Source organism: Dipodomys ordii, unplaced genomic scaffold (assembly GCF_000151885.1).
Source record: "Dipodomys ordii isolate 6190 unplaced genomic scaffold, Dord_2.0 Scaffold1000000184, whole genome shotgun sequence".
Taxonomy (NCBI): domain Eukaryota; kingdom Metazoa; phylum Chordata; class Mammalia; order Rodentia; family Heteromyidae; genus Dipodomys; species Dipodomys ordii.
Window position 1 is genome coordinate 34,117 of NW_012283801.1, and position 66,992 is coordinate 101,108.

Consider the following 66,992-nt stretch of genomic DNA (forward strand, 5'->3'; position numbering starts at 1 on the left):
ACAATGCTTGATAAGAAATGTACTCATTATTTTGTCCATGTAATTGTAACCCCTCTGTACAGTATTTTCAAAATAAAAAAATAGAACATTCATATTAAAGAAATAATCCATACTGTAAAAAACAAATACTAGATTTCTCATATGCAGACTCTAGACCCAGAAAATAAAATGAATAACCCAGGTGTAAACAATAGAGCTGATTTAATTTGGAAAAAAGTAAGAGAGGAGATGAAGAGAAATACTGTGGAGCAAATATTTTCAAATATTTCATATGTAAGTATGACATAATAAAACATAAGTATAAAAATAGGCTAATGAAATTAATAAAAGGAATAAAATTTAGCAAGCTACATTATATGGACATATGTGTATAACACAATAAAATACTGTATAAAATTAATATTTGCTAATAAAAAGGCAAAAATTCATTCCAGTTGTAATAGAGTCATATGTTTATTTCCATTTTTTGCTCAGATATTTCCCTGACAATGTAAAAGGAGAAATAGGTTTTGTTTATTTAGAAAGACAATCTTGTCCAATTAGCATTAAATTATTATAGTTAATTACTGTCAATGTGAAATTGCTCAACTTAATTATTATATTAGAATATTTCCAATGCACTCTTCAAAATATTACCCTATTGGCATATACTTTTTGCTGGGGCCAGCTGCTCCATGTCCCGGTGGAAGACGTTGGGAGGGTTGCTGATAACGGGGCCCAGGGGTGCCCAGGGCAGGAGTGTCCAGCTCCCCTCTGTCAAAGGAGACACAAAGCATGGATGGATCTACTGAGAGATTCAGGGCATAGCCATCCACCTGTCACCAAGGTCCCTGGGAGAACTGTTTTATGGTGACAGCCCTGGGGCCTGACATCAGGGCCCCAGCGCTGTCCCCTACTTTCTTTGTCTCTAGGGGAGCACTCTTTCACCTGAGCCACGGTGCCACTTCCACCTTTTTCTGTGTATGCAGGACCTAGGAATCCAACCCGTGCTTTCCTGCATGCTAGGTGAGCCCTCTACCTCTAAGACACAATCTCAGCCCTGGATAGCTGTTCTTCTCTGACCCCTCAGGCCTGTCTCAGGACAGTCTCCAACATCTATACCAAGTCACACATCTATACCGAGTCTCTCAACAGCAGCCCTGGCTGGAAATGAACATGCTCTGCTGTGTTGTCCATCATATTCAGCACCTTTGTACTCTGTGCTTCCTGTCAGATCCTCCTACTTAAGCAAGAACCCCTTTTCAAGTGCTGCCTCAAAGAAGACCATTCCGATCACCTTGGAAGAGCAGGAGACTCTCCACTCTGCAGGCTGCCGGCCTTGTTAGGCTCTACCTTCAAGCCAGTGTGGGTTGACAGTGCACGAAGGGAAAGGCCTGGATTCCACCACCAGATATCTGGAGGCCCTGATACACCACCCAGGGACAGGTGTTGTATCACACCCCATGAGAGGGGGCTTGAGGCCCTGGCAATGTGTGGGCAACAAGATGGGGCCATTTCTTTGTGTGGGCTTGAACTGAGGATCTGGGAGCTGCTCTCTGAGTTTTATTGTTCAAGGCTGGTGCTCTACCACTTGAGCCACAACTCCACCTCTAGCTTTTTGGTGGTTCCATGGAGAGTAGAGTCTCATGGGCTTTCCAGCTTATGGCTGGCTTCAAACTGTGATCCTCAGATCTCAGCATCTGGAGTAGCCAGGATGACAGGCCTGAGCCTGAGCACCAGGTGATGGGTACCAAAGGTTTTTTTTTTTTTTTTTTTTTTTTTTGCTCCTGTTTATCTTCTGTCATCTAGAAAGCCCAAGTTAAAATAATCAGTTACAGGGGATCAAAATTCTCTCTTAGGTCAGTTAATCCAAGGAGATAAATTGTCTTTGGGAAAGGCTAGTCTGAGTTGGCTTAGGGGTATTTGTGTTTGTGTGTGTGTGTGTGTGTGTGTGTGTGTGTGTGAATGTGTGGGTATGTGTGTGTATAAGTGTCCAGGATACCTACCCTCATCTCTGTGGTGCCTCATCCTCCCAGCAGGGAGTGCATCCAGGATCCTGACCACAAGGAAGGTGTTTGGGGGAGGGTAGCTAAGGGCACATCCAGGGGGATGATCTGAATTCTGTCCTGCAACCTAAGCCTGGACAGATAAAGGAGAGGAGAGGTTTAGGGAAACATCAAGGGGAGCCCCTTATGTTTGGCTACAAGTACAGAAGAAAACTGTATCCATCTTTCTTGGTAGTCAGATAAAAGGTGTACACTGTTCATTTATTTTATGATTGTGTTAGTCTTAGGACTTGGATTCAGGGCCTGGGTGTTATCCCTGAGATTATTTTGTTAAAGGCTGAGGCTCTACCACTTGAGCCACAGCACCACATCTGGCTTTTTTGTGTGTGGGTTTGGGGAGGGAGGTGGTTTATGGGAGATAAGAATCTCCTGGACTTTCCTGCCCAGGCTGGCTCTGAGTCATGACCATCAGACCTCAGCCTCCTGAAGAGCAAGGATGATGGATGGGAGCCATGAGCCTCTGACCTCCACCATCCATTTATAATCCCTTAGGCCCAGGGCTGGGTCACCCACACTACACATCCTTGGTGGGAGTAAGAAGCAGACATGTGTGTGTTTGATACTTCAACAACCTACCTATCTTTGAGCATTGCTCTGGGTCAGTCTTATGCGGCTTCCTCCTTATCCACAGCAATGACTTGGCTCTGTCACAAGAACAAATGTCCTCCAGGAGGTGTCAGGTCTGGGTCTTTCCTCTGTACCCCAACCCCCTAACCAAAACTACACTCCCCAGGAAAGGGTAGTAGACACAGAGTGTTTTCATAGTCTTATAGCCAGGCCCTGACCAGATAGGTGGGGGTATTGGTCAGAGTTCCGGGATTGTGCTGGGCAGGGGGACAAGGCAAGATCTCCTCATCCACTTTCCTTCAACGGTGTAGCAGAGGGATGTGAGGAAGGACTCATGGGATGGACAATGAATAACCATCACAGTATAGCCGGGGCACAGAGGGGCTTACCTCATGAAGCTAGTTCAACAGGCTGAGCAAAACAGCTCCTGACCCTCAGCCCACCTCCAGAATGAGAGGGCCACCTTGGGTTCAGGCCACATTGGGATGCTGGGCCACCTACTCCAGCACTTATTCAACCAGTTCCTGAGAGAGAAAGAGAGAGGGATAAAGAGAGAGGGAAAGAGTGGGGAGAAAGAAAGAGAGGGAGAGAGGAGAGGGGGAGGGGGGGTGAGAGAGAGAGAGAAAGAGGAAGAGAGTGCCAGAATTACACTTAAGCCAGGTGCTAGTGGCTCAGGCCTATAATCCTAACTACACAGGAGACTGAGATGTGAAGATCATGGCTCATAGCTGGCCCAGGCAGGAATGTCTGTAAGACTCTTATACTCAAAGAACCAACAGAAAACCGGAAGTGATGCTGTGGCTCATGTGGTAGAGCGCTAGCCTTGATCTAAGGAGCTCAGGCACAGCATCCAGGCCTCGAATTCAAGCTTCACAATTGACAAAAGTGGACTTCCCACCAGAAGAAGTGGACTGAATAATACCCACTGTCCTAGGAAGTATGGCAGAGAAGTCAGGCTGAGCTTCCTGTCAGCTGGGGGTCATGAGTAGGTCACCTGGCTTCTCAATGCCTCTTTTTCCCCAGCTGCAAGACCAAATACAGTGAAGGATCCCCTTCCTCATGGGGATAGGTTAATGATGAAAGACAGCCATGTTTTGTTTCATAATCCCACACCTGTTGCATGATTAATAACAGACCCCATCTGAGCCCTTTCTGGTTAACTTCTTGTCATATGCTCACAGAATTTTTGAGAACCATATCTGACAGCCCGCTCCCTCTGTGCCAGGCCCAGCTCTAGAGAGCCCTCTGTATTAGTCCCTTGTTTACTCACAACTGTCCCATGAGGAGACTGAAGTCCGATGATCGACATCCAACCCAGAGCTTCACCTGTGGTCAAGTAATCAGCTGCCGTGGACTAATAGATTGGGACAATCCATCTAAAACGATAACGATAATTTAGTGGGGCGCTAAATGTCTACCACCCCACCACACACACTCACACACACAAACACACCTCCACTGTCCTTTACAGGCAAAGATGTTTTACTTTCTTTCTTTTTGTTGGTTGTGGGGCTTGAACTCTGGGCCTGGGTGTTGTCCCTGATCTCTTCAGCTCAAGTCCAGCACTCTACTACTTGAGCCACAGCACCACTTCCGGTTTTCTGGTGCTTTATTGGAGGGAAGAGTCTGAGAGTCTTTCCTGCCCAAGCTGGCTTTGAACCATGATCCTAAGATCTCAGCTCCTGAGTACTTAGGATGACAGCCATGAGCCACTGGCACCCAGACAAAGATGATTTTCCCTGCTTGTCAGCCTATCCCCTCAGGAGATTGAGATCTGAGGAGTGCAGTTGAATGCCACCCTTGGCAGCAAAGTCATTAAGAACTCTTATCTCCAATTAAACACCCAAAAACTTTGCAAATGGAGCTGTGGCTCAAATGGTAGAGTGCTAGCTTTGAGCATAAAACAAGGGATGGGACCCAGGCACTAGTTTTAAGCTTTTTCTAGCATAGACCCACCCAAGAAAAGGAAGCAGGTGAGCACATGGGAGCTCAAAGCGTACACATAATACTCAAGACTCACAGAAAGACCCCATCCTGCTCTGACTCTCTAGATTCTATGTCCTAGATCATGGCAGTCATAGATGGGACTGACCATGAACCAAGTCAGGACATTCAAGTACAATCTCATACTGAGGATCCCATGATCTCATCAAGGACTCAAGACCTTTCACTGTCCTGCCTTGACACTGGGCAGTCAGGTAAGGTCTAGTTATCCAACCACAGGATATGGGAATGAAATAATTTCTCAGCCAAGGGATGCAGACTGGAGGGCTCTAGGTCCCTCTCTCTCAGGGAGGAGAAAAAGGCCCATCCATCCCAGGAATGTTTCTGGGTTATGAGTATTCTCAAAGAAACAACCCTGCTCCGAGCCCACTGCCTCTGGTTTTCCCACTAGCCTCCACCTTCAGTTGGCCCTCTCTGAATCCCAATCTGCCATCTAGACTAAAGGGTGAGCCAGCAAAGAGACCCACCTCTACCTCTGAGGATGGCAGTCATGGGCCCCTAGCGTCCCCTAGAGGAAGTCTGGGGGCAACACGGGTCTGAATCTCACCCTCATTTCCATGGGTGTCCTGTTCCAGTGGCACGATTACCTCTGTCTCTGGTCGAGGAATGAACACTGGGGGGTGTCCTCTTCAGATTAAGCCAGCAAAAGTACCAGTCCCCAAGGATGTACTGCACAGACATCCTGCAGTAGATGACAGCCAGATTGTCAATGGTGAACCCAGAATGCCAGGACTTTTAATAGCCATGTGGCTGGGCTGAAGGCTCTATTTCTGATGGTCTAGGTTGTCAGTTGAGGTCATGGTTCCAATGGCCTGACACACTTGATCTGGGATTGTCCTCCTTCATCTTCCTGCTTATCCCTTGCCCCCCCACTCTTGACACTCCCTCACCCTACACCTCCCTAGCCCTTGGACACTTTCTTCTTATCTGGCCAGAAAATAAACTCAGTGAGTCAGGGGAGATTGAAACTCTGTGACCCACCCTGAGCCCTAGGGCCTACCCGAGGCTGTTTCCCTCTGAAGTCAGCAACCACTCAGACCTTGGATGTCATGAAGTTGCTGATGTCATGACCGAGTCAGTGGCTTGGTCCTACATACTGGCTTTAGGCTCTGAAACTGTCCCCACAGAGATTGGGAATGGTTGGCTCCCTTGATCCAGGGACTCCAAAACAAGGCTTGCATGCTCCCTTCTTCCTTCCTTTCCTCCTTTTCTCCCTCCATCCTTCCCTCCTCTCTTTCTCTTTCCTTTCTTTGTGTCACTCCTGGGCATGAACTCAGAGCCTGGGTGCTGTCTCTGAGCCTTTTTACTCAAGGCCAACAGTCTACAGCTTGAGCTACTCATCCACTTCTGGCATTTTCTTTTTGGTAGTCAGTTGGAGATAAGAGTCTTACAGGCTTTTCTGCCTGTGCCTTAAGCCTCAATCCTCCTATCTCAGCCTCCTAAGTATCTAGGATGACAGGTGTGAGGCACCAGCATACAGCCCAAACCAAGATTTCTTCATGTGCTTTGGAACCAGCACAGGAACCTTTCATCGTGTATGACCCTCAGTCTCTTCCTGCCAGGAACTGGCACACACTGTAACATTTTGTTAGATAAATAGATGAGCATCTGTCTATGACAATACTACAGAAAAGTCCCATCCCACTCAGGTAAGCATCCTGGGTGGGGGTAAAGCCTGATGTAGCTCTCCCACAGTTCTCCCTCCTCCCTCTTGCCACCCTCCTGGTGGCACCGCACTTAACTGTTTTGGTTCCAAGGACATGAGCCATGATGTACTCACTGTATTCTGTGGCCTCTGGGATGCCTATCTTCTCAAAGATATCTGTCCAGCCACTGACCAGCTGTATGGCACTCCATTCCCCACTCAGCTGTGAACAAGGTTGTCATGAGGCGAAAGCCTGGCTCAAGGGACCTCCTCTGCACTCCCTAAGGCCAGACAGGATGGTCTACCATATCCGGCCCCCAATTTTCATGTTGCAGAAAATGATCCCTGAGGCATCCTAGGTCTCTGAATCTCCCAGAGTCCTGTACAGGTCCTAGGAATTGTCTCTGTTCACAGCGATCAGGCTGCAGATGGCAAGGTCACAACCTCTGCTCCCCACAACATCCTCAACTGTAGTGATCACCCTAGAGAGAGCCGGAGGAGAATCAGCAGCTGCCGGAGAAAGGCAGTCAAGGCATGACGTTCATAGCAGGAGACCATTTGGCTCGGGAACCCTGCTTGTGCTGCTTGAATGTCATTGTTTGGTGGCTGAAATGGTCCATCTCATTTGACCCAGTATCCCAAGCATTAGTAGAAATTGCCAGCTTCAAGGAAAAAACCCTGGAAAAGCTGGCATTTCAACTTGTCCCAATCAAACTTAAAGGGTTCCAAAGTCAGTGGTCCCCTTTTCCTTCCAGACAGCCTACAGCAGGTTACAGAAAATGGCATTCAGAGAGCCCTAGCTAACTGCCATGTCCTGATCCCAAGCAGGCTCCAGCAGGGGGAACACACTTGCCTACCATTGCCCAGCTGGAAACAGCCCAGGAGGGACATAGATTGGAGTCTGTTGGACTCCAGGGAGGACTACCCACCAATGCACTGGCCCTAGAGGGAATCCACGCCACCATTGGGGGCCCAGAACCCCCTGCCCAGATGCTCACTTACACCATCAATACCCTGGGTAAGATTCCCCCCTCATCCTCAGTCGTTGTGAACCAACTGCTATGGCACACACTGTTCGTCACTTCCCAGACCCTCCTAGATTCACAGCCCCTACCCTACTACCTCCCATCTCATTCCCTATTTATGTTTGGCAGATTCATTCCCAACCTTGAATTAGCTCCAACTATACACACCAGAGCAGACTGTCTGTCTGGAAGAGTGCAGCTGTGATCACAGTAGCCTCATGAGCCTTCTGGCTGAAGACAGAACAGGTGTCCACTCTGGTCTGCAGTTCACACAGGCCTCCTAGGGGAGACCCACGCAGACCCACCAGCTACTGTGGGCTGCAGGAAAGGGGAAGAAAGAGGTGGAAAGGAACATCTACTGAAACTTCTCTAAAGGAGCCATGAAACGGTGAAAGAGAAAACAAAAATTATGGCTGGGCTCATACTGGGCATTAATTGAAAAAGAATAACAAATACACACATACACACAAATAAAATGCTTTTGCTCTTTTTAGACATGGTGACTGTACAATGAGAAAGATGATCTCTCTCTCTCTGTCTCTCTCTCTCTCTCTCTCTCTCTGTCACACATACACACACACACACAAATTCAGAGCAGTGTCAATCCTGAGCTTGTTGGTTTCTCATCTGGGCAATGTACCAGGTGGAGCACAGGGGTTACCTTGTCAGAACCAGGGGATCTCACCCAAGGGGTACAATGCTCTAATAATGCAGAACCACCCTGACTCTCCCTTTCTCCAGGGCCAGATCCTTCCCATTGGGAACAACCAGCCTTGACTCCCCATTCACCAAAACCCTAGGCCAGGACGCTGGTGAAGGAGTCCCGAGACATGTGGCTTCTCAGAGCCTGGACAGAAAACAAAGTAGGTGCCTCCAGAATGGTGTCTGACCTGGGGAGGGGGTGTTGTTGGGGACTTTGACGGGGTCCTAAAGGCTATTTACATGGATGAACTCCCTACTTCCCTCCTATATACTTCTGGTAACTTGGCAAATTCTTGGGGAGGACTAGGAGACCAGATGGACTGGGAGCACTAGCAGAAGCTGGCAGAACTGGGAAATGTGATCACCCAGTCAGAACTGTTGACAGCTGGGGTTGGGGGTACAGGCCGGTTGTATGTGTGTCAGAGGGAGTGTGTTTTTCTCCCAAATATCCACCTTCTATCTGACCCCAGTGCCCTCACCTCTCTAGTGGGCTCTTCTGGGAATGTCCTCAGGTGAAAGGGTGACTGAGCACAGAAGACAAAGGTTCACATAACAACATGGTCTATCTTCTGCATCCAACAACCCCCTGCCCAGCAAAAGGGAAAATAACCCAGAAGGCAGGTGTGGAGGTGCAGCTCCCTACCTCTGAATAAAGCCACCAGGTTACCACAAGAGAGACGAACTTGCAGATGCACAGCTGTGTGGCCCCACTGCTCCAGGCCAGGGGCTCTGTGGTGCCCCCACCTCCCCATCCCTGCAGCTCCCTTTTCCTGGAACACTGGCCACTAGGGATGATGGTGGGATCCCCGGCTGGACACCCACATCCACCCCCCACCCCTGGGGTGTATTTGTGGCAGAGCCAGGACAGACTGTAGGGCACGGGGGAGGCGCAGGCAGGAAGGAAGGGGGAGGCAATAGGCAAAGGTCTGGGTTCGCCAGGATGGGGAGGAAGGGTAGAGTGGGGGACCGGGTTTACGGGGGGGAGGGTGGTCATGGAGTGCGGGAGGTCAGGTCGGCAACTCACGTGAACTGCTGGGAGAAGCTGTAAGCTGCGATTCTGGGTGCGCTATGGGAGTCTGAGGACTGAATGCCGGAACCAAGTCAGGGCCACAAGCAGGCCAGGGACGCAACAGCTCCGCCAGGTGACTGCTAGAGGCTCCGAGGGTCCGAGCCAGCAGCGCCATGTTTGAAAAGCAGCATGGGCTCATGGTGGAGCTGCTCACAGCCTCTGCTCCTCCTCAGCCACCACCGCAGCCTCAGCGGCCTCCTAACCTGTGGCTGCCGCCGCCTTAGCAGCCACTGCCTCTGCCGTGCTCCCCACACTGGGACCTCAGACTCAGGGCCACCATGGCTGGGCGCCTCTGAGGGGCTGCGTGTTGCGATGTGCCTGCCTTGCAGGCTCCGCATGCTCTGCGTTCCCAGCCAGGACCCACACTATGTTCGGAGCAGCCGCCAGCCACTGAAGCCATTTCCACGGGTGCTAGTGCTCATGCTAGTGTTTGTGCTGGCTCTTCTCCCAGCTCTCTCTAGGGCCCACACTCCTCTTCTGGGCCACCCCGCCCCAGCGGCACACACACCCCTGCCCCCTTGGGCTCCTGGCCATTCCTGCCACTGAAGTGCGCTCCTGGGCCCCGCCCCCTCCTCCCCTGGGCCCCGCCCTCACTCCTGGCCACAATTGCAGCCTTGACTGGGCCCTGAGGCTTCTAGACCTAGCAATTGCAGCCTTACCTCAGCTCAGCACTACACCCCACCCCCAGCACTGGCCCAGGTGATCTAATCTCCCCTCAGCCCCACCGCTGGAAGAGACTCTCCTCCATCCCCCTCCCTCCACACACCAAGCAGGTGCATGGTGACACTCCTGTGTGTATGTGTGTTTGTGTGTTTGTGTGTGTGTTGGGGATAACGACCTCTCAAGGACTCAGAACATAGCACCCTTTGGAATGACTCAACACACAGCACTCTTCCAAAATCAGCACACAGCACCCTGTGTAAATGACTCAGCACACAGGTCCCTTTGAAGGACTCAGCATGTAGTATGCTGGGTAGAGTACTCAGCACACAGCACCCTTTGAAGGAGGGAGTCCATAGCTCCCAGTTTAAAGGACTCAGTGCATGGCATGCTTTGAAAAACTCAGCACATAGCACTCTTTCCCAGGGACTCATCACACCCTGTGTTGAAGCACACTGTGTAAAACACCCAGTGCACAGCATCCTTCAAAAAACTCAGCACACAACACAATTTTGAAGGACTCAGCACATACCACACTGTGGAAGCACTCAGCACACAGCACCATTTGAAGGACAGTACAGAGCACCCTGTGTAAAGGACTTGGCACACAGCACTCAAAAAACACCTCATCCCTCTTTTCGTAAGGGCTCAGCACATAGCAGGACCCTTTGGGATGCATTAGCACACCACACCTTTTGAGGGATACAGCATACAGTATGTTGTGTAATGTTCTCAGCATACAGCACCCTTTGAAAAACCCAGGACTGCCCACTCTTCTCAGGGACTCAGCACATAGCACCTTTTGGGATGACTTACCAAACAGCACCTTTTTGAGGACTCAGCACAAAACTCCCATGTGGGAAGGACCCAGCAAATAGCGCCCTGTGAAGGACTCAGCACATAGCTGTATGTCACAAGTTCAGCTGTCATTAGAATTAAGGTGCTTTCTTCAGTATAACCATTCTTCAGAAACACTGCACAAATCTTACTAGTTCACATTTAGACAGCCTGTGTTTTATGGGGGAAGGTCAGCTGGGGGTCTTGAATTGAAAGCTTGGGGGCCCTGTCTCTGAGCTCTTTGGTTCAATGCTAGAGCTCTACCACATGGAGGCACAGATCCAATTTTGTTGGGTTTTTCTTTCACAGTTCTTATGGTGATAAGTAAGGACAAGTTGGGGTATCCGTGGGCAAAGGCTCTTAGTCAACATGGAGCTGACCTCTCCCTTCCTTGTGTCCCTGGAAAGCTGGGCTTCCTGGAGCTCTCTTGGCCTAGGGTTGAACAGACCTGCTCTGGCATCAGCAATCAGGGTGAGCAAAAGTCAGCTTGGCTCTGGTCACTTCCCCAAATTGAACTCTAGAGGACAATAGCATGGGGCCGCATGTTCCGCGTGTAGCCACCAGGGTGCAGGAGTAGCCCACCATAGGGATAGTACTTGGGAGTTGTGTTTACTCTTGCTTCCCTGGGGCCCCCATCATGCTTCAAAGCCACCCTGGAGAGGAAAGTCCTTGAGACTCTTACCTACAATTAACCATCCAAAAGCAAGTGGGGCTGTGGCTCAAGTGGCAAAGCACTAGCCTTCAGCAAGAAAACTCAGGGATAGAGCCTAGGCCCTGAGTACACACACACACACACACACACACACACCACATGCATGCAAAATCAGAGATTTCTACACTGCAGTCTTTGGGTATTCTCTACTTTTTCCACAATAAGCCTGTGGGCTGCTTGCCTAGGTGTTTGGTACATAAAACATCACTTGGCATCTTCAATTTTGGGGGAACAGAATGGCTAGAAGGTCTATCTTCCCCCATCCCAGCTCCTTGATTGGGTCATGGTCTATCCAGGCCCTTTGGGGCTCCTTTACAGACTTGCCAAGATTCCTTCAAAAGGCATCATATACTGGGCACTGGTGGCTCTTGTCTGTCATTCTAGCTACTCAGGAAGTTGAGATCTGGAGGATCATGGTGCCAAGCCAGTCTGGGCAGGACAGTGTATGAGACTCTTATCGATGAACCATCCAAAAAAAAAAGTGGCATTGTGGCTCAAGTGGTAGTGTGCCAGCCTTGAGAAAAAGAGCTCAAGGACAGCGCTCACAGCCAACAACAACAAGGAGAGGCATTGCATGCTGTCTTTGGGATTGGCATGGGCCAAATATAATTGGAATTAATTATAATTGGAATTAATCAAGTCCTCTAAGACAAAGAAGTACCTCCTTTAGTCCTGTGCTCCTCCATCTCGTCTCACCCCCTGGCCTTGTCCGTGCTTTGGGTCAGCATTGGTCTGGCTGGATGGAAGGGCTCCAAGGAAGATCCCAGAGCAATCTCCCCACCTCCTTCTGCCCTGCTCACCCTGATGCTTCTGCTCTTTGCCATAGACCTTCTTCCTGGAAACCATCCATGAGGTCATCACCACCAACATAGTAGTGAGTGGTGGGTCTGGCCTAACTAGGGGAAGTCAGGGGTGGAAGTAGGTCTGGTACTAGAAGCTTCCACCTTGGGTGTAGGCTGAGATTATGGCTGACCTTTATTTCTTCCCGAGCCTTGCAGTGGTGGGGAGACAGTGTAGACTTTACATTGAGTCAGGTAAGATCACAATCTGGAGGACCACTTGTGTGGGGGAGGATGTGGGACTCAGGGGGCCAGTTGTTGGTACTCTCTTGGGATTCCCCTCTCCTTCTCTCATCCCTCAATTGTAGAAGAGAAACTTCAACTAAGGATGTGGGAAGAGGGGTCAGGGGAATATTTTGGTGTGAACCATACTTGTGCTTCATATTCATCCTAGCCCTTACTTCTTATTTATCTGAGGAATGGCCATATGGGTTTGGGAGGGGGGAGAGTGTGGCTTAGTGGTAGAGTGTTCACCTATCATGCCTGAAGCCCTGGGTTCTATTCCACACAGAAAACGTGGAAGGGGAGGTGGGACCAGCCTTGATCAAAAAGAGCTCAGGGACAGTGGCTAGGCATTGGTTCAAGCCCCAAGGCTGGAAGAGCAAATCTTTGTTTTTAGGCCTTTTTTTTGGTTTGAAAACAATTTATTCTTTGTGATAAGCATAACATGGGTCTCTTTCCTGGCCACCAATGGGCCATTAGATGTCCCTTGAGTTTGGGCCAACTCCCTGCAGCCTCTTCCCTACCCTACCCCCAGTTTATCCTTCCTGTTGCCCGGCAGATGGAGGCCTGAGAGAAAGCCACTTGGCCACCTACTTCTGGTGGCTGCCAAGGCTTTTGAGAGTCAGTATGTCACATAGAGAGTCATCATCTACATCAGTCTACAGGAGAAAGTGAGGGAGCACTCCTCCCCTGAGCCTGGGAGCTGTGGGCTGATCTAGATGTGGGGAATCTGGGGGAGGACATGGTCCTTGGGGGAGTCCACTAAGGGGTCGGGAACTCTTACCTCTCCTCTGGCAGTTTCCATGCTGTCTTCAAGTTGCAATTCTTCAAAACCTTTCTGCTCCTCCCTCATTTCACCCACCACAAGCCCTGAGGCATCTGAAGCAGTGTTGGTGGTGGGGGGCTCAGCTTGTGCTGGCATCTGGAGACTGCTGTCTGTGCCTTCCCTTGGGAGGAGTGACAGCAGCTCCTGCAGCACTCTCCTGTTCTCCAGCATCTCCTAGGACAGCGAGTGCATGCACTGGGCTTTGTCCCAACACAGCTCATTCAGGAACAACATCTGCTCTTTACACACCATGAGGACTCCTCGATAATTTGGATGTGTGCTGACAGCTGGCTGCATCAATGGGGGAGCTCACCTGCTGGACTCTGGAAGTCCACATCATCAGGCCAGTCATGGATGAAGCAGATGTTTTTTTGCAGATGCCCATGTGTCCCACTTCCCATCCCCACGCATGCTGTGGTGGCAGTTCATGGGGCTGAGGTCCTGTGGCTCCAGCTCAGTCTGGCATTGAGCTGCTAGGTCGGCCAGGGGGCGACTGCAGCTGGCCCGCCATTCTTGTGGCAGGAGTTTCCCCCTGTGGATCTCATCCTGCAAGAGTACTCTCAGAGCCATGTCACTCTTGGTCTGGGGAACATCTCCATCCTCTGTGATGGTCACATCGCGATGGGGACGGGGGGCAGAGAATCGCCTCCTTATCTTTTGTTTCTGCAGGGCTCATGCCTTCCCCTTGCACAGGGAAAGCCAGGAAGCTCAGCTGTGCGTGCAGTCACTCCTCCTGTGATCTGGTGGCTTCCAGGCACTTGAGAGTGTCCTGCCACTTCGGGTACACCACCTGGTCCCTCCAGTTTGTTGAGCCCTTCAATTGCTTCAGCTGCTCCAGCAGCTGGATCTGCCTCTCTAAGTGCTGCTGCAGGGCCTCCTTCTCAGACCACAGCCGATCATTGGAGGAGATGTGCCATTCACAGGAGGCTCTGAACTCCTGCACTGGCCCAGGGACTGCTCCTGCTGCTCCTGAGCTGCTTGGCTCTCTCCCTCAGCCACCACTACCGATTTGCCTATCTTCTCCTCTGAGCAGTCCTACTGTTTCCGCAGATGTTTCTTCATCTGCTGCTCTGAGTCCAGGATGCTGGCGAGCTCCTCCTTCTCACTGCTCACCTTGTGGAGAGCTTCCCACAGCAGGACCAGCTTTTCCTCCAGTTGTCCATCCCAGAAACATGCTCATGTGGGGTCTCAGGGATCTCCTGCTGATCCTAGGCTTTCTCCTCCAGTCTCTGCAGTTGCTCCTGCTGCTCCACGATCTGAAGACAGACTGGCTTTCCTGGACTTGGATGTGAAGTTGTTCCTCCAGGTTTTTCTTTTTTTTTTGTCCGTCATGGGGCTTGAACTCTGGGCCTGGGCGCTGTCCCTCAGCTCTTCAGCTCAAGGCGAGCACTCTACCACTTGAGCTACAGCGCCACTTCTGGTTTTCTGGTGGTTTATTGGAGATAGGAGTCTCACGGTCTCTCCTGCCCGGGCTGGCTTTGAACCGCGATCCTCAGATCTCAGCCTCCTGAGTAGCTAGGATTACAGGCATGAACCACCAGCACCTGGCTCCTCCAAGTTTTTCAACTCCATCTCCTTGCTGTAGGCCTGGGCTTGCAGATGCCACTTGGCCTGAGATGGTCCCGCAGGGGGCTGTGGTTTTACCAGCTTCCTTCTCAGTTCCCGCAGCTCATTACCTAGGTCCAACACATGCCTTGGCCCTCATTCCTTCTCCTCTGTCAGTTGGTTCAGCCATTGGGTCAGCTGCCATGCCTCCTCCTTTCGTGCGAACCTCTCAGTGCTCACGTCCTCCATGAAGGTGTCTCTCTCCAGATTCGCTGTGGTCACCAGCCAGCTCAGGTTGTCCAGTAGTCTCTTTAGTACTTCATGCCCCTCCAGTGCTTGTTGGAACTTGCATATTCTCTTCTTCACGTTGCTCATCTGTATCCACAGCACTTCCACCTTCTCCTGCAACTCTGTGTTCACTTGCTCCAGGACATCTTAGCTTCTGGTCTTCTAGAGCTGAAGGGTCATATCATATAGCTGTTTGAAGAACATTTTGGTCTCCTTCTTTGCAGCAGTGACCAGAGAAGCCACTATCTCCAGCTCTGCCACACGCCACTCTATAGGTCACAGCCAGCTGGTGAGAGCTTCCTGCTCCCTTTCTCTGTCATCAGTGGCCTGCTGCACTTGGGCCAGTGCACATTGTGAATCGCTTTCTGCTGAAACCAACTGCTGTATGGGTGCCTTGTGGATCTCTACCTCCATTTTTGGTGCTTCATGTATCTGGGCTATCTTCTCCCTCTCTTACTCCCATTGATCCTGTGGGTCTGTCTTTCCCTGCTTCAGTGGTTGGATCTTGGCACAGAGTACCTGGTGTCTTCTTTTCTGTGGTCCAGGATGGGCACTCCATGCGGGTAACACCTCTGTGGATCCTTGGTGGTATTGGGACCCTTGACACTCTGGATCCTGGTGGCTGTGACTGTGTCCAAAGGCAGGGGAGGTCCATGGTCCGCATCACCTTTGGCCAGACTCTCCATTCAATCCGGCTCCCCAGTGTTGTTTGTCTTGGGGATCCCTCCCTTTTTCATGTTCTTTGTTTTCTTGAATGTTTCAGGTCTGTTGGGAGGATACTGCTGGTGGTCTTGGGGCAGTTTCTTGCCCACAGTTCTCTCATTGAGTCTTATTGTTTCAGACATCTGAGAGCCGGGATGGGAAAGTTGGGCTGGCTACGTTTCCAGGCTCTAGGAAATCCTCTATTCTCCTACTCACCAACTAGGATTTCATTTCCTACTCTACCTCAAAGTCACATGGAGACTCTTGCTCACCACTCAGCCACCTCTACCTTCCTCAACTGCTAGTAGTGGTGTCACCCAACAGAGGGAATCCAGGTGCTACTGGGAAGCATGGAATATAGGCATGGCCACTATTCTTATATCCCATTGGTCAAAAAGAACCATGAAAGAATGGGGGTGTGCCTGGAATCCTGTGATGCAGACAGAATGGACAGAGTCAAGATGACAGCAGACCCTTTACTATGTCCCATCCAGTTGGGGACAAGAGGGAGACCTGCTTTATCCAGATGGCTGCTCAGATTGTTTTTTATGTCTGTTTGTTTCCAGTGCTGAAACTTGAACTCAGGATCTGGGCACAGTCCATGAGCTGTTCTTGCTCAAGATTAGCCCTCTACCACTAGAGCCACACAGCTCTACTTCTGGCTTTGTTGGCATTGAGGTTGGACAGGGGTCTCAAAGACTTTCCTTCCTAGGGTGACTTTGACCATGATCCTCCTATCACAGCCTTGTAAATATGAAGGAGGACAGGTGAAAGCCACTGGTGCCTGGCTACTCATTGTTCGGGATTATGGCTTCCCCAGTAGCCTGCAAGCCTTCAGCAATGCAAGGTGCAGTATTCTTTGGAGCCGGATCACTCAGACTGAGATGGCCACGGTGCAAAAGAAGAAAATGAAAAAACACCATCCCATTTTTTTTCTGTGCATCCCCCCATTCCCCCCATCCCTCCACCCCCACCCCTCGGCACAAGGCCTGAAGTTCTAGGATCTCAGGATAGGTTGTGTTTCCAGCAGCTGCACCCCAGCCTATGGTGATGAAAGCTGAGGCACAGTTGTCATGACCTGAGTTCAAGGTCTGGCAAAAAACAAAAAAAAATAGCTCCCTTGCTTGGAATTCACGCCATTTCTCCTACCTTTGAATTTTAACTTAAGGCCTGGGTAACTCTGAAGCACTGTGGATGAAGGGGAAGCTCACCATGCATGAAGACAAGAAAGTAAGGCCTGGTCCCTAGGCCTGAATTCAAGTACCCAACCCGGAAACATTCTATTTATATACATTGTAAAGGTAGGATTTGTACTTACGTATAGATGGTCAGTCTATATCCTGTTTGTTGTGGTTATTTATTGTATTTTTGTTTTATTCATTTATTTTCCATTTTTTTATTTTGAAAATATTGTACAGAGGGGTTACAACTACATGGTCAAGATAATGAGTACATTTCTTATCAAGCATTGTAGCCTCCTCCTTTGTTTCCCCTTCCCATCCCTTTCTATCTTCCTCCCAGCCCCCCCCACAATCCTCCCCAATCTGCCTGCCCCCGCCCCCTCGCCACTGCCGCACCAAAGTTGTAAGGTTCATTTTCAACATAATGACTTGTACATCTCATTGTTGCAATGGGGCCACCTCTATCGTTATTTAAACAATTTGTTTTTCCCCTTCCCCTCCACAAATTATACCTACATCAAATACAGTGAAAGCAGGGGTTATACTGTGGGGAAGGGACATACAAAGCAACAAAGAAATAATCTTATAAATGTGTTAGAAACAATCACAAGAAAGAAAGAAAAAAACATTTGAGTACATATCTTAGGGTTCATTTCCCTATCATGACATTATGTGACCTTTTCTGCTTGACTCAGACATATTCTAGATATTGCAAATAAGGGAAACAATGGGACCTATATTTCTTTGGACCTGGCTTACTTCACTTAATATAATTTTTTCCAAGTCTTTCCATTTCCTAATCAATGGGGTAATGTCATTTTTTTCTGATGGAGGCATAGAATTCTATTGTGTATATATACCACATTTTCTTGATGCATTCATCTACTGAGGGGCATCTGCGTTGGTTCCATATCTTAGCTATAGTAAATAGTGCTGCAATAAACATAGTCGTGCTGGTAGTTTTAGTGTGGTCTTGTTTGTAAACATTTGGGTAAATGTCCAAAAGTGGGATTGCTGGGTCATCGGGGAGATCTATGTAGAGTCTTTTGAGGAACCTGCATATTACTTTCCAAAGTGGTTGAACAAGTTTACACTCCCATCAACAACGCAGTAAAGTTCTCTTCTGTCCACATCCCCTCCAGCATCTGTTGTTATTAGAGTTCTTGATTCTAGCCATTCTAACTCGGGTGAGGTGGTATCTCAATATTGTTTTGATTTTCATTTCTTTTATGGCTAGGGAGGTTGAGCATTTCTTCATGTGTCTATTGGCCATGCTTCTTTTATCTTCAGAGAAATTTCTCTTTAAGTTGTTAGCCCACTTCTTTATTGGGCAGTTGTTTCTTTCAGGATTTGTTGTTGGGGGATTTAATTTTTTGAGTTCCAAGTATATTTTAGATATGAGATTTTTTATTGACTGTGATGATACGTATTCCATTTATGATATTGATGACAACCCATCACATAGTATCTAGATTTGTAGATGTGTTCTCCTTCATGTTTGACACCCAGGACTCTCAGAGAAAAGGAAAACAGGTATCACACTCAGCTTCTTACTCCATGATCCAATTATTGCCAGTACTGGGATCTGAACTCAGGGTCTGGCAGACCCAACTCAGACCCTGAATGGGGGTGTCAACATGGCAACCTCTAGCCAATGAAGCTGCCAGGGAATTTCCAGACGCTGAGATTGAGCCATAGGGCTGGACAAAATAGCCATACACGGGTAGACAGGTGGTAGAACACCAAAAAATATATATTTGTACAGAGTGCCAGAGACATCTACCTAGGATTCAATGACATCAACTACATTCCTACTACCTCTTAGGTATTTATTATGGCACCATTGAAGGAATAGTATGTTTTTCTTGCTTAATAAACCATTCATTATGATGAATCCTCGTCCTAGGATCATTGCATCTAATTTTGGACTAGACCAATACAAGCAGAAACTTCTCATTCAATCATGAGTTTGCTAACATTTCATTGTTATTCCCATGAATAGGAACAAGTATCTTGGGATCTCCCCCACTGGCAGGTGTCAGTACCAGGATTCAAACTCAGGGCCTATGTTGCCACATGAGCCTATTTCTTCCCTGATAGCCCATTAGCCTTTGCCAGTGCAAGGTGAAGTACCCTTTGCAGCCATGTAATTCAGACCCAGGATGGTCACCGTGCAAAAGAAGAAAATATAAAAAATCCATCCTGCCACATTTTTTCTGTCATTTTTCTGTCATTTGTTCCTGCAAACTTCAGAGCTTAGAATCTCAGGATTGGCATGGGAGCCCACCAGCCTAAGGTGATCGAAGCTGAGGCAGAGTTGTCATGAACTGAGTTCAAATCCCATGCTTGGCAATAATAATAATAATAACACACCCTGGCTCAGAATTCTCACCATTTTTCTGCCACCTCTGAGATTCCAACTCAGGTCTGGCAAACTTTGTTGCACTGTGAGGGAAGGTGAAGCTCACCATCCTTGAAGACTATAAGGTCAGGCCTTGTCCTAGGGCCTGAACTAGCTCCAGTACTGGCAAAAATCATATGCTCACCTGCTTTACACATAGGATTTCTCTTTACATAGAGATGTGGAATGCATCATGCATTCAGTGTAGTTATTCCTTATATTGTGTGTCTTAGTCATGGATGCATTTTGTATTTTATTACATATGATGACAGCTATAACTGTGCTGACATGGATGGCAACTGATTCCCATGAATATAGAGTTGCCTATATAGCATACTGCATCCTAGCTGAGACCAGTACTTTCACAGGACAGAAAAACAGGTGCAACAATTGGCTTCTCACATCAGGATTCATCTTTTGGCAGTTCTGGGATCTGACCTCGGGGACTACCAGGCCCAATAGGTGAATGGGTCCAGGTAAGCACACCAGTCTTTGAGGCTCTAAGGAGCTAGGCCATTCCCAGGATCTGAGATTGAGCCCCGCAGTGATGGCGACCAGTGATGGAATCCAATCTACCTTGTGACTAACGATTCTTGGATCTTCCTCCATGACTCCATTTCATGACTGTGATGATTATGGTCATGTTTCAACTCTTCATTAAAAATAATCGATACCACATTTTCTTGATCCATTCATCTACTGAGGGGCATCTGGGTTGGTTCCATATCTTAGCTATGGTAAATAATGCTGCAATAAACATAGTTGTGGTGGTAGCTTTAGTATGGTTATGTTTATGATCATTTTGACAAATGCCCAAAAGTGGGATTGCTGGGAAATAGGAGTGCTCTATGTGGAGTCTTCCCCATTTGTTAGGAAATGGAAAAACTTGGAAAAAATTATATTAAGTGAAGTAAGCCAGGCCCAAAGAAACATAGGTCCCATGGTTTCCCTTATTTGCAATATCTAGTATATGTACGAGTCAAGCGGAAAAGGTCAGATAATGTGATGTCAGGAAAATGAACCCTTAGATATATATTTTAATGTTTTTTCTTTCATACATGTGTTTCTAACGCATTTATAAGATTATCTCTTTGTTGCTTTTTATGTCCCTCCCCCACAGTATAACCCCAGCTTTCACTATATTTGATGTCAGTATAACTTGTGGAGGAGATGGGGAAAAACCAGTTGTTTAAGGATACAGGTGGATCTGATGCAACAATGAGAAGTACAAGTTGTCATGTCCAAAAGGAGCTTTACAACGTCGGTGCGGGGCGGGGGGGTTGGGGGGGAAGGGGGTGGAAGGGAGGGGGAAGGAGAAGGATTGGGATGGGGGGAGGGGGGAGGCTGGGAAGGGATGGGAAGGGTAAACAAAGGAGGAGGCTGCAATGCTTGGTAAGAAATGTACACATTATCCTGCCCATGCAATTGTAACCCCTCTGTACAGTATGTTCACAAATAAAATAAAATTAAATTAAAAAAATAATCGATACCCCATAAGTCTTGCCTATCATTTCCTACTCACATCAAGCAGGAACTACTCATTCAAGGATGAGATTGATTGCATTCCACAACTCTTCCTAGGTCTGGAAACGAGTGTCCCAGGATCTCCAGACATTCCCTCATTGTAACAGAGCTGACTGGGATTCGTCCTCAGGGCCTTCACTGTCTGGTTAGCCTGTGGCTCCACTGAAAATCAGCAGGCCTTTAGCCATGCCAGGACACCTTCACTCTGCAGGCAGCCATGATTGGACCCAGAATGGTCACCATGCAAAGGAAAATAAACATAAAAGAGCCAGGTGGAATTTCCTCTGGTTGTTTTCCCCTCGAAGGTTTTTTTTTTCCAGCAAACCCCAGAGTCCAAGGGTTTGAGAACTGGCTGTGGGTCCAGAGTCTTCAGCCTAGGATGATCAGAGCTGAGGCAGAGTTGCCACAACTTGAGTTCAAGCCCGGGATCTGGTAAAAAAAAACAAAAATGATAAAACTATGAACGAAGAACCCTAGCTCAGAATTTGTGCCAGTTTACTGTGAGAGCTGGGATTTGAACTCAGGTTTGGGTAACTCTGTTGCACTGTGGGGGAAGGTGAAGCTCACTGTCCTTGAAGACTAAAAGGTCAGACCTGGTACTGGGCCTGATTTCTAGCCCCAGCACTGGAGAAGCCCATCTCTTTTAAACATAGGATCTCTATTTACATACAGCTGTGGTATGCACCTTGTTTTCAGTGTAGTTAATCTTTTTATTTTGTGTCTAATTCATCTATGTATTGTGTATTTTATTGAGTATAGGATGACATATATAACTGTGCTCACATGGATGACAACCTATTCCCATGGGTATAAAGTTGCCTATGCTTTCTAGATCCTAGCTGTGACCCAGGACTTGCACAGGATAGGAAAACATCTGTAAGGTTTGGCATCTCACATCAGGATGAACCTTTTGGCAGTGCTGGAACTTGAACTTAGGGCCTAGCAGAACAAACTTCCAAATGGGTCCACATGAGCACAACCTCTTGTGAGCCACTAAGGAGCTAGGCCATACCCAGGACCTGAGATGTAGCCCCAGGGTGGGGGTGGAGCACCATATTCACCCATTCATAAGCTGAAATCAATATGCTAATAAAGGCCTGTTTGTATAGAGTTAGAAATGTGGTGAGCTCTGTTGGAATCCTATCTTCCATGTGACTACCGATTCTTGGATCTTTCCCAATGCCTCGATTTCCTGATTATAATTATTATTGTCACACTTCATGCACTCTTAAGATCATTTACTATGTGAATCATGCATGAACTTCTCAACTCTTCCCTAGGCCTGAATTCAAGTACCAGTACTGAAAAACATAACATGTATAGACATTTTAAATATTTGAGTTATATCTCTATAATCATTTTAAATCGTGTTTGTTGGAGTGATTCATTATATTTTATTATGATTGATTGATTGATTGATTTAGCATTTATTTTATAGACTGTGAGTACACCTATAACATTTATTACATTTTTTCCAATCTATTCCATAACACGTAGCTTTGCAGACATAATATGTACATCATACCTGACACCCAACACTTGAACAGAAAAGGAAAACAGGTGTCACACATGGAATCTTACACCAGAAAGAAGCTTTTGGTAATGATGGGACATAGACTGAGGGACTAGGAGGCCCAATTCATGAAGGGGTGAGTGTCAGCACGGCAGCATCTAGCTCATGCAGGTGCCAAGTGGATCCTAAGACCTGGGAACAAGTTTCAGGTTTGGGCAAAATAGCAAAAATGTTCTATGCAGATGATGGTATAAAAATAAATATAAATTTAGATATTTACATACTGCCAGAAATGTCTATTTAATGTTCAATGACACATACTACGCTCCTATGGATTCTCAGGTCTTTAGTGAGGACTCCATTTAATCAATAGTATTCTTTTAGTGCATAATAAACTATGAATTAAAATCAGTCCATGTCCTGTGATTATTGGGTCTAATTTTCTGCTAGACTGATTGATGAACTACTTATCGAACCATGACATTGTTCATATTCCTCTGGTGCTCCTATGGACAGGCAATAGTTTCTTAGGCTCCCCAGCCCTTTGTAAGTGGCATGACCAGGATTCAAACTAAGGACCTAGGTGTTCAGGTTGGCCTATGGCTTCGCTGCCAGCCTGCCAGCCTTCAGCAGTGCCAGGTGACCTACAGGTTGCAGCCATGTCATTTGGACCCAGGATGGTCACCATGCAAGGAAGGAAAACCAAGAAAACGCCGACCATCCACACATCGCAGTTTTTTAGGTGCTGTTTTCATTTTGTTTTCCTGTCAGCCCCCGAGGCATACCAACCCATGATGGGCTGTGGGTCCAGAGGCTACACCATCCCAGCCTAAGGTGATGGAATCTCAGGCAGTGTTGCCACAACCTCAGTTCAAGCCCCGTGATTGGCAATCAATCAAAAAAATTAAAATATTAAAAATAGCTGGACACTGGTGGCTCACACCTGTAATCCTAGCTACTCAAGAGGCTGAGGATTGTGGCTCAAATCCAACCCAGGCTGTAAAGCCCATGAGACTCTTATCTCCAATAAAGCACTAGAAAACCAGAAGTGGTGCTGTGGCTCAAGGGGTAGTGTGCTCGCCTTCAGCTGAAGAGCACAGGGACAGTGCCCAAGGCCAGAGCTCAAGCCCCACGAAAAAAAAAATTGTAAAAATACTAATGAAGCTCCCCAGCTTGACATTCATGCCTTTTTTTTTTCCTGCCAGGCCTGGAATTTGAACTCAGAGTCTGGGTAACTCTAATGCACTATGGAGGATGGGAAAACTCACCGTCTTTGAAGACAAGCCATTCAGTCCTGTTCCCTAGGCCTGAATTCAATGCCCAGCCCTGTTAAGGTAATATTCATCCACATTTGAAATAATGATTCATATCTACATACTTATGTTTACTGCATATTATTTGCCAGTGTATTTATTTTTTGCACTAGTCATTCATTCATTATTTATATTGACTATTATTACACTTATAACATGTATTAAATGGATTACATCTTATGAGAACTATACAGATTAGCATATGTATTATATATCTTACTTCATACCCAGGATATTCATGGAAATTCTATAGTAGATGATCCCATGCTTAGAAAAACAGAAAGAATACACCAACAAAAGTCGAATTCATCCCTAGGCATCCCAGTGGCTCACATCTGTAATACCAGCTACTCAAGAGGTGAGAACTGGAAGATGAAGTTTCAAAGCCAATCCAGGTAGAAAAGCCTGAGAAACGACATCTCCAATTAACTGGCAAAAAGCTAGGCTTACAGGTATGGCTGAAGTAGTAGAATATCAGGCATGAACAATCAAGCCAAGAAAGAGCAAGCTGAATTAAGGTTCGGAGAGAGGGGGGTAGGGGAAGAAAGCAGAGAGAAATCCTCCAAAAACAGAGAACAAAACAACAGTAAACACATCCCACCTAATTTATGGTACCAACAAACTGAAAATAAAAAATCAAGCTTGTGCAGTTGTATAACTTTACATGAGCACATACGCTTTTAGGTACACTTCAAAGCTATGTTTTAATAATATATATGTGTATATATGAAAAATGTATATAAATAAATACATATATATATCTTTCAGTAAACTAAGAAACCAGCCAATGAATAAATACTTCTGAATTAGTGCCTTAACGATGGCATTATAAGTTATTTATATTAAAAGTATATTCCAAGTTTCATTCCTCAGAATCAATCTTTAATAAATTTGTTCATGTGCTGGGCATCAGTTGCTCAGGCCTATAATCCCAGCTACTCAGGAGGCTGAGATCTGAGGATGGCGGTTCAAAGCCAGCCTGGAAAGGAAAGTCCATGAGACTCTTATGTCCAATAAACCAGAAATGGCTCTGTGGCTTATCTCCAACAAACTAGAAATGGCATTGTGGCTCAAGCGGTAGAGCACTTGCCATGAGTTGAAGAGCTGAAGGTGGGCAGCCAAGCCCAGAGTTCAAGCCCCACCACCAACAAAAAAAAAGAAGTTTGTTCACACAGATCATAAAATTTTAACCTTCTGAGCTTTAGGAAACTTGTCTTCCTTTTCTTCCAGTGTCTTATGCTCCTTAAGCAAGTACTCCACTACTGAGCTACATGCCAGTCCCAATGTTTTAGTTTCTCATTTTAAAATTCAGTTTATTCCCATAATGCTTACAAGTACCTCCTGTCCTCACAGAAGTGAGTTTTTATTCAGAAACCCAACCTTTTGTGGTATGAGGTCTCCCCGAGAGTATTTTGTGGTAGGCACTGAGGAAAACTCATACAATACAATTGCGGAGAGTTTATAGTTATAGAAATAACTCTAAATAGAAATAACATCAACTGTCCCTCTAGGGAGGAATGATACTCATTTTCATTCTCACTCTTCATGGCAGATGGTCAAAATGGAAATACCAATGTGCTATGCTGAAATGTAAACATTTAAACCCCTTTTTGAAAAATTCTCTTGTTTAAAATCAAACTGTATCCAATAAAGGCCAAGTGAACTTTAAAAATATGAAATGATGCAACAACGAGAAGTATAATTTGTCATGTCCAAAACGAGCTTTACAACGTCGGTCCAGGGGGGGGAAGGAGGGGGAGGAGAAGGGTTGGGATTGGGGGGGACGGGGGAGGCTGGGAAGGGATGTGAAGGGTAAACCAAAGGAGGAGGCTGCAATGCTTGGTAATAAATGTATGCATTATCCTGCCCATGTAATTGTAACCCCTCTGTACAGTATGTTCACAAATAAAAAATAAATAAATAAATTTAAAAAATAATAATAAAAAAATAAAAATATGAAAAATGGTAATGAAGCTCCCTGGCTTGGAATGTATGCTATTTTTTGTCTGCAAGGCCTGGGATTTGAACTCGGGTTCTGGGTAACTCTGTTGCACTCTGGAGGAAGGGGAAGGTCTCTATGCTTGAAGATCAGAAAGTCAGGCCTCTTCCCTAGGCCTGAATTCAGGCCTCAACCCTGGAAAACGTAGTCCTTACATGTATTTTAAAGATAGGATTGAACTTCCAGACAGGTGTTCAGTCTATATCATGTTGGTGTGGTCATTCATTGTACTCTTTGGTTTATTCGTTTATTTACCATTTATTTTATTTACTATGATGACACCTAACCATGTATTACATTGTTTACACCCTATCACATAGCATTTAGATTTGTAGACTTGTTCTCCATCATGCCTGACACCCCACACTCTCACAGAAAAGGAAAACAGGTGTCACACTTGGCTTCTTACTCCAGGATGACATTTTTGGCAGGTTCTGAGATCGAACCCCAGGGGTGGCCAAAATAGCCATACATGGATAGGCAGGTGGTAGTACAAATAAATACATATTAGTACAGAGTGCCAGAGCCGTGTATCTAGTATTCAATGACATCTGCTACGTTCCTACCAAGTCTTAGGTAGTTATTATGCCTCAATTGAAGAAATATTATTCTTTTCATGCCTAATTAACCATTAATTGAGTTCAATCAGCATCCTAGGATTATTTCGTCTAATTTGAGTCCAAACAGCTGCACAAACTATTCAATCATGTGTTGGATACCATTCTATCGGAATTTCTATGCACAGGCAGGAGTCTTTGGCATCTCCTGCCATTGGTAGGTGTCAGGACCAGGATTTGAACTCAGGGACTCTGTTGGGGGGTTGGCCTATGGCTTTCCTGACAGTCTGCCAGCCTTCAGCAATGAAAGGTCACCTGTGCGTGGCATCCATGTCATTCAGACCTAGGATGGTCACCGTGCAAGGAACCAAAGCCAAGAAACCGCCTACCATGTGCAGCTCATGGCTTGTTTTAGTGTCATTTTCATTTTGTTTTCCTGTCAGACATCGGGTCTTAGGATTCCAGGATCGGCTTTGGTTCTGGAGGCTGCACCCCAGGCTAGTGTGATGGAAGCTGAGACAGAGCATCACGATCTGAGTTCAAGCCACGTGCATGTCCAAAAACAAACAAAAAATTAAATTAAAACAATTAAAAAATTTAATAATTAAAAAATTTTAACAAACAATTATTTTTCTCCCTGTTTTGCAATTCGTGCCATTTTTTCTGCCAGGCCTGGGATTTGAACTCAATGTCTGGGTAAACAGGCAGCATTGTCGGGTTAGGGGAATCATACCATACTTGAAGCCAAGAAAGTCAGGCCTGTTCTCTAGGCCTGAATTCAAGCCTCACTCCTGCAAAACATACTCCTTATATACATTTTATTTAAAATTTAAAGACTGGATTTATACTTCCATATAGTCAGACAATATCATGTTTGGTATGGTTATTCATTTCATTTCTTGTTTTATTCATTTATTTACCATTTATTTTATTGACTCTGATGACACCTATACCTTTTATTCCATTGTTTACTTCCTATCACATAGCATCTAGATTTGTAGATGTGTTCACTATCGTGCCTGACACCCAGGACTCTCCCAGAAAAGGAAAGCATGTGTCACACTCGGCTTCTTACTCCAAGATTAAACTTTTGACAGTGCTGGGATCTGAACTCAGGGCCAAGCAGGCCCAATTCATGAATGGGTAAGGGTGAGCATGGCAGCCTCTAGTCAATGAAGCTGTGAGATGGTTCCCAGGCACTGAGATGGAGCCCCAGGTTTGGCCAAAACACTGATACATAGATTGGCAGATGGTGGTATAAAATTAATACATTTTGGTAGAGTGCCAGAGCCATCTATCTGACTAAATGATGCCTACTAAATTCCTACCAACTCTTAGGTATTTATTATACTGCCTTTGAAGTAATATTATTCTTTTCATGCTTAATAAACTATCAGTTAAAATCAATCAGCATCCTAGGATTATTACATCCACTTTTAGACTCGACTGATGCATGAACTACTCTTTCAATCAGTATTTCTATGCATAGGAATGAATCTCTTGTGATGTCCTGCCATTGGTAGGTGTCAGGACTTAGATTTTTTAACCCATGACCTATGTTGGCAGGTTTTGCCTATGGATTCCCTGATGGCCCACTAGCCTTCAGGAATAGCAGTATAGCTCCACTTTGCAGCCAGGTCATTCAGACTCAGAATGGTCACCCTGCAAAGAAAAAAAATAACGTAAAACCACCAGTCCTCTGCAGCTCGCCACTTTTTGTGCTGTCCCACTTTTTTTTTCTTCCTGCAAGCTTTCTGGGCCTAGGATCCTAAGATTGACTATGGCTGAGAGGCTGCAGCCCAGTCTAAGGCAATCGAAGCAGAGGTAGAGTTGCCACAACCTGAGTTCAAGCTCCATGGGATTTGAACTCAGGATCTTGGTAAATCTGTAGAAATGTGAGGGAAGGTGCAGAGTTTCTAATACATGAGTTCAAATCCTGTGCCAAGCCAAAAACAAAAAATTAAGTCACTGACCTCAGCTGTGGGGTGGGGGATAGCTGCGGAGGTGGGAGGGAAGGGATGGCAAGGGGAAAACTAAGGAGGAGGCAACAATGCTCAATAGTAAATGTACTCATTACTTTGCTCATATAACTGTAACCCCTCTATACAACATTTTTAAAACAAAAATGTACAAAAAAGGAAGCATTTTAGAGCTCGGAGAAGCACTTTGCAAGTAAGGGAAGGATGTCTAAATAGATATACAATATTATACACTGCTGTTTTTAAAATGTTCAGTATGGAACTGAATAAAAATAATTGCTTCCATTAAAAATAATTAAGTCACTGTCTTGGAACTGGGGCTAGTATTTCTGCCACTGCTGGGATTTGATCTCACCATCTGGGTAAATCTTTTGCATCGTAGGGGAAGGAGAAGCTCACTGTCCTTGAGGAAAAGAAATTCAGGGTAGAGTTCCCAGTGCCTGGGAAATAATATTTATGTACATGTGTAATATATGTTATGTATTATATGTGTATGTTTAATACAAGATATGATTTTTATTATTGATTTTGTATTTCTGTACTTCTATATTTTATTCATTTACTTATTGTTTATTGTATTAGTATTATTATACACATAATATTTATTACATTTTGCACATCTATTATAGAATTATACACAATAATTAAGGACATTGACTAATTTTTCATTAATACTTTATTAAGTGTTGAAACATGATACATAATTAAATGGAGGCATTTGTCACAGTCTTCACATGTTTAGTCTTTCCCAAATATGATATTTGTCTTGTTTATCTTTAACACCTTCCTATAGGGATTTCTTTAGATGATTTATACTCAAAAGCCTTTCTAGAGGATTGGCAAGTTGAGGGATAATATTGTAAGGTTGGGACTGGGAATGTGGCTTAGTGGTAGAGAGCTTGCTCAGCATGCATGAATGCCAGGGTTTGAATCCTCAGTGCCACATACTCAGAAAAAGCCAGAAATTGTGGAGTGCTCAAGTGGTAGAGCACTAGCCTTGAGAAAAAGAAGCATGGAGACAGTACCCAGGCCCTAAGTTCAAGCCCCAGCACTGGCAAAAACAATAGGCCAGATGCCCACACCTGGAACCCTATCTCTCAGGAGGCTGAGATCTGAAGACCACAGTTCAAAGACAGCCTAGGCAAGGTAAGCCTGTTAGACTCTTATCACCAATGAACCACCAAAAGGCCTCATGTGGCGCTGTGGCTCAAGTGGTAAAGTATTCGCCTTGAGATGAAGGGCGCAGGGACCGTGAGAAAAGTGAGGGTTAATCAAAGTATTTTTCCTATTAGCTAATTAGGAGAACATTCTCTGGAAAATGAATGCTGATGTACACCAGAATTGGAGTCAGAGCTCCAGGTTCAAGTTTAGCAGATCCATATGCCCAGCCTCTCAGACTCTAGCATTACAACTTGTGTCCTACAGAATTCTGAAAGGTGCATTGTTGAAAGGCTTAATATGCTCCCAAAGTCCTTTGTGATAAGTAGTTGACTTGTATTGTCAATGTCATTACAGTTCTGACCTAGCAAGCACCAGTAGCCAAGGCCCCTCACCCTACCTCAGGAGGCTGAGGTCTGAGGATCACAGGGTGAAGCCAGCCAGGTCAGGAAAGTCTATGACACTCTGACTTCCACTTCTGAAAGGGCAGGTGTTCAAGAGCTTCCTGGGTTTCCCTTGGTGATGAGAAGTTACTTGTACTTGAGTTGAACTCAAGGCCTGGGCACTGTCTCTAGCACACTACTACTTGAGCCACAGCACCAATTCTGGCTTTTTCTGTGCATGTGCTACAGAGGGATGGAATCCAGGGCTTCTTGCATGCTAGGCACTAATCCACATTCCCAGTCCTCTCATCTTTTTCTTAATGGTAGTTTCTACATATGTATGCGACCATTTTACATTCCGCAAGTTTAATTTTCTGAATACAGTTTATTTCAAAAGCCCTGATCTTCTCTTCCCCTGCCTTATTTGTGACTGTTCCTGCCTTGGCCTCATAATAATATGTAAATAAAGGCCGCTGAGAACTTAAGTGTGTATCATATGAGGACACAGGCCTGGAACTCTGGAAGAGAAAAGCCATGGGCCTGAAAAGAATAGAATGATGCAGTATGTGCAACAAGCCTATCTGAAAAATAAATCTGTACATAAAAGAAGCATTACATACAATCGGTTTGCACTCGGGAAGGTAATATACACACATAAGTAGGTAGGACACTCATACATATACTTGGCCTTCTCTTTTTGAATTGTTTTGGTGGCCATCCCAGGGCTTAAACTCAGGGCCCTATGTGTTCCTCAGCTGTTTTGCTCAAGGTTGAGACTCTACCACTGCCACAGCTCCACTTCCAGCCATCTGGGTTAATTGGACATAAGCGCTTGCCAGGCTCTCCTTCCTGGTCTGGCTTGTATCTCCTGCTTGGCTTTCTTTCCCAAAGCTGGAGCTCTACCCTCTGGGCCACTGATTCACTTCTGGTTTTCTGGTGGTTTATTGGAAATAAGAGTCTCACAGACTTTCCTGGTTGGGCTGGCTTTGAACAGAGATCTCCCCAGGAGATTTCAAGTGGCTTTCCTCAGGGATTTGCTGAGGATCTGCTCCACACAAACCCTTAGTATAAATCTCAAGAGGTACTAGAGAAAAATGGAAACATGAAGATGCTTCTAGTGTGTTCTAGATACTTAAGGTTGGAGACACAGAACACTCATAAGTATTAGATAATTTTATAGGCCTAAGGAGCAATTCAGAGAGTATAAGGATCGCTCCAGCTTTTGGTCCTCTCATGCTGAGACAGTAAATTCACTGCAGCTCAATGCTAAGTGACTGAACTGGCATGTCCTGTGGACATTTGCTGCCAAAATCATGTGACACTCATTTCTCACTTTTGGCTTCAAACTTGTGACCAGAGGAGAAGAGGAGGAGAGCAAAATCCTTCTCAGAGAAAGAACATTGGGTAGTTTACTTATAAATTCAAAACATTTGAATGATGCTCTTAAGTAGTCAGATTTAAAAATGAAGAAGAAAAGAAAGGCAGGTGCCAGTGGCTGCTGACTATAATCCCAGCTCCTCAGGAGGCTGAGATATAGAGAGTTTGAGTCCAGCCAGCATAGGAAAGTCCATGACACTGTTATTTCTAAGACATCACAGAAAACCCAGAAGTGGGGCTGTGGCTCCAGGTTAATGCACTACCCTTGAGCAAAAGTAACTCAGGGACAATGACTATGCTCACAGTTCAACCCCAAGACCTGCTTCCATGTCTTTGTGTATGTGTGGATGTATTCCCATAGGTGAAGCTTCAGAGGAGCTATGATGAAAGGCACCAAGCTAGAAAATTTGTTTTCAATACAATGATTTCATAACACAGAGACTGCTTTCATGACAGTGCATGTTCCTGGGCTCCCCTCACAGTTCCCAGTGCAGCCTGAGGGTTTCTCTGCCTCCAAGGCCTGCTGGAAGAAGTCTCTCTCATTGTCTGGACAGGCAGACAAAAGGCCTCAATCCTGTACAGCTGTGTAACAAACAACTACATCTGGGCCAATTAGTGAGGATGAGTGTGGATGGGCTCTGAAGGTCAGGACAAAAAGGCCTCTTTGTACCCCAAGCTATCTGTCTCCCCAGTGCTCCGTTTTAACAGGAAGCCTTCATTCGTGCCTCCTGTGGCAGGCCAAGTTCCCAGCACTAATCCTGCCTTTGTAAGACTATATTCTGGTGTTCAGATACAGTGCTCAATATAATTCAGGAGTCCTTCTGGCAGACAACTAGGGCACTTAACCTCAAGAAATGTTTCCTTGAGGGCGATGATGGGCCTATGATGCCTCTGCTAGGTTTCTGGAAGCTTTGGAAATCCAAGCACATATCTGATCTCACCATGCTTCCTGTCATCTAGGACTGCTGAAGCACATTAGGTTTTGAAACCTTTGACTTCTTCTAGTTGACCCCTGGGTGGCAAGGCTTTGGGGTTGAACACAGGTCCTGGGTGCTGACCATGAGCTCAGTGCAGGAGCCCAGTCCTTTACCATTTTGTGTCACAGCTTTTACTTCTGTTCTGTGTGTGGGTGTGGGTGTGTGCACCCACTGGTATATGCACACATATACCAGTCCTGGAGCTTGAACTCAGGACCTGAGCACTGTACCTAATTTCTCTTGCACAAGAATAGCCCTCTCACACTTGAGCCACAGAGACACTTCATGCATTTTTTAGCGATGTGTACCTGAGAAATCAAGTCCAGAGTTTCATAGATGCAAAGCACTCTACCCCTAGGCACATTCCCAGCCCTCTTCTTCAGGTTTGTTATTTTCTTACTTTTTTGTTGTTTTTGGTTGTAGCAGTTGAAGTCTGGGCCTGGGTGCTGTCCCTCAAGTCTTGTGCTCTACCACTTGACCCAAAGCACCATTTCAGGTTTTCTCATGGTTCATTGGAGCTAAATGTCTCAAGGGCTTTCCTTCCCAGGCTAGCTTTGAACCATGATCCTCAGATCTCATCCTCCTAAAGAGCTAGGATGACAAGCATGAGTGACAAGCATCCAGCTTCCACTTCAGGTTTCTTAGTGGTGAATGGGAGATAATAGTCTCATGGGACCTTTTGTGTCTGGCATAGTTTGGAAGCCAGATCCTCAGATCTCAGCTTCCTGAGAAGGCAGGCTGACAGACCTCAGCTATAGACCCCTAGGCTGTGACACTCTACTGCAAGGGGTCCTTGGCTGCACATGGTGGAATGCTAGCCATGTGCCCAAGAGGTAAGGGTCAGTACCTATGCCACGAGTTCAAGTTTCATGACTGAGAAAAAACAAAACAAAACAATTGTCTGCAGTAGACAACTCACCCACTCTTCAGTAATACATAATTTTGTCTCTGGCATGGGTACATATCTGCATCTCAATATTCTTGTCTGCATAATCATCTCAGTTGTGTAGCTCTTACAAGGACCATATGAAAGAATGCACTCTGTGAAGGACACAGCAGATGGCACTCTTTGAAGGACTCAGCACACAACATCCTGTGAAGACTTAGCACCCAGCACCCAATGCAAGACTCAGCATACTGCACCCTGTGAAGAACTCAGCACTCAGCACCCTGTGCCAGACTCAGCACAGAGTACCCTATGAAGGATTCAGCACATAGCTGTATTCCACAAGCTGTCATTTTAATTAGGTTGCTTTCATCAGTATCACCATTCTTTGAGGAACATTTCACAAATCACACAAGTTCACATCTAATGGTTTAGTGGGGTAGTTTTTTTTTGGGGGGGGGCTGGCTACCCATAGAGCTTGAACTCAATACATGGGGATACTGTTCTAATAACATTTGCTCAAGGCTAAGGCTCTACTACTTAGAGCCACGTCTCCAAGAGTCTCACATACTTCCTACCAGAGCTTGGTTTTAAAGCTCCCAAGTAGCCAGGATGATGGGTAAACCAAAAGAGGAGGCTGCAATGCTTGGTAAGAAATGTACGCATTATCCTGTCCATGTAATTGTAACCCCTCTGTACAGTATGCTCACAAATAAAATTAAATTAAATTAAAAAAATAAAAAAAATTAAAGCTCCCAAGCAGCCAGGATGATGGGTGTAAGCCAGCAGCATCTGGTTCTGTGGAGCTGGGTTGCAGCTGTTTACATATGCCTAAGTCAGGTTAGGTGGCAACTGTCAGTGCCAGACTACTGGCTTGTTCCGTGATGTGGTATTTGAAGTCCTGTCCTTCTATAATTGCAGTTAGAACATTCTACCATTTTTTGGTGGCAGTGGTGGGGCCTGAGTAAGGGCTTAGACACAGTCCGTAAGCATTTGTGATCAAGGCTAGCACTCAATTGATTTAAAGACAGCAGAACTTCCAGATTTTCTGCTTATGTGACACTGAGGAATTGAACCCAGGGCTTCGTGTTTACTAGGGGAGCACTCAATCACTGAGCCCCAGGAGTAAAGGAGGTATAGATTGTCATATATAAATATTATATAGACAAAAAGACAGATGTCTATATTATTACATTATAGATAATATTGTTATCAATTATTAGGTATTAAATTATATCTCCATTTAATGATGTGTCCCAGCTAACAATTAATAAAGAATTAATTAATACTCAATATCCTGTTATAGTTTATCATATATGTACATACATCCATACATATAATTAAATATTTTATAGAATGAGACAGATGTCTATATGTTATTAAATTATGCATCATGTACTACTACCAATTATTAGGCATTTATGTATCCATGCAATTTTTATTCTGTTAATACTTAATAAAATATTAAACTTAATCCACATCCTATAATACGACATCTAATTTTATCCTAGAATGATTCATTACTAATTCAATCTGTTTATCATTTATTGTAGTGACAATTCTTCCACCTATGACTTTTTTTAACTTTGTGACATCCTATTTACATAGCATATTGATTTGCATCTAAATTATACATCCTACTTGACACTGAGCACTTTCAAAGAGAAGAAAATCATGTATTATGCTCGGCTTCCCACTCTATGATTACATTATTGTCAGTGCTGAGATTTAAACTCAGGGCCTAGAAGGCTCAATTCATTTATGTGTGGCTGCCAGCACAGCAGCCTCTAGGCAATTCAGCTGCCACGTTGTTCCCAGGCCCTGAGATCGAGCCCCATATATATTGACTCCATATTGTGCTTAGTGTAGCTATTCATTTTTTTATTCATTTATTTACCATTTATTTTATTGACTGTTCTTACACATGGACTATTTATTACTATTACACTTATTACATAGGATAGATTTGCCTATGTATGAAACTTCACACCTGACATCCAGGACTTTCACAGCAAAGGAAAACCTGTGTCACCAAGGGTTTCTTACTCTATGAATCAATTTTTGTGAGTGCTGGCATCTGAACTCACAACCTACAAGGCCCAATTCATGAATGGGTGAGTGTCAGTATGCCAGCCTGGGGCATATGGAGCTGACAAACAGTTTCCAACACCTGAGATCGAGCCCCAGGGGTTCACAAAATAAGAACAGATTGATATGCAGATGGTAGTACAGAAAAAAATATAGATCTTTATAGAGTGCCAGAGATGTCTATACATTATTTAGTTAAATAGGCTACATTCCTACCAATATTTGGGTATTTTTAATGCCTCCATGTAATTTATATTATTGTTTTCATCCTTAATGAATTGTTAATTAAATCAACCACTGTCCCGAAACTATTGCGTCCATGTAATTAATAGTATTCTTTTAATGTGTCAAAAATATTCATGAAAATCCATCGGCCTCCTAAAATCACTCTAATTTTATGGTAGCATCATTCAGGAACAACTAATTAAACTTTGACATTCATAACCTTCCATCAGTATTCCTATGAATAGGAATGAGACTATTACGATCTCGCGCCATTTGTAGAGGTCAAGACCTAGCTTTGAGCCAGGGCCTATGTTGCCATGTTGGCCTATGGCTTCCCTGGTAGCCCTCCAGCCTTCAGCAATGCCAGGTTTCCAACACTTTTCAGCCATGTCATTCAGACCCAGGAAGGTAACCTTGCAAAGAAAACAAATGTAAAACCGGCAGCCATCTGCAAGTTGCAGGTTTTTCTTCTTTGGCTCTGTGTTGTTTTATGTATTTATTATTCCTGTCAGCATTTGGGCCCCGGGAACTCAGATTTGGCGGTGGGTCCAGTGGCTGCACCCCAGCCTGGAGTGATCAAAGCAGAGGCAGAGTTGCCATGCCCTGAGTTCAAGCTCTGTGCTTGAGAAAATAAAAATAAATAAATAAATAAACACATTAAAATATTTTAAAAATTATGACGCTGCTTGACTTGGAATTCATGCCATTTTTTCTGCCAGTCCTGGGATTTGAACTCAGGGCCTAGGTACATCTACAGCACTGTGGGAGAAGGGGAAGCTCACTATGCTGCTAGACAAGAAAGTCAGGCCTTTTCTCAGGGCCTGAATTCAAGTCCTAGCTCTTGCAAAAATAATATTCGTATGCATTTTAAATACAGGATTCATATTTACATACACGTTTACTGTATATTGCAGTTAGTGTGGTTATTCATTTTATTTTGTGTTTTATTTATTAATTATGTATTTTAGTGAGTATGATTACACACATAACCTTTTTTACATCTTATTACATATGATATAGATTTGCCAATGTACTATAACTCATTCCTGAGACCCAGGACTTTCACCAATAAGGAAGACAAATGGGACATTTGGCTTCTTCCACCAGGATTACTTAAGTTTTTGGCAGTTCTGTGATTTGAACTCAGGGCCTAGAAAGCCCACTTCATGAATGGGGCGTGGGTTAATGTTAGCACACCAGTCTTATGCAAATGGAGTTTTCGGTCAAATTTGGCCCTAGAAGTGGCCAATATATAAACACATAGATGTGTAAAATGCAGTGTGTGTGTATTTACATATGTATATGCATCTATAAACATATACAGAGAGAGACAGACATTTATGGAGATTCTAGTGTATAACTCTATATAAAGAGTGATGTCTATAACTTACTTTTATATATTCTATTGCTACTAATTATTTGGTCTAAAATTATTCCTCCATTAATTAATCACGGTAGAAGACTTAATAAAGTAATAATTAAATTAATCAATGACCTATATTTAATGTATACAATCTTATATTAGAAAGACTAGTTAAATAGTAATTCAATTAGCACATTTCAAACATTCTATTAGTGTTCCTAGAGATAGGAACCAGTTTCCTAGGATCTTCAACCATGTGTATGTGGGAGTCCCAGGCTCAAACTCAGGGCGCAGGTGTCTGGGTTGACCTCCGGCTTCACTGACAGCCCACCAGCCTCAGCCACGCAAAGTCATGTACAATTTTCAAGCCAAGTCAGTGATACCCAGGATGGTCACTGTGCAAAAGAAACAAAGGTAAAACTGTTGTGTAAAACTTTCTGGTTTTTCCTCTTCCATTTTGATTTGTTTGTTTGTTTGTTGGCCAGTGCTGGGAGTTGAAATTGGGTCCTAGGATCCCTGGATCATCTGTGGGTGTAAAAGCTGCACCCCAGCCTAGGGTGATCAAGGCTGAGGCAGAGATGTGAAGACCTGAGTTCAATCCTCGTGCCTCCCCCACCTAAAGTTAAGGTCCTGGCTTGGAATTTGGGACATTTTATCTGCCATACCTGGGATTTGGAATCAAGGCCTGGGTAACACTATTTTGCTATGGGTGAAGTGGAACCTCACCCTCCTTGAATAAAAGAAAGTCAAGAGCATTTCCCAGGGCATGAATTCTAGCCCCAGAACTGGCAAAATAATATTTATATACATTTATAATGTACATCATATATATATATTTGCATAGGTATTACATATTGTACCTAGAAAACAATATTCTCACAGACAGCAGAACAGGTCAACATTGGCTTCTTACTCCATCTGTTGTCTTTGGCACTGCTAGGATTTGAACTCAGGGCCTCGAATGCCAATTCACCAAGGGATCAATGTAAGCACAGCAGCCTCAAACAAATATATGCATAGAGAGTGAGAGAGATGTATATGTATATCCCAGTGTATATTTAAATATATAAATATATTTATAGAATGTGAGATGTCTATATATCATTAAATTACATGGAATATATTACTAATAATTATTAAGTATTAAATTATGCCTTCATTTAATGATGTATCATGGTTAAGGCAAAATAAAGTGCTTCCTTGTGGAAAAGGAGCTCAGGGACAATGTCTAAGCTCACAGTTCAAGCCTCAGGACCTGCACCAAAAAATAAAAATAGAGCCAGTAATTCCATGTGTCTGTGTATGTGTGAATGTATTTCTATTGGTGAATATCCAGAGTCACTATGAAGAAAGGCACTCAGCTAGGAAATTTGCTTTGAATAGAATGATTTCATAGCACAGAGGGTGCTTTCAAGACAGTGCATGTTCCAGGGCTCCTCTCCCTGTTCCTCGTGTAGCCGGAGGGTTTCTCCACACCCCAGGCTGCTGGAGGAAGTCTGTCTCTTTGTTGGAACAGGCAGACAAAAGGCCTCACTCCTGTACAGCTCTGTAACAAACAACTCTATCCTGGCCAACTAGTGATGATGAGTGTGGGCAGGCCCTAAAGACCAGGAGAAAAGGGCCTTCCCCAAGATATCTTTCTCCACAGTGCTCTGTTTTGACAGGAAGACTTCATTTGTGCCACCTCCTGGGGCAGGACAAGTTCCCTGCACTTATTCTGTCTTTGTTAGCCTATGTTCCAGTGTTGAAACAAACTGCTACAATTAATTCAAGATTCCTTCTGGCAGACAACAACTAGGGAGCTTAACCTAATGCAATGATTCATTATTGGCAACAGTGCCTCCCTAGGTTTTCAGAAGCTTGCTACATCTAAGCACATTTGCAAAATCACAATGTTCCCTGTTATGTAGGGCTGGTGGAGCTCATCAGGTTTTGAAACCTTTGACCTCTCTTAGTTGGGTCTTGGGTGGCTAGGTTTGAACACAGGGCCTGAGTACTGACCATGAGCTCAGAACAGAAGCTCAATGTGTAGTAGGAAGACCCCTACTCAGGCAGGCAAACCCACCTAGTCGTCTGGAGTGACAGAGCCCACCACGGCAAAGTTGGTAACAAAGAAGCAACTTTATTGAGAAGGTTTCTGCACTGACCGGCCAGGGCCACAGCACAGGCTAAGGAGCTGATACTGCCACCCTGAGCAGCCCCCATTCTTTGGTTTTTAAAGGCAAAATCCATGAGGTCGAGCCTGGTCACGCACAGGTAACCAATGGGATCATACCACACAAAAGGATTGCGTGGTCATATCAGACCACACACAGGTGGCTAATAGGCAGAGTTTACTGTAAGCATGTGTGAAAGGCAGGGTTTACCACCATAAGCAGATGGTGTCTGGTAGTTGGAGCCAGATTACAATCTATCTGTTTTATGGGTCAGTCTTTAACTCAACAATCAAGGTAAGTTAGGTTGTTAAGGGGAGGGGAACCTAGAGGCATTCTTTCCATTCTAGAGGCATTCTTTCTATTCCAGAAGCAGGGCTGCTTGAAGCCAAGGTCTAGTTAAGCTTGTTTAAAGTTTTTTTTTTTTTTCTAAAATCCCTAAAACAAAGGCAAAGCCTGGAAAGAAGCTGTACCAGCTCAAGTCTCCTCTCAGGGCCTACTTCCCAGTGCTTTACCCTTTGATGTCACAGTTCCACTTCTGGTATCTGTGTGTGTGGGGGGGGGGTAATTTGCGTGCATATACCAGTCCTAGAGCTTGAACTCAGGAACTGCGCACGGTCCCTGAGTTTCTCCTGTACAAGGATAGCACTCTACCACTTGAGCCACAGAGCCACTACAGGCTTTTTTCTAGTAATGTGCCACTGAGGTTTCAAAGCCAGGTTTTCAAACATGCAAAACACTCTACCCCTAAGACCGATTCCCAGCACTGCACTTCAGGTTTCTTTCTTTCTTTTCTCGTAAGTTGGAGGAGTTGAAGTCTGGGCCTGGGTGCTGTCACTCAGCTCTTCAGCTTAAGTGGAGAGCTCTACCAGAACCCATTCAGGTTTTCTGGCAGTTCACTGGAGATAACCATCTCAAGGCATCTCCTGCTCAGGCTGGCTTTGGACCATGATCCTGAGCTCTCAGCCTGAGTCACTGGCACCCAGCTTCCACTTCAAGTTTCTAAGTGGTGAATAGGATATGATAATGTCATGGGACCTTTTGTGTGTGGGATAGTATTGAACCCAGATCCTCAGCTTCCTGAGCAGGCAGGATGATAGACCTCAGCTAAAGACACCTAAGCCGTGACACTTTGCTGCAAGGGGTTCATTGGCTTGGCCCGGTACAGTGTTAGCCATGAGCATAAGAGGAAAATCAGTGTCTAGGCTCTAAATTCAAGGTTCATGATGGAGAAAACTAAACCAAAACAATTGTCAGCAGAGACAACCCTATAGAGTTCAGTACATACATAAATTTGGCACTACCTTGGGAAATATCTGTGCCTCAAGTTTCTCACCTGCACAATCATGTTACTTGTGGAGCTCTAACAAGAATCAGATGAAAAAATACACCCCGTGAAGGACTCAGCACCCAGCACCCCAGGAAGGTCTCTTCATATAGCTCTATCCCACAAGCTGTCATTAAAATTAGGATGTTTTCATCAGTATTACCATTCCTTCAGAAACATGTCATGAACCACACAAGTTCACATCTAACGGTTTAGAAGGTGGTTAGTGGGGGAGGGGAAGGGTCATCAGACTCACGGTTTGCACTCATAAGGTTGTGGGTACTGTCCTAAGATCTTTTCCTCAAGGCTAGAGCTCTACCACTTTGTGCCACAGCTCAGAGTCTCACAGACTTCTTGCCAGGGCTGAGTTTTCAACACACCAATGTCAGAACTCATTACCTGAGCAGCTAGGGTGAGCCAGCAGCATCTGGTTCGATGGAATTGGTTTGCAGCTGTTAACCTCTGGCTGTCAGGATAGATGGCAGCCGTCATCTTCAGATTCCCGGCTTGCTCTGTCATGAAGTATTTAACGCCCTTGCCTTGTATAGTTGCAGTTAGAACCTTCTAACTTTTCTTTCGTACTTGAGTGACAGCACCAGTTCCGGCTTTTCTGTGCATGTGATATTGTGGAAAGGAACCCAGGGCTTCATACAAACTAGGCAAGCACTCTACCACTGAGCCCCAGGAGTGACAAGTGCAGATATATATATATATATATATATATATGTATAAAATAAGAAAAATATCTGTATATTATTAAATTACATATCCTATATTACTCTCAATTATACATAATTAAATTATTCCTTCATTTCTCATTGTTGAAAATATAAAAAATATTAATTGAAAATTAGTCAATGTACTATGATTATTGTTTTTAATTTTAAAATATAATCAAATACTAACTACTAATGTAATTGTTACTTTTGCAACATTCCATTCATATGGATGTATGTCAGAATGCGTTTCTTAGGATCTCCTGCCATTCATAGGTGGTGGTCCCAGATTTTGAACACTGGGCCTAGGTTTCTGGTTTTGGCTATGGCTTGCCTGATAGCCCACCAAACTTCAGCAGTGTAAGGTCACATACTCTTTCTGGTCCCTTTCATTTAGACCCAGGATGGTCACAATGCAAAGGAAAAAAACAAAGTAAAACCGCCTTCTGGAACTAGTTTTAGGCTTATTCTTCCCCCACCCCCTTTCTCTTTTTTTCTTTTTTGTTGTTTGTGGGGCCAGAAATCTGGGTCTGGACACTGTTCGTCAACTATTCAGCTCAAGACTAGTGTTCAACCACTTGAGCCATAGCACCACTTCCAGCTTTTTTCTGCATATGTGGTGCTGAGGAATCAAGCCCAGGGCCTTATGCATGCAAAGCAAGGACACTACTACTGATCCACCTTCCCTGCCCTTCTTCTTTTTTTTAATCAGTCCCGAGATTCGAACATGGGTCCTAGGATCTGAGAATGGGCTGTGGGTCCATTGGCTGCACCCCTGGCTAGGGTGATCGAACCTGAGGCAGAATTGCCACAAGATGAGTTCAAGCCCTGGGTCTGAACAAAATAAATTAAGGCCATGACTTAGAATTTGCTCCATTTTCCTGGCAGGCCTGGAATTTAAACTCAGGGTCTGGGTAACTCTGTGACACTGTGGGGGAAGGGAAGCTCACTGTTGTTGAAGACAAGAATTTCAGACAAGTTTCCAGGCCTGAATTTAAGCACCAACACTGGAAAAATTAATATTCATATATGTGATCTTTTTACATACATGGGCTTACTCCATATGACATTTATTACCCTTATTTATTCATTATTTATTTTATTTAGTATTATTACATATATAACATTTATTTCATTCATTACATCTTATCACATGGATATATTTGCATATGGATTATACTTCATACTGAGACCCAGGATTTTTACAGAGAAGGAAAAAAAATGTGTAAAAGAAGGCAGGATGACAGATATCAGCCACAGATGCCTAGACTAACATTTTGTACGGGTGTCCTTGGGTCCCCTTGGTAGGGTGCTAGCCATGAGCCCAACAGTGAAGGGTCAGTAGCTAGGCCCTGAGTTTAAGGTTCATGACTGAGAAAAATAAACCAAAACAATTGTCTGCAGGAGAAAACTCACTAGAGTTCAGTACATACATCATTTTGGCCTTGACATGGGGACATATCTGAGCCTCAAGGTTCTCATCTGCACAATAATCTGTGGAGCTCTTACAAGGACCAGATGCAAGAATGCACTCAGTACACCATTCCTCATATAAGACTCATGACATAGCTGTATCCCACACGCTGTCATTAGAATTAGGGTGCTTTCATCAGTGTCACCAAACTACACAAAGTTCACATCAAATGATTTAGAGGGGTGGGTTTTTTGTAGGGGGGGTGGTGAGTCAGCCACTGGGATTCCACTGAAAGTTTGGGGGTACTGTCCTAAGATCATTTGCTCAAGGCTAGAGTTCTACCACTTTGAGCCACAGCTAAGAGTGTTGCAGACTTCCTGTCAGGGCTGGATTTTAAAACCACCAGTGTCTGATCTCAGCCCCCCAGTATCTTGGATGACAGGGCTGAGCGAGCTAGAAGCATCTGGTTCCGTGTAGCTGGGTTGCAGCAGTTTACCTCTGGCTAAGTCAGGTTAGATTGTAGCTCTCAGCACCAGACTCCTAGCTTACTCTACGATGATGTATTTGCAGTCCTATTCTTATATCTTTGCAGTCAGAACATTCTATCATTTTGTTTTGGTGCCAGTCCTGCATCTTGAGTAAGTGTCTAGACACAGTCCCTAAACTTTTATGCTCAAAGCTAGTACTCGACTGCTTGAGCAACAGCATGACTTCTGCATTTTTCTGTGCAAGTGGTAGTGAGGAATGGAGCACAGGACTTTGTACATACTCGGTGAGCACTCTAACACTGAGCCCCAGAAGTGACAAGTGTATAAACAAATAAATGTGTAGATTGGTAGATAGAGATAGATAGACAGATGGATAGATAGATAAATAGATAGATGTATATGTATAAAACAAAAGAGATGTCTGTATATTATAAAAACTGCATATATGATATTAATACCAATTATTGGCAATTAAATTATTCCTTCCTATTTAAGTATCATGATTGAATACATAATAAAGTATTAATTAAAAATTAGTCAATGTAGAATAATTTCATTGTGTATAATTTTAGAATATAATCATATACTAACTACTAATTTAAATGTTACTTTTATAACATTCCATTTGTACGGATGTATATCAGAATGAATTTCTTAGAATCACCCACCATTCATTAGTGGCAGTTCCAAGATTGGACCTCCAGGTCTAAGTTGCTTGTTTCAGCTTTGGCTTCCCTAATAGCCCACCAAACATTAGCAATGCAATGTCATGTACACATTCTGGGGCTTGGCATTTAGACCCAGGATGGTCACAATACAAAGGAAAAAAAAAGTAAAACCACCTTCTTGAACTTCTCAGTTTTATCCTTCTCCTTTTTATTTTTTATTTTTTTGCCAGCTAAGAAATTTGAAGTAGGGTTGTAGGATTCAATGATCAGCTGTGGCAGAGATGTGAAGACCTGAGCTCAAGCCCTGTGCTAGGCCAAAACTAAAGTAATAATAAGACCCTGGCTAGGAAATTGCACCATTTTTCTAGCAGGCCTGGGATTTGAACTCAGGGTCTGGGTAACTCTGTGACACTGTGTGTGAAGAGGAAAGCTCACCGTCCTTGAAGACAAGAAATTCATGGGGCTGGGAAGGTGGCTCAGTGGTAGAGTGCTTGCCTTGCATGCATGAGGCCCTTGGTTCAATAACTCAGCACCACATAAGCAGAAAAAGCTGGAAGTGGCACTGTAGCTCAAGTGGTAGAGTGCTCACCTTGAACTGAAGTGCTGAGTGCCCATGCCCAGATTTCAGGTACCATGACTGGCAAAAACAAAAAAGAAAAAAGAAATTCAGACCAGTTCCCAGGGCTTGAATTGAAGCCCTAGCACTGGAAAAAGTATTATTCATATATATGAGATCTATTTACATATATGGGTTCTACTGCATGACATCTATTACCATTATTTATTTAGTATTATTACATATATAACATTTCCTTTATTATATCATATCTCATAGGATATATTTGCATATGGATTATACATGGTATTGAGACCCAGGACTTTCACAGAGAAGGAACAAATTGGCTTCTTACTCCACAAATAAATTTTTGGCCATGCTGGAATTTCAACTCTGCCTACATTGCCTACATTAGTACATCAGGATCTCCCTCATTTTTATGGGTGGTAGTCATAGCATTCAAATTCCAGGCCTGGGTAGATTACTTTGAATGCAAACCATTGGAATGACACCGTGAAGATTTCAGATTGTCACGATTAAAAAAAAGAACAACAAGGAGAAAAGAAAGCCAGGTGTCAGTGGCTCCTGCCTATAACCCTAGCTCGTCCTATGGCTCAGATGTAGAGAATGCCAATTTGAATGCATCCGGGGCAGGAAAGACCACAACACTCTTCTTCTAAGAGATCAAGGGGAAAAAAACCATTAGTAGGGCTGTGGCTCAAGGGCAGAGTGCTATCCTTGAGCAAAAGGAGCTCAGGGACAGGGCCTAGGCTCATAGTACAAACCTGGACGTGCCTCACCCCCCCCAAAAAAAGAAGGCAATAACTCCATGTCTCTCTGTATGGATGGATGGTGTATGGATGATGGGCATTCAACAGGTTGCCCATGTCCATCCCCCTAACCTGGGCAAGTCCTCAGAGAATCCTAAGTCTGAGCCAGCAGCTTGAACAAAGCATCCTTCTCTGCCATTTAATAACAGAAGCCCTGCCGGCTTTGCCTGGACTGTGCAACAGGTGCCTTATGTTCTGGCTGAGATGTCCCATCGGGACACCTAGCAGCCAGCCACTGCCTCCAGGGAGACCACAGTTCCTAGGCTGTAGGAGTTGTCAAAGGTTCTGGCTCCATATTTTCTATCCCTCTGTAGAATATGTGAGCCTACTCCTCTGGGGTCTGGTGGCTATCCCTCATTCACCATTCCTCATTGCTGAGTCACAGGCTGGTCCCAAATCTTGGCAAAGATATGAAATAGCCAGCGATTTCTGCACCAAAAGGGGTAAGCCAATAAATCCCTCATAGTTCCTGTCAGAAGTGAGCCTTGGGCTGCGAATGTGGCTTAGTGGTAGAGTGCTTACCTAGTATGCATGAAGCCCTAGGTTCCATTCCTCATGATCACAGAAACAGAAAAGGCCACTGTGGCTTAAGTGCTGAGTGCTAGCCTTGACCAAAAGAAATTCAGGAACATGCCCATATTCTGAGTTTAAGCACCAAGACTGGCAAAAAAGTGAGCCTGGTGAGACATATTCTTCTGGTACTCATAGGAAGGCCAAGGTTAGAGGTAAGAGGTAGGGTAGAGGACAGTTGCTGGTGTCTCACACCTGTAATCTTAGCTACTCAGGAGGCTGAGATCTGAGGATCACAATTGCAAGCAGGAAAGTCTATATGAGACACTTTTCTCTAATTAAACACCCCAAAAGTCAGAAGTAGAGCTGTGATTCAAGTAAAAGAGTTCTAGCCTTGAGCACAAAACCTCAGGGATGGGATCCAGGCCATGAATTCAAACCCCAGGACTGGCACAAACACACACAGACACACACACACACACCAAGCTAGAGCATTTGCCAGTCATCCTGCACATGTTCCATGTCTAACAACTAAATATTTAAAAAAAAAAGAGGGAGAAGGGAAGGAAAGACTTGCTCCTGGAGGTGATATAACCAATGCCAAAATTCCCCAGCAGTTCTAAGATGTGGAACAAGATAGCCTCAGGCAGAAGGTACAACATGCACAGTTTCCTGAGGTGTGGTGTAGAATAGGTGGTGTGGGTGGAATGAAGGTTCTGTGGCTTCAGACAAGTCTGGCAGGACATTAAAGGCTGGGTCAAGGTTTATACTTGAATCACAGGGAGGGCAGAGGGTGGGGGTCCCAGAATAGGGCCCAAGGGGAAGATTAGCTTGGCTTTTCACCATGGACCCCAGCCATTTCCTGTGGCTGGAAGCCTATTTTTCACAACTCCTGACCCTCAGACCTCCTTTACATGGAGGAGTCAGGGCAAATGCAGGGAAGAACACTTGCTTAAGAAAAGCTTCTAGCCCAATGCCAGTGGTGGCTAAAACCCTGTAAATCCTAGCTACCAAAATGACTGAGATCAGAATTCGTGGGTCAAAGCCAGCTCAGGGGAGGAAAGTTAGTGAGCCTCTTCTTGCCGATGAACTACCAAAAGCCAGAAATGGAGCTGTGGCTCAAGTGGTAGAGTGTCAGCCTTGAGGCAAAAATTAAAGAGACTAGAGTTCAGAATCTAAGTTCAAGCCCCAGAACTGGCACATAAAAAATAAAGAAAAGCTTTCAGGAGTTCCTAGTCCACTCTGGTGAAAGGCCAAATCAGTTGGGTGCTGTTGGCTCATGCCTATCCTCCTATCTACTCAGGAGGCTGAGATCTGAGGATCATGGTTCAAAACCAGCCCAGGCAGGAAAGTCTGGGAGACTCTGATCTGCAATGAACCACAGGAAAACTGGAAGTGTTACTGTGGCTCAAGTGGTAAGCTGAAGAGCTAAAGGGACAGTGCCCAGGCCCAGAGTTCAAGCCCCATGACCAACACTTGGCCTGCTTGAACCTCACTCTGTGGCTCTAGGCAGAGTAATTTCCAGTGGGCCCCTAAGGATATCCCAAGATCTAGGTGTCCTACAATTCTTGAAAGCAGCCTCTTTGGGAGCCTTTGCCTACAGAGCGGGCCAAAGTAGCAGAGAAGGGTCTAGCCTTGGGGCACGGAGATCATTGGCCAGGTCATCAGAATGGCATCTGTCTTGGGTGCAGTGTGGATCTGAGCAGTAAATCATTATTTCAGACCAGGTTTCTGGGCCAGGAGAGGCAAGAGCTGCAAGATGGCACGGGGGCAAATTTTTCAGGCACACCTTGGGTGGGTGTTGAGTTGGGCTCATGAAAGACTTGTAGGCTCAGGAATCCACAGCTGGCTGGCTGCTGCTAGTAGCAGTGGCTATCCCAGGAGTCCCAGGGCTCAGGGCACTGCTTTCCTCACCAATGTTCAGCGGCAGATGAAGGTCTGCAATCATGCACTGAGTATAAACGAGCATCCATCATGTTCTTCCCTTGATCCTGTACCCTAGGCATGGATGGAGGTGCAGGTTCCATGCACCAGACCCCTCAGCCCAAGAAAGAGTTGGGGAGAAATAACTGACGTGTCAAGAGTTTTCTATGACTGTGCCTCTGAACTGCCCCCAGTTATAGCTCACCTCATCATTACCACCTTCGTGTGTGTGTGTGTGTGTGTGTCCATGGGCACATCTTGGTACTAAGGGTTGAACTCAGGATCTGGGCTCTGCCCCTCACTTTTCATTCAAGGCTAGCAACTCTACCACTTGAGCCACAGCTTTTCTTCAGCTTTCAGGTGGTTATTGGGAAAGGAGTCTCACACACTTTAGAAAAGTGAGCTGGTGATAAGAAATGTACTCATTATCTTGCCCATGTAATTGTAACTCCTCTGTACAGTATTTTCACACACACACACAAAATAGATCCTACTGATACTAAAAAAAATGAAAGAAAGAAAGAAAAGTGAGCTGGGCTGCCTCTGAATGCCAATCCTTAGATCTCAGCCTCCTGAGGAGCTTGGAATATGAGAGCATGAGCTATTAACATCTGGCCACACTTTCCTTCTTGGCTAAGACAGTGTACCTCTCTCCCAGCCTAGCACTCAGCTACAGCTAACCTTCCTCCCCCTCCCACTATTCCTCCAGGCTTCAGAGGAAACATACACTCACCTGAGGACATAGAAATAGGATGCTTGGGCTGGGAAGGTGGCTCAGTGGTAGAGTGCTTGCCTTGCATGCCTGAGGTACTGGGTTCGATTCCTCAGCACCACATAAGCAAAAAGAAAAAGCCAGAAGTGGCGTTGTGGCTCAAATGGAAGAGCGCTAGCCTTGAGCTGAAGAGCTGAGGGACAGCGCCCAGGCCCAGAGTTCAGGCCCCATGACCGGACCCAAAAAAAAAAAAAAAGGATGCTTGACAGGTTTGAGCTTTATGTTCTCCACACAGTCAAGGGCTGCTAGGAGCTGATGTGGAGATCAGAGATCTAGACCAGGGCAAGTACACAGCTGTTAGAACAGAAGACAGTATGAAGAGACATCCTTGCAGCTGGATGCCAGTGACTCAAGCCTATAATCCTAACTACTCAAGGCTGACACATGAGGATCAATCAAGATTCCAACTAGCCTGGGTGGGCAGACTCTTATCTCCAATGAATCACCAAAAATCTGGGAAGCAGAGCTACTGGAGTACAAGTGGTAGAGCACCAACCTTGTGCAAACAAGCTAAAGGATACCACCTAGGCTCTGAGTTCAAGCCCTACTAAACACACACACACACACACACACACAAACATCCTTAGCAGGTGCCAGTGGCTCATACCAGCAATCCTAACTATTTAAGAGGCTGAGCTATTAAGATGGCATCTTGAAGCCAGCCCAGGCAGGAAAGTTCGTGAGACTCTTATCTCCACTAAACTACTAAAAAAGATGAAAGGTGAGCTGTGGTTCAAGTGGTGGAGTGTTAGATTTGAGCAAAGGAAGTTCGGTGCCTTGGCCCTGAGTTCCAGCTCTAAGAGTTTTTTTATTTTTAAGACATATTTGACCCTCCATTCTCTCAGGCCATAAATCCAGATTTTGATCATACTAGATCTCACTTCCACTCCTGCCACTTCCACAGCACCACTACAAGTGGCCTGTTTCTGGCCAGGTCTGGGTTAAGAAGTGACGTGCACAATGGGGGCATACTCAGGTCAAGGCTAATGCCCAAGAACATTGAGGTATCAGCCATACCAGTCTCTCCTCCCCCAATTCCCTGGCCCTGGAATTCAAGGTCTGTGCCACTGTATTCTGGGCATCCAGATTTCTCTAGAAGGATTTGAGAGACCCAGCTGGGGCTGGAAGAGAGACTTGCCTGCGATAAAGTACGTTGACATTTCCTAAACACTAACAGATACTTCCAAGCCACCTTGGCCTCACCTCCAATGTAGCCCGGAATCCTCCTTGCTTGGGCGGCCTTCAGTCCTCTATGAAGCTGGAGTTGGCCAAAGCCACCGGCAACCCCCTTCCCCCACTCCACTGCCAGCCTGCTGAGAGGGACATGCAGCCAGAGGTCTAGCTGAGGAAAATAGCAGGACATCCCATGTCTGAGTTCCCCACCCAGAGACAGGCAAGACCTTATTGCATCTGGTCCGGCTGACCCAGAATCCCCTGCAGGCGGCCAAAGATTTGGACAGCTGGACTTGAGCCCCAAAGAAAAGTTTGAACTCAGGTCTCTGGTAATTTAGGACTCATTGTAGACCCAGATAGGAGGCTAAAGGCAAGGTTGGTGTGGAGGAGGGGCACCATCCGAGGTAAGAAAGTGGCAGACAGGCACCCAGGAAGGGGACAGAGAAAGATGAGGAAAACACACACACACACACACACACACACACACACACACACACACACATGGCACTGGTGTCTCACACTACTCAGGAGGCTGAGGTCAAAGCCAGCCAGCACAGAAATGTCTGTGAGGCTCCTATCTCCAATGAACCACAAAATAGCCAGACATGGAGCTGTACCTCAAGTGTTAGAGCACTAGATTTGAGCACAGAGGCATAGGAACTTCACTTAGACCCTGAGTTCAAGGCCCAGGTCTTCTACATCCAAACACACAGACACAGATACACACAGACAAAAGACACACGAACACACAGACACACACACTGGTAGCCCAAGGCCTCAACAGTCCCTGAGCACCCTGAATATTCCACCCCAGAGATGATGGCATTACCATCATCAGACCAACTGTAGACAAAACTGAGAGCCTCTCACATGTCTGGAATGATTCACAACACATCATGGCATTTCTACTGTACACAGTTACGCAGAAAATTCAGCTACCTTTTGTTTGGTTGTTGGTTATGGGGTTTGAACTTTGGGCCTGCCAGAAGGCCCTCAGCTCTTCAGATGAAAGTGTACGCTCTACTACTGGAGCCACAGCACCACATCCAATTTTCTGGTGGTTCATTGGAGATAAAGTCTCACAGACTTTCCTGCCCAAGCTGACTTTGAACCGTGATCCTTAGATATCAGCCTCCTGAGTAGCTAGGATGACAGCTGTGAGCCACTGGCAACGCCCGGCTACACCTAACTTCTTTTTTTTTGTCAGCTCTTTTCTTTCTTTTTTTTATTGTGAAAATACTGTACAGAGGGGTTACAATTACATGGGCAAGATAAGGAGTACATTTCTTATCAAGCATTGTAGCCTCCTCCTTTGTTTCCCCTTCCCATCCCTCCCAGCTCCCCTCCCCCCCACCAAAGTTGTAAAGGTAGTTTTCGATATGACAACTTGTACTTCTCATTGATGCAAGGGTCAGCCTGTATCCTTATTTAAACGACTTGTTTTTCCCCATCCCCTCCACAAATTATACCATAATTAAATACAGTGAAAGCAGGGGTTGTACTGTGGGGAGGGACATACAAAGCAACAAAGAAATAATCTTATAAATGCATTAGAAACAAATGCATGAAAGAAAAAAAACATTTAAATATAAACCTTAGGGTTCATTTTCCTAACATCACCTCACCTAACCTTTTCTGCTTGAATTATATATATACTAAATATTGCAAATAAGGAAAACCATGGGACCTAAGTTTCTTTTGGCTTGGCTTACTTCACTTAATATAATTTTTTCCAAGTCTTTCCATTTCCTAACAAATGGGGCAATGTCATTCTTTCTGATGGAGGCATAGAATTCCATTATGTATATATACCACATTTTCTTGATCCATTCATCTACTGATGGGCATCTGGGTTGGTTCCATATCTTGGATATGGTGAATAATGCTGTAATAAACATAGTTGTGCTTGTAGCTTTAGTGTGGTCTTGTTTGTAAACATTTGGGTAAATTCCCAAAAGTGGGATTGCTGGGTCATAGGGAAGCTCTATGTGGAGTCTTTTGAAGAACCTCCATACTACTTTCCAAAGTGGTTGAACAAGTTTACACTCCCACCAACAATGAAGTAAGGTTCCCTTCTGTCCACATCCCCTCCAGCATCTGTTGTTATTAGAGTTCTTGATTTTTGCCATTCTAACTGGGGTGAGGTAGTATCTTAATGTCGTTTTGATTTGCAACCCTACTACTTCACCATCTCTTGCAAGCAAGGAAGGGGTATCTTTCTTTCTTGTTTGGTTTTTTGTTTTTTGTTTTGGTTGAGGGGCTTGAACTCAGGGCTTGGGTACTGTCCCTATTGTTTAATTTTCCTCAAGGCCAGTTCTCTACCATTTGAGCCACAGTGCCCCTTCCAGTTAGAGATTGGAGATGAGGCTCTGGAGGGACTTTCCTGCCTAGCTGGGAAATGAGATCCTCTGGATCTCAGCCTCCCAAATGGCCAGGATGACACGTGTGAGATGACAGGATTGAGCCACCGGCTCATGGCTTAAGGTGTCTTAAGGACTAGACATCTTAAGCCAAAAATGACAAAAACTCCCATGCTCTTGGATTTGAAAGATTAACATTGTGAAAATGGCAATACTTCCCAAGGCTATCTACAAATTCAATGTGATACCTATCAAAATTCCAACCTCATTCTTCAAGGAAATAGAAGAGACAATCCAAAAATTCATATGGAATAATAAAAGACCCCGAATAGCAAATACGCTCCTCAACGGAAAGAACCCTGCTGGAGGAATATCAATACCAAATTTCAAACTCTACTATAAAGCCATAGTAATCAAAACAGCTTGGTACTGGCACAAGAACAGACCTCAGGACCAATGGAATAGAATTGAAAACCCAGAAATGAACCTAAAGACCTATAGCCATCTAATCTTTGATAAGGGAGCTAAAAAAATAGAATGGAAGAAAGATAGCCTCTTCAGTAAATGGTGCTGGCAAAATTGGTTAACTACTTGTAGAAAACTAAAGTTAGATCCTTATATACCACCCTGCACCAGAATCAACTCCAAATGGATCAAAGACCTCGGAGTCAAAGCAGACACTCTGAAAACATTACAGGATGGAATAGGAGAAACCCTAGGTCTCCTTGGTGCAGGCCAAAATGTTCTTAATAGAGACCCAGAAATACAACAAATCAAAGAAAGGTTGGAGAAATCGGATTGCATGAAGTTGCAGAGCTTCTGCATGGCAAAGGACATAGCTAGCAAGATCAATAGAAACCTTACAGATTGGGAGATCTTCACTAGCCATACAATGGACAAGGGTCTCTTATCTAAAATATACTTGAAACTCAAAAAAATTAGATCTACCAACAACAAATCCTCAAAGAAACAACTGCCCAATAAATAAGTGGGCTAAAGACTTAAAGAGAAACTTCTCTGTAGAAGAAAGAACTATGGCCAATAGACAGGAAGAAAAGCTCAACCTCCATAGACATAAAAGGAGTACATTTCTTATCAAGCATTGTAGCCTCCTCTGCAGCAATCTTCTTATACCAAGGGAAAACCAAACTCATCAAGACACAAACCAAATGTAACCCTACACTTCGGACTTTGTCACCAGCATCCAAAACCATTCTTCCAGGGATGGAGAAAATAGAATTCACACTACCATTCCACCCCAGCTCCCATTCACCCACTCCCTGCCTGCAATAGCCATAACCTCTGGAGTTCTTGGTAAGGCACCACCCACCCTGCTTTGGCTTCACACTGGGGCAAACCTGAGGACTTATTAGAAATGTCTGTACTGTGAGGTCAGCATCTGGTCTCACAACCACAGCAACCCTACTACTTCACTATCTCTTGCAAGCAAGGAAGGGGTGTCTTTCTTTCTTGTTTGGTTTTTTTTTTTGGTTGAGGGGCTTGAAGTCAGGGTTTGGGTACTGTCCCTGATGTCTAGTTTTCCTCAAGGCCACTGCTCTACCACTTGAGCCACAGTGCCACTTCCGGTTGGAGACTGGAGATGAGGCTCTGGAGGGACTTTCCTGCCTGGCTGGGAAATGAGAACCTCTGGATCTCAGCCTCCTTAGTGGCCAGGATGACAGGTGTGGGATGACAGGCATGAACCAGCGGCTCATGGCTTAAGGTGTCTAGTGCTTCAGAATTTCCACCTACTCCTCTAGACACTACCACCTAGACACCCCTCTACTTCCTTCAGGGAAAGTAAAGGGAGGCTAGAATCTGGGTGGGGCCATGGGGATTAAAGGGCCCCCTCCACATCACTAACCCCCTCAAAGCTCCCATCTGCCTCCTCCGGTTTGCCTAGTCTTCCCGGGCAGATCTAACCCACTAGGAGTTCTGGGCTTGCCCTATCCATACCCCACCCAACCGATACCTGAGGACTTCTGGGGCCAGATGCTCCATGTCCCGGTGGAAGACGTTGGGAGAGTTGCTGATAACCGGGTCCAAGGGTGCCCAGGGCAGAGGGATTGTCCAGCTCCCCTCTGTCAAAGGAGACATAAAGCATGGATGGATTTACTAAGAGATTCAGGGCATAGCCATCTACCTGTCACGAAGGTCCCTGGGAGAACTGTTTTATGGTGACAGCCCTGGGGCCTGACCTCATGGCCCAGCACTGTCCCTGACTTTCTGTGTCTATTGGGGAGTGCTCTTTCACCTGAGCCACTGTGCCACTTCCAGCTTTTTCTGTGTATGCAGGACTTCGGGATCGAACCCATGCTTTCCTGTGTGCTAGGCGAGCCTTCTACCTCTAGGATGCAATCCCAGCCCTGGATAGCTGTTCTTCTGTGACCCCTCAGGCCTGTCTTGGGACAGTCTCGCACATCTATACCAAGTCTCTCACCAGCAGCCCTGGCTGGAAATGAACACGCTATGCTATGTTGCCCATCATCTGCAGCACCTTTGCTCTCTGTGCTTCCTTCAGATCCTCCTTGTTAAGCAAGACCCCCTTTTCAAGTACTGTCTCCAAGAAGCCCTTTATGATCACCTTGGAAAAGCTGGAGCCTCTCCGCTGTGCAGGCTGCAAGCCTTGTCAGGCTCTGCCCTCCAGCCAGTGTGGGTTGAGAATGCACAGAAGGGGAAGGCTTGGATTCCACCAGCAGATTTGTTAAGGCCCTGATACACCACCCAGGGGCAGGTGATGTATCACACTCTGTGAGAGGGGGCTGGAGGCCTGGGCAATCTGTGGGCAACAAGACAGGGCCATTTCTTTGTGTGGGCTTGAACTGGGGATCTGGGAGCTGTCTTTCTTAGTTTTATTGCTCAAGGCTGGTGCTCTACCACTTGAGCCACAGCTCCAATTCTGGCTTTTTGGTGGTTCCATGGAGAGAAGAGTCTCTCTGGCTTTGCAGCTTATGGCTGGCTTTGATCTTTGATCCTCAGATCTCTGCCTCCCAAGTCGCCAGGATGTCAGGCTTGACCATGAGCCAGAAGTGACAGGCACCAAAGGCTTTTTGGTTTCTGTTTACTTCTGTTTATCTCCTGTGAACTAGCAAGCCCAAGTTAAAATAATCAGTTACAGGGGATCAAATTCCTCTCCTAGGTCAGTTAATCGAGGAGATAAAGTGTCTTTGGAAAGGGCTAGTCTGAGTTGGCTTAGTGGTGTATGTGTGTGTGTGTGTGTGTGTGTGTGTGTGTGTGTGTGTGTGAGTGTGAGTGTTGAGGATACCTCCTCCCAGCAGGGAGTGAATCCAGGATCCTGACCCCAAGGGAGGTGGATGACGGAGGGTACCTAAGGTCACATCCAGGGAGATGATCTGAATCCTGTCCTGCAACAGATAAAGCCTGGACAGATAAAGGAGAGAAGGAGAGGGTTAGGGGAACATGAAAGGGAGCCCCTTAACTTTGGCTACATGTACCAATGAGAAAATTGAATTAATCTTTCTTGGTAGTCAGATGAAAGATGTACACTATTCATTTATTTTATGATTGTGTTAGTCCTAGGGCTTGGATTCAGGGCTGGGGTATTATCCCTGAGCTTCTTTTGTTAAGGCTGAGGCTCTACCAGTTGAGCCACAGCACCACATCTGGGTTTTTTGTGTGTGGGTTTGGGGAGGGAGGTGGTTTATGGGAGATAAGAATCTCCTGGACTTTCCTGCCTGGGCTGCTCTGAGTCACAACCATCAGACCTCAGCCTCCCAAAGAGCCAGGATGATGGGTGGGAGCCATGAGCTCCTGACCTCCACCATCCATTTATAATCCCTTAGGCCCAGGGCCGGGCCACCCATACTATACCTCCTTGTTGAGAGTAGGAAGCAGATATGAGTGGGTTTGATACTTCAACAGCCTACCTATCTTTGAGCATTGTTCTGGGTCAGTCTGATGGAGGCTTTGTCCTGATCCACAGCAATGACTTGGCTCTGTCACCAGAACAAATGTCCCCCCGGGAGGTGTCAGGTCTGGGGTCTTTCCTCTGAACCCCGCCCCCCTAACTGAAACGACACTCCCCAGCAAAGGGTAGTACACACAGAGTGTTTTTACTGTCTTATAGCCAGGGTCTTGTCAGATAGGTGGGGTATAGGTCAGAGGCCGGGGATTGTGCTGGGCAGGGGGACAAGGTGACACCTTCTCATCCACTTTCTTTCAACGGTGTAGCAGAGGGAGGTGGGAAGACTCATGGGATGGACAATGAATAACTGTCACGGTCTAGCCAGGGCACAGAGGGCCTTACCTCATGAAGCTGCTTCAACAGGCTGAGCAAAACAGCTCCTGACCCACAGCCCACCTCCAGAATGAGAGGGCTACCTTGGGTTCCAGCCACATGGGGATGCTGGGCCACCTCCTCCAACACTCATTCAACCAATTCCTGAGAGAGAGAAAGAGAGAGGGAGAGAGAGAGACAGAGACATAGAGAGAGAGAGAGAGGGAGAGAGAGAGAGACAGAGGTCCAGAATTACACTTAAGCCTGGTGCCGGTGGCTCAGACGTATAATCCTACCTACACAGGAAGATAAGATGTGAAGATCTTGGTTCATTGCTGGCTCGGGAGGAATGTCTGTGAGACTCTTATCCTCAAAGAACCAACAGAAAACTGGAAGTGATGCTGTGGCAAGGGGGTAGAGTACTAGTCTTGATCTGAGGAGCTTAGAGATAGCATCCAGGCCCAGAATTCAATCCCCACAAATGACAAGAAGTGGACTTCCCACCACAAGAAGTGGACTGAATAACACCCACTGTCCTAGGAAGCATGTCAGAGAAATCAGGCCAAGCTTCCTGTCAGCTGGAGGTCATGAGCAGGTCACCTGGCTTCTCCATGACTCATTTTTCCCAGCTGGAAAAATGAATAGAGTGAAGGATCCCTTCCTCATGGGGACAGGGTAATGATGAAAGACAGCCATGTTTTGTTTCATAATCCCACACCTGTTGCATGATTAATAACAGACCCCATCTGAGCCCTTTCCCCTCAACTTCCTGTCATATGCTCACAGAATTGTTGAGAACTGTATCTGACACCTGATCGCTCTGTGCCTGGCCCTGCTCCAGAAATCCCTCTGTATTAGTCCCTTATTTACTCACAACTGTCCCATGAGGAGACTGAGGTTCGATGGTCGACATCCAACCCAGAGCTTCACCTGTGGTCAAGAATTGGCTGCCGTGAACTAAGAGTCTGGGACAATCCATCTAAAATTATGACTGAGCAGGGCGCTAAATGTCTATCCCCCACACACCCCCACAGCCACACAAACACACCTCCACAGTCCTTTGCAGGCAAAGATATTTTACTTTCTTTCTTTTTGTTGGTTGTGGGGCTTGAACTCTGGGATTTGGTGCTATCCCTGAGCTCTTCAGCTCAAGTCCAGCACAGTACTTCTTGATCCACAGCACCACTTCCAGTTTTCTGGTTGTTTATTGGAGAGAAGAGTCTGAGGGTCTTTCCTGCCCAAGCTGGCTTTCACCCATGATCCTAAGATTCAGCTCCTGAGTACTTAGGATGACAGCCATGAGCCACTGGCACCCGGCCAAAGATGCTTTTCTATGCCTGTCATCCTATCCCCTCAGGAGACTGAGATCTGAGGACTTCAGTTGGATGCCACCTTTGGAAGCAAAGTCATTCAGAACTCTTATCTTCAATTAAACACCCAAAAATCTTGCAAGTGGAGCTGTGGCTCAAATGGTAGAGTGCTAGCTTTGAGCATGAAACAAGGGATGGGACCTAGACCCTAGTTTTAAGCTTTTTCTAGCATAGACGCACCCAAGAAAAGGAAACAGGTGAGCACACGGGAGCTCAAAGCGCACACATAATACTCAAGACTCACAGAATAGACTACATCCTACTCTGAGTCTCTAGATTCTATGTCCTAGATCATGACAGGCTGAGATGGGACTGACCATGCACCAACTCAGGACATTCAAGTACAATCTCATACTGAGGATCCCGTGACCTCATCAAGGACTCAAGATCTCTCACTGTCCTGCCTCGACACAGGGCAGTCAGGTGAGATCTAGTTATCCAAACAAAGGATATGGGAATGAATGAATTTCTCAGCCAAGGGTGCAGACTGGAGGGCTGCAGGTCCCTCTCTCTCAGGGAGGAGAAAAGGGCTGATCCATCTCCTGAATGTTCCTGGGTTGTGAGTATCTTCAAAGAAACAACCCTGCTCCCAGCCTAGTGCCTCCTGTTTTCCCACTAGCCTCGACCTTCAGTCGGCCCCTCCCACATCTGCCATCTAGACTAAAGCCTGAGCCAGCAAAGCGACCCACCTCTACCTCTGAGGATGGTAGTCATGGAGCCCTAGAGTCCCCTAGAGGAAGTCTGGGGGTAACACGGGTCTTACTCTCGCCCTTATTCCCTGGGTGTCCTGTTCCAGTGGCACGCTTACCTCTGTCTCTGGTCGAGGAATGAACACTGGGGCTGTCATCTTCAGATTGAGCCAGAAAAAGTCCCAGTCCCCAAGGATGTACTGCACAGGCATCCTGCAGTGGATGACAGCCAGGTTGTCAATGGTGAACCCAGAGTGCCAGGACTTTTAATAGCCATGTGGCTGGGTTGAACATTCTATCACTGATGGTCTAGGTTGTCAGTTGAGGTCATGGCTCCAATGGCCTGACACACTTGATCTGATATTGTCCTCCTTCTTCATCTTCCTGCTTATCCCTTGCCACCGAGGACTTGCCACTCCCTCACCCTACACCTCCCTAGCCCTGGGACAGTTTCTTCTTATCTGACCAGTAAATAAACTCCCTAAGCCAGGAGAGATTGAAACTGTTTTCCTGTGCAGTCAGCAACCACTCAGATTTTGATGTCATGAGTTGCTGATGTCATGAATGGGTCAGTGGCTGGGTCCTATACACTAGAATTATGCTCTGAAACTGTCCCCACAGAGATTGTGAATGGTTGGCTCCCTTGATCCAGGGACTCAAAAAAGGCTTGCATGCTCCCTTCTTCCTTCCTTTCTTCCTTTTCTCCCTCCATCCTTCCTTCCTCTCTTTCTCTTTCCTTTCATTGTGTCACTCCTTGGCATGAACTCAGAGCCTGGGTGCTGTCCCTGAGCCTTTTTTTTGTCAGCCGTGGGGCTTGAACTCTGGGCCTAGGCGCTGTCCCTCAGGTCTTCAACTCAAGGCAAGCACTCTACCACTTGAGCTAGAGCGCCACTTACGGTTTTCTGGTGGTTTATTGGAGAAAAGAGTCTCACGGTCTCTCCTGTCCGGGCTGGCTTTGAACCGCAATTCTCAGGTCTCAGCCTCCTGAGTAGCTAGGATTACAGGCGTGAGCCACCAGCGCCTGGCTCCCTGAGCCATTTTACTCTAGGCCAACAGTCGACAGCTTGAGCTACACATCCACTTCTGGTATTTTCTTTTTGGTAGTCAGTTGGAGATAAGAGTCTTACAGGCTTTTCTGCCTGTGCCTTAAGCCTCAATCCTCCTATCTCAGCCTCCTAAGTAGCTAGGATGACAGGTGTGAGGCACCAGCATCCAGCTCAAATGAAGATTTTGTCATGTGCTGTGGAACCAGCACTGGAACCTTTCATCGTGTATGATCCCACCCCATCCCCCCCAGGATCTGCCACACACTGTAACGTTTTGTTAGATAAATTGATGAGCATATGTCTATGACAATACTACAGAAAAGTCCCATCATACTCAGGTAAGCATCCTGGGTGGGGGGAAAACCTGATGTAGCTCTCCCACAGTTCTCTCTCTTCCCTCTTCCCACCCTCCTGCTGCCACCGCACTTAACTGTATTGGCTCCAAGGATGTGAGCCATGATGTACTCACTGTATTCTGGGGCCTCTGGGATGCCTATCTTCTCAAAGATCTCTGTCCAGCCACTGACCAGCTGTATGGCACTCAATTCCCCACTCAGCTGTGAACAAGGTTGTCGTGAGGCGAAAGCCTAGCTCAAGGGGCCTCCTCTGCACTCCCTATGGCCAGACAGGATGGTCCACCATATCCAACACCCAAGTTTCATGTTGCAGAAAAGGATCCCTGAGGCATCCTGGGTCTCTGAATCTCCCAGAGTCCAGTATAGGTCCTAGGAATTGTCTCTGCTCACAGCGATCAGGCTGCAGATGGCAAGGTCACAATCTCTGCTCCCCACAACATCCTCAACTATAGTGATCACACTAGAGAGAGCCAGAGGAGAATTGGCAGCTGACGGAGAAAGGCAGTCAAGGCGTTCATAGCAGGAGACCATTTGGCTCGGGAACTCTGCTTGTGCTGCTTGAATGTCATTGTTTGGTGGCTGAAATGGTCCATCTCATTTGACCCAGAAATCCAAGCATTAGTAGAAAATGCCAGCTTCAAGGAAAAAAACCCAGGAAAAGCTGGCATTTCAATTTGTCCCAATCAAACTTAAAGGGTTCCAAAGTCAGTGATCCCCTTTTCCTTCCAGACAGCCTACAGCAGGTTACAGAAAATGGCATTCAGAGAGCCTTAGCTAACTGCCATGTCCTGATCCCAAGCATGCTCCAGCAGAGGGAACACACTTGCCTACCATTACCCAGCTGGAAACAGCCCAGGAGGGACACAGATTGGAGTCTGTTGGACTCCAGGGAGGACTACCCACCAGTGTCCTGCCCCTAGAGGGAATCCACACCACAATTGGGGGCCTGGAGCCCCCTGCCCCGATGCCCACTTACACAGTCAATACCCTGCGTAAGATTCCCCTCTCATCCTCAGTTGTGGTGAACCATCTGCTATGTCACACCGTTCGTCACTTCCCAGACCCTCCTAGACCCTCCTAGATTCACAACCCCTGCCCTACTACCTCCCATCTCGTTCCCTATTTATGTTCCGTAGACTCCTTCCCAACCTTGGATTAGCTCCAACTATAAACACCAGAGCAGACTGGCTGGCTGGAAGAGTGCGGCTGTGATCACAGTAGCCTCATGAGCCTTCTGGCTGAAGACAGAAGAGCAGGTGTCCACTCTGGTCTGTGGTTCACACAGGCCTCCTAGGGGAGACCCACACAGGTCCAGCAGCTCCTGTGGGCTGCGGTAAAGGGGAAGAAAGAGATGGAAAGGAACATCTACTGAAACCTTCTCTAAAGGAGCCATGAAACGGTGAAAGAGAAAACAAAATTATGGCTGGGCTCATACAGGGCATTAATTGAAAAAGAATAACAAATACACACATACACACAAATAAAATGCTTTTGCTCTTTTTAGACATGGTGACTGTACAATGAGAAAGATGATCTCTCTCTCTCTCTCTCTCTCTCTCACACACACACACACACACACATACACACACATACACATACACACACACACACACAGATTCAGAGCAGTGTCTCTCCTGAGTTTGTTGGTTTCTCATCTGGGCAATGTACTAGCTGGAGCACAGGGGTTCCCTAGTCAGAACCAGGGGATCTAACCCAAGGGGAACAATGCTCTAATAATGCAGAACCACCCTGACTCTCCCTTTCTCCAAGGCCAGACCCTTCCTATTGGGAACAACCAGCCTTGACTCCCCATTCACCAAAACCCTAGGCCAAGACTCTGGGTGAAGGAGTCTTGAGACACGTGGCTTCTCAGAGCCAGTACAGAAAACAAAGCAGGTGCCTCCAGAAAGGTGTCTGACATGGGGTGGGGGTGTTGTTGGGGACATTGATGGGGACCTAAAGGCTATATACATGGTTGTACTCCCTACTTCCCTCCTACATACTTCTGGGCAACTTGGCAAATTCTTGGGGAGGACAAGTAGACCAGATGGACTGGGAGCACTAGCAGAAGCTGGCAGAACTGGGAAATGTGATCACCCAGTCAGAACTGTTGAATGCTGGGGTTGGGGGTACTGGCCGGTTGTCTGTGTGTCAGAGGGGGTGTGTTTTTCTCCCAAATACCCACCTTCTATCTGACCCCAATGCCCTCACCTCTCTAGTGGGCTCTTCTGGGAATGTCCTCAGGTGAAAGGGTGACTGAGCACAGAAGACAAGGGCTCACACAACAACGGGGTCTATCTTCTGCATCCAACACCCCCCTGCCCAGCAAAAGGGAAAGAAACCGAGAAGGCAGGTGTGGAGGTCCTGCTCCCCACCTGTGAGTAAAGCCATCAGGTTCCCACTAGGGAGAGGAAGGATGCAGATGCACAGCTGTGTAGCTCCCACTGCTCCAGGCCTCTTTTCCTGGAACACTGGCCACTAGGGATGAGGGTGGGATCCCCGGGTGGACACCCACCTCCACCCTCCACACCTGGGGTGCAATTGTGGCAGAGCCAGGACAGACTGTGGGGCACGGGGGAGGCACAGGCAGGAAGGGAGGGGGAGGCAAGAGGCAAGGTTCCGGGTCCGCGAGGGTGGGGAGGAAGGGTAGAGTGGCAGACAGGGTTTATAGGGGGGGTTGTGGGGTGCAGGAACTCAGGTCAGCCACTCACGTGTGCTGCTGGTAGAAGCTGTAGGCTGCCACTCCGGGTGCGCGCTGGGAGTCTGAGGACCAAGGGCCGGAACCAAGTCAGGGCCAGAAGCAGGCCAGGGATGCAACAGGTGACTGCTAGAGGCTCCACGGGTCCAAGCCAGCACCGCCATGTTTGAAACACAGTGCAGGCGCATGGTGGAGCTGCGCACAGCCTCTGCTCCTCCTCAGCCACCACCGCAGCCTCAGCGGCCTCCCAACCTATGGCCACCGCTGCCTCAGCAGCCACTGCCTCTGCCGTGCTCCCCGCACCGGGACCTCACACTCAGGGCCACCATGGCTGGGCGCCTCCAAGGGGCTGCATGTGGCGATGTGCCTGCCATGCAGGCTCCGCATGCTCTGCGCTGCCAGCCAAGACCCACACTATGATCGGAGCAGCTGCCAGCCACTGAAGCCATTTCCACGGGTGCTAGTGCTCATGCTGGCTCTTCTCCCATCTCTCTCGGCCCCATACTCCTCTCCTGGGCCACCTGCCACTGCTGTGCACACATCCCTGCCCTCTTGGGCTCCTGGCCATTGCTGCCACCAAAGTGTGCTCCTGGCGCCGCCCCCTCCTCCCGAGGGCTCCGCCCCCCACCACTGGCCACAATTGCAGCCCTGACTGGGCCCTGAGGCTTCTAGACCATGGCAATTGCAGCCTTACCTCAGCTCAGCACTACCCCCCTCCACCAGTACCTGCACAGAGGATGGAATCTCTCCTCAGCCCCACTGCTGGAGGAGACTCTTCTCCATCCCCCTCCACTCCACACACCAAGCAGGTGCATGGTGACACTCGTGTGTGTATGTGTGTTTGTGTTTGTGTTTGTGTGTGTGTGTGTGTGTGTGTGAGTTTGGGGATTACCACCTCTCAAGGACTCAGAACATAGCACCCTTTGGGATGAATCAACACACAGCACACTTCCAAAATCAGCACAAAGCACCCTGTGTAAATGACTCAGCACACAGCTCCCTTTGAAGGACTCAGCATGTAGTATGTTGGGTAAAGTACTCAGAACATAGCACCCTTTGAAGGAGGGAGTCTATAGCCCACAGTGTAAAGGACTCAGTGCATGGCTGCTTTGAAACACTCAGAACTCTTTCCCAGGGACTCATCACACTCTGTGTTGAAGCACGCTGTGTAAAACACCCAGTGCACAGCTTCCTTCGATAAACTCAGCACACAGAACAATTTTGATGGACTCAGCACATACCACACTGGGGAAGCTCTAAGCACACAGCACCATTTGAAGGACAGTACAGAGCACCCTATGTAAAGGACTTGGCAAACAGCATTCAAAAAACACCTCACCCCTCTCTTCTCAAGGGCTCACACATAGCAGGACCCTTTAGGATGCATTAGCACACCACACCTTTTGAAGGACTCAGCATACAATACGTTGTGTAATGGACTCAGCACAAAGTCCCCTTTAAGAAAACCAGGATGGCCCACTCTTCTCAGGGACTCAGCACATAGCATCCTTTGGGATGGCTCAGCAAACAGCACCTTTTTGAGGACTCAGCACATAACTCCCATGAGGGAAGGACCCAGTAAATAGCGCCCTGTGAAGGACTCAGCACATGGCTGTGTGTTACAAGTTCAGCTGTCATTAGAATTAAGGTGCTTTCTTCAGTATCACCATTCTTCAGAAACACTTCACAAATCCTACTAGTTCACATTTAGACAAGCTGTGTTTTATGGGGGAAGTCAGCTGGGGGTCTTGAACTCAAAGCTTGGGGGCCCTGTCCCTGAGCTCTTTGGTTCAATGCTAGAGCTCTGCCACTTTGAGGCACAGCTCCAATTTTGTTTTTTTGGGTTGTTCTTTGACAGGTCTTATGGTGATAAGTAAGGCCAAGTTGGGGTATCCGTGGGCAAAGGCTCTTAGCTCAGCCTGGAGCTGACCTCTCCCTTCCCTGTGTCCCTGGAAAGCTGGGCCTCCTGGAGCTCTCTTGGCCTAGGGTGGAACAGACCTGCTCTGGCATCAGCAATCAGGGTGAGCAACAGTCAGCTTGGCCCTAGTAACTTGCCCAAATTGAACTCTAGAGGATAATGGCATGGGACCGCATGTTCCGCGTGTGGCCACCAGGGGGCAGGAGTGGCCCACCATAGGGATTTTACTTGCAAGTTGTGTTTACTCTTGCTTCCCTGGGGCCCCATTCATGATTCAAAGCCACCCTGGACAGGAAAGTCCTTGAGACTCTTTGTACCTACAATTAACCATGGAAAAGCAAGTGAGGCTGTGACTCAAGTGCCACAGCACTAGTTTTGAGCAAGAAAACTCAGCGATAGAGCCTAGGCCCTGAGTTCACACACACACACACACACACACACACACACACACACACACACACACACATACACACACACACACCACATGCATGCTAAATCAGAGATTTCTACACTGCAGTCTTTGGGTATTCTCTACTTTTTCTTCCACTAAGCCTGGTGGCTGCTGGCCCAGGTGTTTGGTGCATACAACATCACCTGGCATCTTCAATTTTGGGGGAATAGAATGGCTAGAAGGTCAACCTTCCCCCATCCCAGCTCCTTGATTGGGTCATGGTCTATCCAGGCACTTTGGAGCTTCTTTACAGACTCGCCAAGATGCCTGCAAAAGGTGGCTCATGCCTGTCATCCTAGCTACTCAGGAAGCTGAGATCTGGAGGATCATGGTGCCAAGCCAGTCTGGGCAGGACAGTGTCTGAGACTCTTATCGATGAACCATCAGAAAACAAAAGTGGCATTGTGGCTCAAGTGGTAGAGTGCCAGCCTTGAGAAAAAGAGCTCAGGGACACTGCTCACAGCCAAAAACAACACGGAGAGGCATTGCATGCTGTCTTTGGGATTGGCATGGGCCAAATATAATTGGAATTAATTATAATTGGAATTAATCAAGTCCTCCAAGACAAAGCAGTACCTCCTTTAGTCCTGTGCTCCTCCATCTTGTCTCACCCCCTGAATTTGTCCGTGCTTTGGGTCAGCATGGGTCTGGCTGGACGGGAGGGCTCCAAGGAAGATCCCAGAGCAATTACCCCACATCCTTCTGCTCTGCTCACCCTGCTGCTTCTGCTCTTTGCCATAGACCTTCTTCCTGGAATCCATCCATGAGGTCATCACCACCAACATAGTGGTGAATGGTGGGTCTGGCCTAACTAGGGGCAGTCAGAGGTGGAAGTTGTTCTGGGATTAGGAGCTTCCACCTTGGGTGTAGGCTGAGGCCTGGGCTGACCCTTATTTCATCCTGAGCCTTGCAGTGGTGGGGAGACAGTGTAGACTTCACATTAAGTCAGGTAAGATCACAATATGGAGGACCACTTGTGTGGGGAAGGATGTGGGACTCTGGGGGCCACGGTTGTTGGTACTCTCTTGGGACTCCCCCCTCCTTCTTTCATCCCTCAATGGTAGAAGAGAAACTTCAATTCAGGATGTGGGAAGAGGGGGCGGGGGAATATTTGGGATGAACCAGACTTGGGCTTCATATTCATCCTAGCCCCTACTTCCGATTTATCTGAGGAATGGCCATACGGGTTTGGGAGGGAGAAAAATCATCCTACCTGAGAATGTGGCTCAGTGGTAGAGTGTTCGCCTAGCATGTCTGAAATTCTTGGTTCTATTCCACACAGAAAAAACTGCAAGGGGAGGTGGGCACAGCCTTGATCAAAAAGAGCTCAGGGACAGTGGCCAGGCCCTGAGTTCAAGCCCCAGGGCTGAAAGAACAAATCTGTGTTTTTAGGCTTCTTTTGTTGTTGTCGTTTGCTTTGAAAACAATTTATTCTTTGTGATAAGCAAAACATAGGCCTCTTTCCTGGCCACCAGTGGGTCATTACATGTCCCTTGAGTTTGGGCCAACTCCCTTCAGCCTCTGCCCTACCCTACCCCCACTTTAACCTTCCCGTTGCCCGGCAGATGGAGGCCTGAGAGAAAGACACTTGGTCACCTACTTCTGGTGGCTGCCAAGGCTTTTGAGAGTTAGTATGTTACATAGAGAGTCATCATCCGCATCAATCTACAGGAGAAAGTGAGAGAGCACTCCTCCCCTGAGCCTGGGAGCTGTGGGCGGAACTGGATGTGGGGCATCTGGGGCAGGACAGACTCCTTGAGGGAGTCGACTATGGGGTCGGGTACCCTGACCTCTCCTCTGGCAGTCACCATGCTATCTTCAAGTTGCTTCTGAAGCAGTGTTGGGGAGGAGGGTGGGAGGCTCAGCCTGTGCTGGCATCTGGAGTCTGCTGTCTTTGCCTTCCCTGGCAAGGAGTGACAGCAGCTCTGCAACACTCTCCTCTTCTCGATCTTCTCCTGGGACAGCCAGTGCATGCACTGGGCTTTCTCCCAACACAGCTAATTCAGGACCAACATCTGCTCTTTACACACCATGAGGGACTCGTTGATAGTTTGGATGTGTGCCGAGAGCTGGCTGCATCAATGGGGGAGCTCACCTGCTGGACTCTGGAAGTCCACCTCATCAGGAAGGTCATGAACGAAGCATATTTTCTTCTCAGATGCTCATGACCAACTTCCCAATCCCGCCCATGCTGTAGTGGCAGCTCATGGGGTTGAGGGCCTGTGGCTCCAGCTCAGTCTGGCACTGAGCTGCTGGGTTGGCCAGGGGGTGCCTGCAGCTGGCCCGCCATTCTTGTGTCAGGAGTTTCCCCCTGTGGATCTCATCCTGCAAGAGTACTCTCAGAGCCATGTCACTCTTGGTCTGGGGGACATCTCCATCCTCTGTGATGGTCACATGGGGGGGGCGGAATTCACCTCATAACCTTTTGCTTCTCCAGGACTCATGCCTTGCCTTCCCAGGGTAAGCCAGGAAGCGCAGCTGGGACTGCAGACACTCCTCCTGTGATCTGGTGTCTTCCAGGCACTTGAGAGTGTCCTGCCACTTCGCGGACATCACCTGGTCCCTCCAGTTTGTTGAGCCCTTCACTTGCTTCAGCTGCTCCAGCAGCTGGGTCTGCCTCTCTAAGTGCTGCTGCAGGGCCTCTTTCTCAGAGCACAGTCGCTCATTGGAGACAATGTGCCATTCACAGGAGGTTCTGAACTCTTGCACTGGCCCAGGGACTGCT

General features: G+C 46.3%; 1 pseudogene; it reads right to left on the reverse strand.

Moving 5' to 3' along the window:
- Window positions 1–15,672: 15,672 nt before the first annotated feature.
- On the reverse strand, window positions 15,673–59,467 carry LOC106002689 (annotated as a pseudogene).
- Window positions 59,468–66,992: the final 7,525 nt, after the last annotated feature.